This window comes from Cajanus cajan, chromosome 10, assembly GCF_000230855.2.
Source record: "Cajanus cajan strain Asha chromosome 10, NIPB_CcT2T_4, whole genome shotgun sequence".
NCBI classification, from domain to species: Eukaryota; Viridiplantae; Streptophyta; class Magnoliopsida; order Fabales; family Fabaceae; genus Cajanus; species Cajanus cajan.
Window position 1 is genome coordinate 23,648,922 of NC_138526.1, and position 72,089 is coordinate 23,721,010.

General features: G+C 34.2%; 3 protein-coding genes and 1 pseudogene across 6 annotated transcripts; 2 read left to right on the forward strand and 2 right to left on the reverse strand.

The window, feature by feature from the left end:
• Positions 1 to 4,601: 4,601 nt before the first annotated feature.
• Positions 4,602 to 18,801, forward strand: LOC145952383 (exocyst complex component EXO84C-like; annotated as a pseudogene). Its single transcript, XR_014429958.1, has 4 exons — positions 4,602 to 4,642; positions 6,636 to 6,652; positions 8,346 to 8,469; positions 17,980 to 18,801. The product of XR_014429958.1 is annotated as an exocyst complex component EXO84C-like (transcript).
• Positions 18,802 to 26,968: 8,167 nt separating this feature from the next.
• On the reverse strand, positions 26,969 to 29,502 carry LOC109817905 (protein FAR1-RELATED SEQUENCE 5). The gene is made up of 3 exons (XM_083064735.1): positions 27,301 to 29,502; positions 27,138 to 27,209; positions 26,969 to 27,046 (listed from the first exon to the last, which is right to left on the reverse strand). Exons 1-3 carry the CDS (start codon positions 29,500 to 29,502, stop codon positions 26,969 to 26,971), a joined length of 2,352 nt encoding a protein of 783 aa, XP_082920861.1.
• Positions 29,503 to 31,975: 2,473 nt separating this feature from the next.
• Positions 31,976 to 32,266, forward strand: LOC109793601 (putative pyridoxal 5'-phosphate synthase subunit PDX1). The gene has a single exon (XM_083064736.1). The coding sequence runs from the start codon at positions 31,976 to 31,978 to the stop codon at positions 32,264 to 32,266; it is 291 nt and encodes a 96-aa protein (XP_082920862.1).
• A 2,991-nt stretch (positions 32,267 to 35,257) lies between these two features.
• Positions 35,258 to 42,992, reverse strand: LOC109793602 (RNA binding (RRM/RBD/RNP motifs) family protein). 3 transcript variants are annotated; one of them, XM_020353075.3, is made up of 9 exons: positions 42,474 to 42,992; positions 40,385 to 40,485; positions 39,916 to 40,282; positions 38,254 to 39,072; positions 37,151 to 37,208; positions 36,876 to 36,937; positions 36,678 to 36,784; positions 36,504 to 36,591; positions 35,258 to 35,996 (listed from the first exon to the last, which is right to left on the reverse strand). In XM_020353075.3, exons 1-9 carry the CDS (start codon positions 42,606 to 42,608, stop codon positions 35,691 to 35,693), a joined length of 2,043 nt encoding a protein of 680 aa, XP_020208664.1. In that variant the 5' UTR covers positions 42,609 to 42,992; the 3' UTR covers positions 35,258 to 35,690. The 3 variants fall into 3 exon arrangements, with proteins under 3 accessions (XP_020208664.1, XP_020208663.1, XP_082921195.1); XM_020353074.3 differs by having other exon boundaries at positions 38,239 to 39,072; positions 42,474 to 42,991; XM_083065069.1 differs by lacking the exon at positions 42,474 to 42,992 and adding an exon at positions 42,227 to 42,467 and having other exon boundaries at positions 38,239 to 39,072.
• Between the last annotated feature and the right edge of the window lie 29,097 nt (positions 42,993 to 72,089).

Genomic DNA, 72,089 nt, shown 5'->3' on the forward strand with positions numbered 1-72,089 from the left:
AAGGGTTAAGGTTCTCTTGAACCTAGCCCTTCTTTCTCTCCTAGCACAAAGGGAGAATTCTTTTCTTTTCTTTCATTTTTGTTTTTGCTTTTCTCTTCTTCATCTTTCTTGGCTTGTAATTGAGTTGGTCCTCATTCACTTGAAAAGGTGATAGAGGACACCACACAAATTTCTTACTTAAGTGTTGGAAACTTATTTTATTTGTGAGGCCATCATGGATTGTTTTCTTGTCATATTGCCATGGCCTCCTAAGCAAAACATGACTAACCTCCAATGGTACTATGTCACACAAAACTTCTTCTTGATATTTACCAATGGAGATTGGTATGCTTTCTTGTTGGTTAACTACAATACCTCATTCCTCATTGATCCATTGCATTTTGTAAGGTTTAGGATGAGATCTTGTAGTTAAGGCTAGCTTTTCAACCATAGTACTACAACAATTAGAAGTAGACTCACTATCTACAATGAGAGAATAAGTGTTTTCTAGGACCTTGCATTTTGTTTGAAACAAGTTCTCTCTTTGAGATTGGTCAATTTCACTAGGTTAATTGTTAAGAAGCCTTCTAACCAATAGTAAGTCTCCTTCACAAGGTAATATCTCTTCCTCAGAATCTATGGCTTCTTCTTCACTACTAAAGGAAGATGAAGTAGCTTCATCAAGGCTACTATAGTGATCTTGGGCTTTTAAAACCATAGTCTTCTTTGTAGGATATTGAGAAGCAATATATCCTCTCCCAAGACACTTGAAGCACTTGATTTCACTTGACTTAGAGTCTTTAGAAGGTGCTTTGAAAGATGATTTGTCTTTTTCTTTTTCTTTTTCTTCTTTGGGATAAGGTTGGGAAGAGTGACCCTCCTTCTTAAAACTCTTGGAATAAGAGGGAGTGGAGTCTTTTCGAAAAGATTTTCTTTTTATTTGATGCTCCACCCTTGAGCAAAGTTGAACAAGTTCATTCAAATCTCTATAAGGCAAAAGTTCAACTTTGTCTCTAATCTCAAGATTAAGACCACTTTGAAATCTAGAGATTGTGGTCCTATCTTCCTCCCTAATCCCAGCCCTCATCATTAGCAACTCCATAGATTGCCTATATTCTTCCACACTAGATGACCCTTTTTTCAACCTTTGTATCTTATTCATAAGCTTTCGGTCATAGTATGGAGGAATATGCCTCCTTCTCAAGGCACTACAAAGCTTATTCCAATATTGGATTGGGGGCTCTTGATTTATTCTCCTTTCTTTTTCTAAGGAGGTCCACCAATACATGGCATGCCCTTGAAAGCTAAGGGTTGCCAAAGAAACCTTCCTTTCTTCACTCACTTCATGGCAAGAGAACAATTGTTCCACTTTCATTTCCCAATCCAAGTATGTTTCTACATTATCTTTGCCATGAAATGAAGGAATAGTGATGTTGGGTTCCTTATTGGAAGACTCCCTATGTCTGTGTCGTTGGGGGTCTTTGATAGTAATCATCATTGTGATGACTATTGTAAAAGATCTCACTTGGAGGTTGGGTGTGATTCTCTTCCTCCTCATGAACACTTGAAGGTATTCTAACCCCCTTTCCCTTTGAGGACTTAGGTTGGGGAAATCTAGGGTTTGATCCACTAGCCTCCCCTCCCACAACTAATTAATCTAGCAAGCAACTTTTTTTATTTCTTCATTGTTTTTCTCATTCTCTTTTTTTCTCAAGTATTCTTTTAATTGTTTAAGCTCATCCCTAACACTAGACCTAGTACTACAAGAATTATGACCATATACACTAGAGTGATTACTCATCTTTGATCAAAAAGGTTTTCACAAATATGTTTCAAAAAAGGTTGGCAAAAAGGTTTTCACAAAGAGTGAGTGATGGAAATATTTTCACAAAAGGTTTTGAGGGTGCAAGATTAGTATTAGAAGGCCTAAGTGTACAAATTGAACTATCAAGGGAGGTAGACTACAAGGAATCACTTAAAAATCAAGCATTTTCAAGTAAAAATCACTAAGCCTCCTTATACCTTTCTTAAAAACAATTTTTGCACAAAAGTTAAGTGTGTGTGTGCACACCCCCCTAGTAGGCAACTTGTAGCCTTCTAAAACGAACAAGTAAGAATTAAAGAACCTAAGCAAATATACTACTAAAACTATAAAATATGAAAAGAAAAATAACTTAAAGCATATGCTAGTCGGATTCCCTAGGGTGGGAGCTTGAAGTGACCTTGGTGGTATTCAAGCCACTCCTATAAGCACTACTTCGAGTTACCCTAAAATGAAGAGGTTTAAAAATGGCCAATTACAAACCAAAATGAATGAAAAACAAAGGCCAAACACAAGAGGCCGAAAATTGAACAAAAGAAAACAAGTAAGAAAGAAAGTTTCCAAGTCTTCAAGTCTTCAATTCTCCACCCCTTCACAAGGAACACCCAAAAGTTAGCCTCTCAAGGTGTATGCACTCGTTGATTTGGTGTGATCCTCCAAAGCACCTTGAACTCAATTCGGACGGCCCCTCCACTCAATCCACTAACAGAATGTGTGGTGTTTAGAAGTTTTCCTCACCTAGGTCAAGAAGAAACCAAGAGTACAAGAGGCTAAGGAAGGAAAACTAAAAAGGAAAAATTAAGAAAAGGCTAAACTCAAAGTGGAATTGATGAGACAAACTTAAGAGTAGAAAGAAGACACAAAACTGAAATTAAGGCATATTAAGAAAGGTAAGCACACAAAAGAATAAGTCATAGAATGGCACTAGAATAGAATTCAACAAGTAGGCTTAAAAGAAATTAATGCACTTAATGTGTTTGATTAAATGTCTCATAAAGTCAATAAGCATTGTCCAAAAGTCCAAGAATAGCTCCAAGTGCCAAGGTATGAAAAATTTGGTCCAAAACTCCACAAGTCTAGTAGAGGTTCCCTTTTTCTTTTGTCTTTCATTCTTTTTTATTTTTTTTTTCTTTTGTTCCTTTTGACACTTGACTAGATCATAGTTTTGAGATCCAAAAGTCCAGCCAATACTCTTTTTTTTTTTAATTTTATAGTTCTCCTTTGCTTGGGTTTTACACTTGTGTCTTGTTAGTTTGATGAGCAAGTCCTTGGAGTATCCTCTTAGCAACTTATAATGGCTTAAAGAGACAAGTTTTGAGTGTTTTCTTAAGGTTTTTAATGTGCAATATCCAGCAACAAGAATTTGCACATAAAAGTCATTTTCATACTCAAAACATCAAACAATACATAGGCATATCAAGTGTACCAAGGAATACACAAAATGGCCGAAAATTTTAAAGCAAGTATGTGCAAAGAAATTAATCACACATGATATTTTAGTAGAGCTGTCAAAACGGGCCAGCCCGTCCCGTTTGGCCCGGCCCACCTCAACCCACTTTTTAAGTGGGCCAACCCAACCCGGCCCACCAAATTTATTATGCAAATTTTTCTAGCCCGGCCCGGCCCACCACGGGTTGGTGGGCTAAACGGGCCGCCCACCAACCCACCTGATTTTTAAAAAAAAAATTATAATTTAAAATAAATTTCAATATAAAATAATATTTAATCTAAAGTAAAAATTATTAAACTAAGTATCATGGATACAACATTAAAATTAAATTAATAAGTATGCAACTTTAAAAAATTAAAACAAAAAAATAAAAAATCTTTCATGAGAGTGATTATTCATCAATATTAAATTTTATTAGAGGTTTGGATAGATAAATTTATAGTAATTTCATATTGTTTAACATTGATTTTATCTTTATCTATAAAAAAAATGATATCTTATTAAAATAATGCATATATAATAATAAATAGTTAAGTGAGTTGTTAGTGGGTTTAGGGGATGGGTTGGTAAGTGGGTCAGGTGGGCCGCCCGGCCCACCACGGGTCGTGGTGGGCCGGGTCGAAAGTGGGTCGGGTCACATTTTTTGACTCATCATAAATTTTTTCATTTTTTTAGCCCGGCCCGGCCCGTTTTCAAGGTGGGCCGGGTTGACCCACGGGCTAGAGCCCACTTTGACAGCTCTATATTTTAGGAATGTAGAACATGCTAGAACTAATTAGCATGCATGATTGACTCTCTAGAGCACATCAAGGACTCACGACCATTTCATCAAGCAAGTGGCATGCATGTCATTTTTTGTTCATTTCAAAGGCTAAGCATAAAAACTTGGAATTTCTTTCAAGATAGTTCAAAGGAGACAAGTTTATGACAAAACCATATGGATTATAAAATAAAAAAAAATATCATTATATCATGCAGCCCAAAATTTTTCAGCAACTTAAATTTAAAGAGAAAATGGTAGGAACCCTAGCAAGGAAGCCTAAAGCACTAAGATGATTCACAAGAATGATGGGGCATGAATCAATACATGAAAGGAGGAATATGAATCATGACATATGGCAAGGTGATGACTCAATTGCGCACAACTTAGAAGATAACAAGAAGACTTAAATTAGACATGACCGAATTTAAGAGATAAAAAACGTTACCATTGAAGAACCAAGGCTCTAGATACCACATGATGGCATCCTTGCTTCCATTGAAGAAGAGATGATGAAAAATAGCAAGGGATGCTTTGAACTCCTTGGATCAAGTCCTTTAAGGGCATCTTTGATGGAGGAAGGGGCGAAAATGGAAGTTGTGGGTGAGGTGTTTGATGAAATGATTGAGAGGTACACTCTAGGGTTGGCTCACTTCATGGTGATTAAGGCCACTTCTAGGGTTGGCATGCAAATTTTGGCCATACACTCCCAAATGCAACCCTAGTCCAAAAATAAAATCTTATAATCTAAGGCACCCCATAATACAAGGGTAAAATAGGAAATACAAGTGAAAATAAATCCTATGATTAAAATACCCCAAAATACAAGGGTAAAATGGGAAATACAAGTAAAATAAATCCTATGTCTAAGATACCCAAAATACAAGGGTAAAAATGGGAAAAATAAAGACAAGGGCAAAATAGGCATAAAAGATAAATTCTATGCTAACAAGGCTTAGGAGATTGATCAATATCCTTTAACCACAAGAAGCATGTCTATAGGTTGTTAGCTCTCATATCCTCTTCCAATCACCTAGCCATGGAACTATTGATGGGTCCCACATGAAGCTCCAAGGATGGTCCACCATCAAATACACATCAAGAAAATTATATAAAGAAGCATATTGAAACATACAGAATAGAAAACTACAAAGAAACATTTCATTCTAAATCTTGTACATATTTCTTTGTAGATTACTTGTTCTTTCATTACTGATTACACCACGTCTAGAAGAGATGAAACAATCTTATAATCATTGATTACCTTTGTTGTAAGGGTTGAGCCTGAAGAGGCTTGTGTGAAAAAATACTTAGTGTTGAGCCTGGAGAAGCTTTTGTGAAAGAATACTTAGTAATTGGTTTGAAAAGGCTTGTGTGAAAGAATAGTTAGTGTTCAGCCTAGAGAGGCTTGGTTAAAAGAATACTTAGTGTTGAGCCTGGAAAGGCTTAGTTGAAAGAATACTTAGTGTTCAGCCTAGAGAGGCTTCGTTGAAAGAATATTTGGTGCTAAGCTTGGAGAGGCTTGTTGTTCAAAGAATAATTGGGTAGTTGCTTGAAGAGGCAAGTCAAAGACTACATAGGATTGAGCCATAAATGGCTTGGTAAAAGAATACTTGTAACTTTCTTAAAAGTTAGTGGAACCCAATCTAGTTGGATTGAGAACTAGATGCAGTCTCAGTGGTTGAGATAAACCAGTATAAAAATCTATAGTGCTTTATCTGAATTTTCTCCAGAGCTTTGTCTGATAAGTTATTTTCTTTACACTGCAAAAACGTGAATTTTTTATACACACTATTCAGCCCCCTTCTAGTGTGTGTAGTTTCTTCACAAAATGAATGAGGTGTTGCCTTAGTATATTGATGAGACTATTGTTACAAGTAGATTGACATACATTTGTGATGCGTATTGTTATAATATAATAATATGTTGAGTCCTATTTGACATTCATCATATGCATAAATAAGAATTTTCCTTCGGGCAGTAAGCCTTCAGGCTACAGTTGACAGTGCCTTCAGGCAATGGCCTTCAAGTAGTGAGCCTTTGACAAATGACATTTAACAGTTGATTTGACTAGCGCCACATGTATATGCACTTTGAAGTTTGTGTCCATTCCATTATATGCATATGTATACAAGTGAATTTATGTGATGACTTGTATTGGTTATATATGTATTATCAGTTGAATTATATTTTGTTGTATTAATATATTTGTATCAATAGTTTGTTATGATTTATGTCTTTGCATCTTTCCTTGTGCTTGAATATCCAACTTTATTCTATTTTGTGATATAGAGTGAGATGTTTCTTACTCCTTAATGCTTTGTGTTGTTATTTTCTATGTTGTTGTAAGTGTTTCACAACATAATGTTGAGAATTTTGGCAATGAGGCCTAATCCTTATGGTTGGATTATGCTCTGATATGATGTAATATCGAGGCCTAGTTAGGAGTTTCTATTGTTGCTATGTTTTAAGATAATTGTTATTTTCATTATAAGTTCAGTTGGATTTCCATTAACATATGGTTAGTTAAAATGTGGTACCTTCTATGTTGAACATGTTGGTTTTTATTTATGATAGACTTTGTTTATTCAATTTGGTTATAGTTAATGCGTTATGGTATGCAGGATAAGGGGTGTTACAGGTTAAGCAGTTCAGGGATTTTTAACATTTGTGTTATTAGTATGCTTTACAAAATGTATGTTTGTATATATTTACAGGCTTTATTTGTAACCCCATCAAGGCCTTTCTACTTTCAATTCTAAATTAGCAAGAACTATTTTATGATTTTTGCACCCTATAATATATATTTTTGCATGGGTTTTCAAATATTGTTGCATGATAGATCTAGTTAACTGAATTCTTATTTGTTTCACTATCTAATAGTTGTGTTATACTAAGTGTTGTGACCTGTTGGGTCGTTACAATCTTTGTAAATATCGCCATTCTATTGTGTATATAGGTGCTCCAAGGATTCATAAATTATTTGTCAAGACAAGACAATGAAGTAGAGACTAGGAGTTCATGAATGCATTGCTGCAAATATTGGTAATTTTCTCTATGGCTAACTTTCTTTTTTTGGATGATGTATTTGGTTTGAACACATTATACCATTTTGTACACTATCACAAAAGAGGAAATGAAACATAATAGCATTTATAACATCCACGTATTATTAGAGTGCTTATTAGTTAGGCTTTTTGAATGTTTATAATTGCTTACTTTAATGGAGTTGATGTGATATTGATTGAATTATTGTTACATGAGTGTGTATTACCATGAATTTTTGTGAATTTGAGATGATTAATTGTACTTTGTTAAGTGTTGAATTGGGGGTTTTGTATGATTGGGGGGAGAAGGGTTGGTATCAATTATATCTTTTGATATAAATTTATTATGAATATGATATTGTCTTTCTAAAAGAAATTAAATGTTTTGAATGTTGATAGTTTGTCTTTGACCGTAAGGGATTTGACTTTAAGGTAATGATGGGGAGAATGTGTTTGTTGTCCTTAAAACTCCAAATTTATAAAGCGAGGTGAAGATTGGATAATATAAATGATGGAAACTTGCTTTATAACTGGATTGATGTTGATTCCTCTTCAAGTTTCTCCCTAGACCTTTGACTCCTTGATTCTCCTCAAACTTCTCCAAAGCCTCCAATCACTACTACAAAATTACTGTTTTCCATCATTACATCTACATCGATTCCTCTACAAACGATGTAAATAAGAAACGCGGTGGAATTTTTGTAAATAAATTGAAGATGTAAACCATTCTACATCGGGTCTATTTCTGACCGATGTAAAAATCGAATGACAATATTATTCTACATCGGGTTTTGCATTTAACCGATGTAAAACTGAAGCCAAATTTTCGTGGCCCCTTCACCCTCTCGACACAACACTCTGGTGGGCACTCTCGCGGGCTCTGGTGTAGCTTCTTCAACTCACAAGATTGAACCCTCTCGACACGGTGTCTCTCTCGCGGTATTCAACATACACTCTCGCAGGGTCTTCTGGTGATCCAAATCCATAAATGCGCGGTCTCGGAGGAGCTCTCATGAGTGGTGCGCCAAATCCACAAACCTCTCAACACAGTGTCTCTCTCGCGACATTCAACACACACTCTCGCAGGCTCTTCTAGTCATCCAAATCCACAAATGCGCGGTCTCGAAGGAGCTCTCGCGAGTGGTGCACCAAATCCATAAACCTCTCTGAGGAGCTGTCTCAAAATGTGGTAGTGTTTTTGCACGAGTTCTTCACCAAAGGGAAAAGCAAAAGATTTGTAAGTTAACTTGCAAACTATTTTGGGATTTTTTTTTATAATTTCACAAGGTGTTGAAACCAACTTGCCTAACATTCAGGGGATTAGAAAGCTTTGCTGTGAGCTTCTAGATTTGAAAGATGCGGTGGAAAACTTATGCGGCAACATGCACTCCAAGTTCTTGGCTTTCTTGAGGTAGCATATGTCATTTATATGTTTTCTTTTTTCGTTCTTCTTTCTTGAATCAGTGTAAAATGGAACGTACGACATACATTTGCTTGTTGATTCTGCAGTAGAAACAGAAGCTAGCGATCTTATTTCCTTGATTGGTAATTTCTTGCAAAGAACTCGCTTGTAAATTTTATGTTCATATTTTTCAAATTGGAATGGGGAGAATGGGGTGCTTGTTAATTAGATCTACCATGCCTTTAATAGTTGTCTCAAAAAATGGTTAACATCTTAATAGAGATAAAAAATTCATAGATAATTTTTAGTGAAGTTGTATTGAAAGTTGACTCGTGAGTTTATCATCTCCGTTCCCACGCGCCATACCAATTTGGTTCTAAGAAAGTTTCATTTTCTCGAGTGGTAAGTGTGAATTATGGATAGCATTATTAAGTGAACAAAGTAACCATTGTAATTCACAAGTCCTGTTGCAAGCATAGTTTGTTAGAGGTTTCTGTTGTATGGGTGCTGCAATGGAGGATGAGGATCAAGCTGGTATTATTTTTATTTGTTTAGTTCTGTCAAGAAAAAGCTCAAGCTATTGATAGATTGCACAGTAATTTGGTTATACTTTAGTATGTTCAACACACCCTGAAACAAAAGCTATTTTTTGGGCTTGAACTTGAAATTTGCACAAAGCTGATAGCAAAACTAGGAGAAGTGAAGGAGATTCTTCTCCACGGAATTGCTTAGGCCAGATCTTCTTCAAAGGAGACTTGAGTCCACAACTAAGAGCACTTGAAGACTATGAACTCACGGATACACTCTTCCAAAGTTTAGGAGGGAAGCACCCAAGCTCAAGCATCAATGGATTCTCACTTCAAAAAGTAGGAAAGTAGACAACTAGCCTAGGGTTTTTGAAGGTGAGAGGTTGGAGACTTTTGAGAGAGGAAACTCGGCCAATGGCTCACAAATTTCTATTATGTTCAAAAGTGAGCTACAAGGTGTGAAGGAGGCAATATAAAGGATCCGGTTTCAAGGCACTTGGCGCCAATGTGAAGGAGTCACATGTGGCGCCAAGTTTTGAATTCAAAATTCAAAAATTTTGAATTCAAAACTTCACACACACATGTCATGTCCGGTCACATTAGGCTAGGTGCATTTAGGTGTGATTTAGGATGCATTTAGGGTTAATTTTAAGTCACACATGTTCAGCCAAGGTGGCGTGAAACATGTGACTTAAAATGCAACTTAAATGTATCTTAAATTAAACCTAGTTTAACCTAATCCAATTAAACTACTAATCCTCCTTAAACCCTAATCTAATGACCTAAATACAATGGTCAAGAAAATACAATGAATAGGAAAAATTACAAGAAGAAGAATGAGCCTAATATTGGGTACCAAAAGCCCAAAGCTCAAGAAGCCCAAAAATAAGCCCAAATACAAAAACCCTAATCTATGGTCAAAATACAAGACCAAATATCAAAGTAACTTCCTATACTAAGTAATGCAATAAAACATGGTGTTTATTCAATTCAGGTCCACGTGAGAAGCACCCTAGGCCCACCAAGCCCATTGGGCCCACTAAACTCTGAAGCAAACAAGTCTTCATGTAATCTCCTGGTCATACCTCTAGTTGTTGGGCCTTTAGCCCATGCTCTTCCATCATTCCCTCCCTCTTGAGAAGGATTCGTCCTCGAATCTGAAGACTCTTCCTCATCATCACTAGCACCTACAAAAGGTTTAAGATCACTAACATTAAAAGTGGTGCTGACTCCATAATCAGAGGGTAAATCAAGTCTATAAGCGTTATCATTGATACGCTGTAAGACCTGAAAGGGACCATCTCCTCTAGGACTGAGTTTGGACTTCCTTTGATTTGGAAAACGTTCTTTTCTTAAGTGAAGCCAAACACAATCACCTTCCTCGAAGATCATAGACTTCTTTCCTTTACTTCCTTGTTTTGCATATTTCTCATTTTGATTTTGAATATGAATTTTAATCCTTTCATGAAGTTTCTTAACAAAATCAGCCCTTGAAGCCCCTTCCTTATGAATGAAATGTTCAACATTAGGAAGAGGTATCAAGTCCAAAGGAGTTAAAGGATTAAACCCATACACAGCCTCAAAAGGAGAAATATTGGTAGTTTTGTGAACTACCCTATTGTAGGCAAATTCAATGTGAGGCAAAAACTCATCCCAAGATTTGTGATTACCCTTTAGGACTGCCCTAAGCATAGTAGACAGAGATCTATTCACTACCTCAGTTTGGCCATCTGTTTGAGGATGACAAGTAGTTGAAAAGAGGAGTTTGGTTCCTAGTCTTGACCACAAGACACGCCAAAAGTGGCTTAGGAACTTTGTATCTCTATCTGAAACTATAGTCCTAGGAAGCCCATGGAGTTTAACCACATCTCTAAAGAAGAGTTTTGCAATGTTTCTTGCATCATCTACTTTGTGGCATGGAATAAAATGAGCCATTTTACTGAAACGGTCCACTACCACAAAGATAGAATCCATTCCCCTTTGGGTTCTAGCCAAACCTAGCACAAAATCCATGCTAATATCTACCCAAGGAGAAGAAGCAACAGGTAAAGGTGTGTATGTACCATGAGGCATCACTTTAGACTTAGCTTGTAAACAAGCCAAACATCTAAAACAATGCCTTTGGACATCTTTTCGCATATGGGGCCAATAAAATTTTTCTTTTAGCAAACTAAGGGTTTTCTCAACACCAAAGTGCCCCATAAGCTCACCTTCATGACTCTCTTTAATTAATAATTTCCTAATGGATCCTTGGGGTATGCATAACCTTCCTTCTTTATACAAGTACCCCTCAACCATATAGAAACCATCAAAAGCTTTTTGTTGACATTTTTTATAATTATCACCAAACTCAAGATCTTCTTCATACAACTCCCTAATATTATCAAATCCAAGAATTTGAGTACCTAGAGACACAAGCAAAGTATGTCTCCTAGATAAAGCATCAGCTACAACATTTGATTTTCCTTTCTTGAATTTAATGATATATGGAAATTGTTCAAGGAACTCTAACCATTTGGCATGCCTCTTATTTAACTTACCTTGACCTCTTAAATACTTAAGTGACTCATGGTCACTATGAATGACAAACTCTTTGGACACAAGGTAGTGTTCCCAAGTTTGTAAAGCTCTAACCAATGCATACAACTCCTTGTCATAGGTAGGGTAATTGAGGGAGGCACTTTTTAGTTTTTCACTAAAATATGCAATGGGGTGTCCTCCTTGCAATAACACAGCTCTATGCCTACTCCTGATGCATCACATTCTAGCTCAAAAGTCTTTTCAAAATTTGGTAGAGCCAAAATGGGTGCATTAGTAAGTTGTTCCTTAAGAAGTTGAAATGCTTGGTCATGCTTTGAAGTCCAATCAAATAAAATATCTTTTTTGACAAGCTCATTCAAGGGTGAAGCAATGCTAGAGAAGTTAGGCACAAATCTTCTATAAAAACTTGCTAGTCCATGAAAACTCCTAACTTCACTAACATTTTTAGGCTTGGGCCACTCTTGAATGGCTTTGATTTTCTCGGGGTCCACTTGAACCCCATTTTTGCTTACAATGAACCCTAGGAAAACCACATGATCCACACAAAAAGTACATTTTTCAAGATTTGCAAATAATTGGTTTTCCCTAAGGATCATCATAACTTCTCTAAGATGTCCTAAGTGATCATCTTGAGACCTACTATAGATTAATATGTCATCAAAATAAACAACAACAAATTTTCCTATACACTCTCTCAAGACATGATTCATAAGCCTCATGAATGTACTTGGTGCATTAGTTAAACCAAAAGGCATAACTAACCACTCATACAATCCAAATTTGGTCTTAAAAGCAGTTTTCCACTCATCACCCTTTTTAATTCTTATTTGGTGATAACCACTTTTAAGATCAATTTTAGAAAATATAGAAGCACCATGTAATTCATCAAGCATATCATCAAGTCTAGGGATTGGGTGCCTGTACTTGATTGTGATATTGTTAATGGCCCTACAATCACAACACATTCTCCATTTTCCATCTTTCTTGGGCACTAACAATACAGGCACAGCACAGGGACTCAAACTCTTTTGCACCCACCCCTTATCCAAAAGTTCTTGGACTTGGTTCTCTATCTCCTTAGTTTCTTGAGGATTTATCCTATAGGCTAGTCTATTGGGTAGACTAGCCCCAGGCACAAAATCAATTTGATGTTCTATACCCCTAAAAGGAGGAAGGCCTTTTGGACCATCACTAGGGAATATATCATCAAATTCTTTTAATAAATGAGAAACTTGAGGAGGTAAAGAACTAAGCTCAATGTTTAAATTATGACACTGAAGCACACCTCTACAAAGAAGAATGTAAGAAGGCTTTTCAACAATTGAAGTTTGTTTTAAAGGTTCTTGTTGAATTCCTTTTATTAGAAGAGGTTTCTCTTCCTCTTTCTTCTTTGAAGACTTATGCTTCTTTTCCTTTTTGTTTTTTTTTTTAATCAAGTTTTTTTTTTCTTCTTCTCTTTTCAATTTCATTTGTACTTGATCCTCTATCACTTGTGAAGAAGACAAAGGATGAAGTACAAATTTCTTTTCTTTATGGGTGAAAGTGATTTCATTGGTAAGGCCATTATGCATGTTTTTCTTGTCAAATTGTCATGGCCTTCCCAACAAAATATGGCAAGCCTCCATTGGAACTATGTCACAAACCACTTGATCTTCATAGTTACCAATAGAGAACTTGACTTTCACTTGTTTATCAACATTGATATCCCCATCTTCATTAATCCAATGAAGTTGATATGGTTTCGGATGGGGAATAATAGTAAGACCAAGCTTCTCCACCAACCTTATGCTACAACAATTGCAACACGACCCACTATCCACAATGAGAGAACAAACATTATCAAGAATTTTACACCTTGTGTGGAAAATATTCTCTCTTTGTGAAAGGTGAGACTCATGAGGTTGGTTTCCTAGAAGCCTTCTAATCATTAGAAGTTGACCATCACAAGGATATGCACTTTCAATGGGATGGTCTTCCTCACTTGATTCACTATCACTTGAAGTAGTGGAACTAGATTCATCAACACTACTATAAATATCTTGCCCCTTCAAAATCATCACCTTTTTAGTTGGGCATTGAGAAGCTATATGACCTCTCCCAAGACACTTAAAGCATTTGATATCACTAGTTTTGCTACTAGAAGTGACAATATTTTTATTTTTCTCATTTTCTTTTTCTTTTTCAAGACCTTTGCCAAATTTCTTAGAGGTATCAAATTGACCCTCCTTCTTGTAGTCTTTCTTAACATAAGAGCTAGATTGAGTTTTACCTTTAAAAGAAGTTTTTCTCAAATTTTGTTGTTCCACCCTTATACAAAGTTGGACCAAATCATCAAGGTCCCTATAAGGAAGTAACTCAACTCTATCTCTTATGTCAAAATTAAGACCACTTAGAAATCTAGCAATGGTCAATCTTTCTTCTTCCCTTATCTCAGCCCTCATGAGATACAACTCCATTTTTTGCCTATACTCCTCAACACTCATACTCTTTTGTTGGAGTCTTTGGAGCTTATCCATAAGCTCCCTACTATAATAAGAAGGAATGTGCCTTCTTCTCATAGCACTCCTCAACTCATTCCAATAAGTGATGGGAGGATCATTGTGAAGTCTTCTCTCTCTTTCCAAGGATGTCCACCAATACATGGCTTGTCCTTGAAAAGCTAGGGTGGCCAAAGGAACTTTTCTTTCCTCACCTACTTGATAACAAGTGAAGATTTGCTCCACTTTCATCTCTCAATCTAAGTAGGCGTCCACATTTTCTTTTCCATGAAAGTAAGGGAGATCAACCCTTGATTCCCTCACTTTGTGTTCTTTAATGACTCTCCTAGGTGTAGGTTGGTAATATGCATCCATGTTCAAACTACCTTCATTTTCTTGGCTTTGAGAGTCATTGGAACTCTTAGTGGAAGAAATTTTTTGGCTTTTATGTTTATGAATTTTTTTCAAAAGTTTTTCTTCTCTTAGCTTGATCTTGTTTATCTCTTCCTCTAAAGCAACTAGTTGTACTTCTCTTTCAATTTTCTCTTTTTCTTTTTGAAGTACCTCTTGTTGCTTCCAAAGTTTTAGTGCCTCAACCTCCTTAACAATTCTTCTAAAACTTTTAGGAGATTCAAAGTCACTACTACTTTGAGAAATATGACTCATGATTAAGCAAAGAGAATTTTATATGCTATGCAAAAAGTTATAAAATATTTTTGGTATTTTCTAGGAATGAAAATAGCACTTGGAAGTCTAAGTGTACAAGTTGCACTATCAAGGGAGGTGAGCTACAAAGAGCCACTTAATAACTAAGCCTTTTCAAGTGGAAATCACTAAACTCCTTTGTGGTATTTCCAATTCCCCAAAGTTTTTTACAAAAAATTTTGTATGCTTTTCTCAATTGGTTTGTTATGCAATCTAAGCTCAACGTGAACAATTAAAAGCTACACAATTCTAGTCGAAATAAGGCAGCAAAATAAAACAATTAAAGACAAATAACTTAAAGAAAGCAAGATAAGTAACTAGTCGGTTTCCCTAAGTGGAAGCTTGAAACATATGAAATTTCCAAGCCACTTCCACTAGTACTACACGTGAGTAGACTAACAAGGACTTATACCTGACCAGCTTCTTAATACTCCCTCCAAGCTTTACAAATTGGTTTAAAAATACAAAAGAGATTGCAAAATTTAAACTAGCCTAGAAAACAATTAATGACGGCTTTTGTGACCCAATTAGTGACGGATTGGTTGATCAACTTTTCTAACACTTGTTCAAGTGTTTTAATCCGCCACTAATCCTTGAATTAAGATGCTCCTGAACCTGCAAAATAAACACAACAAAGAGGTTAATGTGGCTGCCTCACAAGGTGAAGGAAATTGGTCACTCAAGTGAAGGAAGTTTAGGAGGATTTTGGTCACTAAATTAGGTCAAATTTGGTGATTGTAGTGTCCAAAATTTTCCTACTCTTTGTTGAGAAATGCTTGATCCTTGAGCAAGGATTTAAGGCCACTTCCAGCACAGGAAAATTACTGAAAGAAAACTAGACAAGCAATAAAGCACAATTTGGAAAGCTTATACCAAAATTAAGAGTAATATGTATATATGACAAGACTCAAAGAGGTTCAACAATTAAAACTGAAAATTAAGACTCCAAATAAAGCTAGCACTCAAATAGGAATGTTCCTAGATAGGTACTAGAATGGATGAACAAAACAAAAAAAAATTGAAATCAATTGGACAAGTATAGAACAAGTTGTAGTCAAAACAATAACAAGGAATCAAGTAGGTTTTTCAGCTTGTACACCTCTCGGCTTTTCCCTTTTAATTTGTTTTCTCTATATTTTTTTTAATTCTTTCTTTTTCCAGTATCAAGTTAAGAGTCCAGAGAGTATATTTGCCTTTTGTTTCAAATTTTTCTATGATTCCAAGCTATAGAAACCGAGACTACAAGTTAGCCAAAAATTAGGTCAAAATTCAAGTAAACTTGAGAAACTAGTGCACTAGTCTTTAGGTTTTGATTTGGATTCCTTATGAACTCTTTTCTTTTGATCTTTTGAACACTTTAGGCTCTGTTTTAACTCTATTTTTCCAGCCTTAATGTATATTTTTTTTTTTAAATTTGAATCCAAAGATAATGCACTAGAAGTACTTGAAATTTTGAATCATAAATGTTTTTATAAGATTTTTTTTCAATGGAAAGTGATTTGAAAACTTTAAGAACACAATGGAAACCTAACTCTAAGGAAACTTGCTAGGAATAATAGCAAATCATGAACACAATAAGGTAAAAGAAAAAGCACATATAGGTAGGCACAAATGAAGTATGACCGAATCAACAATGTAGACACAAAATTCAAAATAACACTAGGTTAAACATGCTATTCAAGGAATTTGCAACATATAAGGACTAAACACAAACTTCTAAGACAAAACAAGGATTCAAAAACAAAAACTAATGCATATGCATGAGGTCCAATCACGGACACATACAAGGAATGGAGAGACTCAAAATAAAATCAAAATTAGCACAAAGCAAATAGTTCCTGAACAAGTTGATTGAGGAAGAAATTCAAAAACAATCAACAATGGATCTATAAAAACACAAGAACATCAAAATATAGATCCGAAAATTGAAACTCAAATTAAGACAAGACAAACACAAGAACACAAGAACACGGACACAAAAATGAAGAACACTTATCTCCTTGAAGACCTTGCTCTTGATACCAAAATTGATAGCAAAACTAGGAGAAGTGAAGGAGATTCTTCTCCACGGAATTGCTTATGCCGGATCTTCTTCAAAGGAACTTGAGTCCACAACTAAGAGCACTTGAAGACTATGAACTCACGGATACACTCTTCCAAAGTTTAGGAGGGAAGCACCCAAGCTCAAGCATCAATGGATTCTCACTTCAAAAAGTAGGAAAGTAGACAACTAGCCTAGGGTTTTTGAAGGTGAGAGGTTGGAGACTTTTGAGAGAGGAAACTCGGCTAATGGCTCACAAATTTCTATTATGTTCAAAAGTGAGCTACAAGGTGTGAAGGAGGCAATATAAAGGATCCGGTTTCAAGGCACTTGGCGCCAATGTGATGGAGTCACATGTGGCGCCAAGTTTTGAATTCAAAATTCAAAAATTTTGAATTCAAAACTTCACACACACATGTCATGTCCGGTCACATTAGGCTAGGTGCATTTAGGTGTGATTTAGGATGCATTTAGGGTTAATTTTAAGTCACACATGTTCAGCCAAGGTGGCGTGAAACATGTGACTTAAAATGCAACTTAAATGTATCCTAAATTAAACCTAGTTTAACCTAATCCAATTAAACTACTAATCCTCCTTAAACCCTAATCTAATGACCTAAATACAATGGTCAAGAAAATACAATGAATAGGAAAAATTACAAGAAGAAGAATGAGCCTAATATTGGGTACCAAAAGCCCAAAGCTCAAGAAGCCCAAAAATAAGCCCAAATACAAAAACCCTAATCTATGGTCAAAATACAAGACCAAATATCAAAGTAACTTCCTATACTAAGTAATGCAATAAAACATGGTGTTTATTCAATTAAGGTCCACGTGAGAAGCACCCTAGGCCCACCAAGCCCATTGGGCCCACTAAGCTCTGAAGCAAACAAGTCTTCATGTAATCTCCTGGCCATAGCTCTAGTGGTTGGGCCTTTAGCCCATGCTCTTCCATCAAAAGCACTGGCTCTCTATCTTGAGATGAAAATTAATTTAATCTGGGGAACAGGGGTGTAAAGTATTGGACACTTAACTAGATGGTTGAAAGGCCTAGCTTTGCAAAATCTTAAACTGTTAGTAGAACTTAGAAAGCTATGAATGATTCGTATTTAATATTTCTAACAAGTTTGCAACCTGAACTATAAAACAACAGATTTTTGTAACAATCCAAATCACTTAACTCAACCATATTATATGAATACAAATTTTGTTGTTCTTCATATTGTAGGATATCTGAAGAGGCTGTGGAAGTAAAGCATGAGTTGATTGAGTTGCAGAAGCATATCTCAGCACAAGGTATTCTTGTTCAGGATTTAATGACTGGTGTCTGTCGTGAATTGGAAGAGTGGAATCAGTCAAGCAATGATGTTGCTGAAATTTAGCATGAACCTGAACTCCTTGAGCCCTTACCAAATGAGAGAAATGACCAGAAAATATTTTTCTTGGAAAACATTGATGTACTAGTGGCTGAGCATAAGTTTGAAGAAGCATTAGAAGCACTAGATGCTGAAGAAAAAACTTCTGCAGAGTTGAAAGGCTTAGGGAATAACTCTTCAGATGATGTTTCCTCATACAAGTCTGCTTTGTTGGAAAGAAAGGCAGTGCTTGAACACCAGTTGGATGGAATTGCTAAACAACCTTCTGTTAGTTATCCTGAGCTGAAAACAGCCTTAAATGGTTTAATAAAACTTGGAAAAGGTCCTCTAGCACATCAACTAATGCTAAAATTTTATCAGTCTCACCTCTAAAAGAGAATTGAGGCTTTGCTTCCCTCAAGTTCTCTCTGTCCCGAAACATTTCCTTCTACATTATCTAAGATTGTGTTTTCTGTAATATCACTGACAATAAAGGAATCTGCTTTGATTTTTGGAGATAATCCTATGTATACCAACAGAATTGTTCAGTGGGCAGAGTTGGAAGTTGAATATTTTGTACGAGTGGTGAAAGAGAATGCACCCTCATCTGAAACTGTTCCTGCCTTACGTGCTGCTAGCATCTGCATTTAGGCTAGTCTGAACTGCTACTCAATCTTTGGTTGGAAGTTAAAGGAGTATTGGTTATATTCTATGTGTTTTTGTGTATATGTGTGCATATCTGATAAGTGCATATCTTTGACTGTATTTTTTCTGTGATAGGTTATTTCTCATTGGGCTTAGAAAATTTGCCTGGAGAAATTGAAAAAAAAATAATAATCAAAATACGTTGTTGTTTTTATTTTTGGCTGGAGAATATATAATATATGTATTTAACTCATAGATGATCACTACCCTGCATGAAGAATTTTAAAACATATAAGATAAACTACTTTCCTTTTCTTTTGAATATCATGTAGGTAATATAAGGAAATTACTATATCAAATTCACGGGTGTTGATTTCTAATTATACAAGTTTAAATACTATAGTTTAAATAAGAATAAGAACAAGATGTTGGACTTGAATCCTTAGATGCCTATTGCAGATAGATTTTTACTAAGCCAAATAATTTGCAGGTCTGGATTGTTAAATCTAAATACAAAGTGTGGACATGATCTCTTACCTCAAATTAATCAAAGGCCAAACAAGTCAAATTTTTTGTTAGAGTTTGGACAGTTTCAAAATTTAAAATGGAATGTGGATAACCTAAAAACTAGTTTCTAGCTTGATTTCTTTGCATAGTTAGAAGAAAAACTTCAATTCTTTTTACCTTTGGCTATTAGATCTTTATGTTTGAAGATGATCAAGAATTATGTCTATTAATCATAATGTAATTTTGCTTATTTAACATGAATTATGCAGTTTAACTACTTTTCCACCAGCACTCGAATCTCTTACCTCTTTAAGGGAGCTGCATGCTTCCAATAACAAATTGGGTGGCCTTCCAAATGAAATAGGGAAGCTGACACAATTAGAAGTTTTGCGAGCCAACAATAATAGGTATTATTTAAACTTCTACATTTGATTAAGTATGGATAGTTTTTCATAGCTCATGCAATGGTAAATTTGGTCAAATTGGCAAAACTCTGTTTAATCAGTGTCTGGCACTTGACTTGTACTTTGTCCATCTGATTGATTTATATGTGCTTGTTTACATGTTGCAATTTTAAGAATGAATAAATATCAATTCTTATTGGATTATTAAATTCCTGGCACTAGTCCTTGTTAAGCCAAAGTAGGAAGAATAGATTATTTCACATGGGAAGTGATTGAATTTTCGCCCATGACTTTTGGACCCAAGAGAAAAGTATTCGTGACTTTCTTAAACCTTTATTTAGTGTCAACATATTAGTATTGGTAGTGGTTTTTGCTAAGATAATATTACTTTCTTAAACACACATGCTGCTTAATATCTTCATAATATACACAATAAATGATAACAACATGTGTGTTGAGAGCATTAATCATTTTATTAAATTTTCTTTTGAAAAATGTTTATAAGGAGCTTATCCTATATTCCTATATTTCTCTTTCCCTTTGTATATACATGGAAAGGAGTAAGAAGGCCATTACACATACTTATATATATATATATAGATATATATATATATATATATATATATATATATATATATATATATATATGTTTATACAAGTAACCCAGAAAGAATCTAAAAAAATAAATGAAGCTTTTTTTTTAAATTCAATCTACATCGGTTTTCAGCAAAACTGATGTAGATTTGTGAACACATCTACATCGGTTGTTGGTATAACCGATGTAGAATAGTGGTAAAATCTACATCGGTTTTACTTACAACCGATGTAGATTTGTACCCAAATTTACATCGATTTTTCTGATAACCGATGTAGAAGTGTTTGTTTTTCTAAGTCGCTCTATTCTACATCGGTTTTATAACCGATGTAGATTACCTTCCAGAACCGATGTAGATAATACATCTTGTAGTAGTGAATGGTCGATTAGCTTCGGATTGCACCAAAGATTGGTGAAGAAACACTCTTCAAGAGGCGCCACTCTTTAGAAGAGATAAGCCACTTCAATCCTCACCACACTCTTAGTTGAAAAGGATAAGAGAATTGGATCGATATCAAAGTGGTTAGAGACTTTCGCAAGAGAGAATTTCTGAAAAAATTTTGGAATTCACTCAAATATATCATCAAAAGTCTTTACAAAGTCAAGGAAAAGACTTATATAGTGAGGGAGAAGCTTGTGGTGCAAGCTAGACTAACTATGGTTCAAGTAGAACCATGGTTAGTCTTCTTGCACTCAAGCTAACCGGTCTAGTTATCTAGGAGGCTTGTGGAACAAGCTTCTAACTTAGAAGGTTGGAGAGCAAGCTAAGTTAGAAGCTTGTAGCACAAGCTATCCAAGTGTGTAGAGAAAGTTAAGTAATTTCAGCCAAGGAAGGGAACTAAGCGGCAAAGGGTGATTTCCTTCACTTAGTCCAATCCAAAAATTTTGGAATTAGTTTAGTTAGGTTCACCAAATGATGGTGAGACCTAACTAAATCAATTCCTTGGAAAACAATGGAGGAAAACAAGCCCAATATGTAAAATTTAGCCGAGGCTCACTTATGGCCCAATTACTAGTTACACCTACACATCTTACTATTTGTCACCCCACTTCTATTACTAAAAATATGAAAAACAATGACCCTTAATACAAGGTTAAATGGATTAAAAGTCTCCAAGTAACATACCCTAAAATCCCAAAGGGATAACCTATAAGAAAAGAAAGAAAGTGTCTCACAAATACAAAGGAAAAATACACTTATACAAGTAACTACTATGTACAAGTATCATACAATGTACATACAATGGAAATTAAGGGACTAAAAAGGGGAATCATATTCAATGCTCATGAAGGGCTTAGGTCTAATGAGTACCTCGTCTGTAGAAGCCTCCTCTAGCCTCCTAACCATGGACCTAGTTAAAGGTCTAATGGTCTTTAAGTGTGAGCCTCCTTGGATCAACCTTCACCCTTCTTGTCTTACCTCTTCCAAAAGGATCCTTGGGGAATAGATTTCCATCAATAAAACTAGAGATTGAGAAAGTAGAGTATTAATTGAGTAATTAAGGATTAAAAAAGTTGTATTAGGCTTCAATTTTTGATTTAATTGAGTAGAATGCATTGGTAATTAAATTGATTGAATGAATGAGTTAAGGATGACTAAAAACTTTTAGATTAAGATTTAATGTGTATAGAAAGTTGCATGCCTAATTAGGCATACTGTACGATTGAATTAGGATTTGTGTTCTTCATAAGAATTGTAACATTGGATGTTAGCTTTTCAATAGTGTTAAAATTACTCTTAAAGAAAGTCTAGAACTCAAGTTATAATCAAGGTAAACGAAGGTCAAGTTGTCATATTTAAGCTTAAATATTACAATTTTTTAATTTTTGAAAATAGTAGATGATAAAATCAATTCTTGATATCGATATAGAAGTTGTAAATAATTGTCTTATTATTCCAATAAAATTAGGATCAACATGATGTAGTAAGTATAACTCTAGATATTATGTGTTAAATCACATGATGGCATAGAAGCTTAAGATAAAAAGAGATAGTTTATGAGTTGCAATGGTGGGTTATTTAATCCTTTAAATGTGACACCTTCTACCTCACATGTTATCATAGTATACATTTTGATAGTTTTTCAAAAGAATTGTTCATATGGTTTTACTAAATAAAAATAAACCACTTGGATAGAAGCATTATATTACAAATCAAAACTAAACAATAAACCAAAACAAGGTTCAAAAGAGTAATTACAACAATTTTAAGGTTAAGTCTTAACATAAGTTCAACTAATAGAATAAAAGTCCTAATTTTAAACAAGCAACAGAAATTATAAACTCCTATTTACTGTCTCAATTTCACAACCTATCAAAGCACTCACAACATAAGGTCTAAACCCCATTTGCAACCTCATCATTCATAAATAGTTTTTCCCTCAGTCATACAACAAGACAAACAACAAAAGCAAGGGGAGTGATATGAGTTGCATGAGTCATTGAATGGTATGTGGATGATTTTGAGTTTGATGTATTGAATGAAGTGTTTTGGGACTAAGATATGAATGCTTGAGTGGATATGAGTTGTGATTGTGTCAAGTGTTGGACTAAAAAGCATGTAAGAGTTGATCAGGTGTATGAGATTGAGTACAAGGGAGATGAAGCTTGAGACTTCGATTTTATGTGATGGTCTTACTCTAATTAATATAACATTGGGGTTAGAGAAGATTATGTTAATTTTATGTCTTAAACTTAGAATTGTTTTTATTATATTTTATTTTATTGAGATTTTTTAAAGGTCGATTTGTATCTTCGTTGATGAACCTATATTACTTTTTTTTTCTATTTATAATATGAAGTTTTTATTTAAAACGTTTAAATCCGTTTATGGTACTAGAAAATAAAAATTGATTTATTTAATTTTTTCTATAATAACATTTTCATAATGAACGTTTGAAAGTAAAAAGGAGTCACGTTATCCGCAATGTGTAATCGATAAATCCATTTAGGATAGTTATCACAATTCAATAATTAAAACATGTGAAATAGGATAATTGGTGAGAACTAAAGAAGACTAGATAAATTATTCAAATTAAATATTATACTAAAATACTATGTAGAATAACTCTTTTTGTGTATATAGTTGCAAAATTTATTATCAAGTCGAACAGCAGAAGTACTTTTTAGAGTGACTTTTATTTTGTGAATCTTTTTAGTGTGACTGATACAAAAATTCGAATCTCACATTATGGAAAGAAAAAAAAAATTAGTCTGAGATCGTAATTCACTCTTACAGCAGTATTAGATTACGGTTTGGTACACAATTTCTGATTTTAATTGATATTTTTGGTATCACATTTCAATGTTGTTCTATTTTAATAATTAAGAGTGTGTTTTTTTTGGTAGAAAGTTTTTTTTTTTTGGTAGAAATTAAGAGTGTGTTTGAATGGAGAATTTAAGTAGAATAATTTATTTTTAAAAAATATTTAATTTTTTTAGGTATAATGTATACTGTTTTGATAAAAAAATTTATGATAAAAAAATTAAAATTCAAGAATTTGTAAAAAATTTTAAAATGGTAAAATTTTAAATTCTCTTAAAAATAATAAAAAATTAAAATTATTTATAAAAAATTTAAATAAAATAATTCATTTATTTAAAGAATTTTAAATTTTTTAAGATGAAATATTTTGTTTGAATAAAAAATTTAAAATTTAAATATTTCTTAAACTTTTAAAATTCTTCATTCAAACACACCATTTACAAATTTTCTGATTTGGTGTTATTTTTATCCTTTTCATTTATATATGACTTCAAATAATCTTACAAATTATCAAAATATTTTCTGTCTAGTTATTAATTACCAATATCCGTATGTACATCATCCAACACATTCGCTGCAAAATACAGATAGAACATCGATCATCAACATCCAACATTAACACTGCCACCTACCTCAATTCATTTGGTCCCCAATGAGTTTCAAACCAAATTCTGATCCATTAAACTATTTACTCCCCGTAAAAAAAAAAAATAAATAAATAAAGTGTAAATAGAAAATCCCTCAGCCATCAATAGCATCCCATAATACTCATTTCAATTATATATACATGGAAAAGAGACTTTTTTCCTTGCCAAAACCAAAATTGCATCTTTTTTTATTTCTATACAAAAATAATAATCAACCACACAATAACAACCACCACGAAAAAAAACAAGGCATCGCCACTTCACAAGAAAAAGTAAGGGAAAAAAATGGAAAGAAACTAATCTAAATATCCAAATGAGGTAATAAAGTGAAAAATAAGTCCTTTCGAGTCTCATTTTTACTAGATGAGATTCTAACTATTTAAAAAAGAATGAAAATAATGTATTTTTATTATAAAATAGAAATTTACAAGATTTAAAGGTGAGATCTTAACGCTAGAGAATCTCAAAAGAAATAATAATAATAAAATAAATCCACTCAAAAGAAATAATCTCTTCCCAACAAAGTGACCCTCCCCTCTATAAAAACACCAAGTCCAAACCTATTTTTCTTCACACAAAAGCATATTTTACAAAACTCTCATTCTTCACTACATTAAGTTCAATTTAGTGTAGACAAAAAAAAATAGTGATGGAGATGAAGAAGGTTGCTTGTGCTTTTCTCTTGGCCATCACCTTAATTAGCACCGTCATGGCTCACGGCGGTCATCACGAGGCAGAGTCCCCCGCCACCCCCGTTGCCACCCCATCTCCGGCGCACAAAAGCGGCGCCGCCGCCGCTCTTGGTCCATTCCTTGGTGCCTCCCTCGTCTCCATTGCTGCATACTACATGCAATTCTAAGCATGATATATGTACGTAAAAGCTAATATATGAAAAAGAAACATTGGTTGAATTATGAAAGTTATACACAACAATAAAAGGGTGTGAAATTGAGATTCCGCTCATTTTTATTTATTTATTTATTTATGTTCCTTTTCCATTTGGTTTTGTTTCAATTTGTTTTGCATTTTCTTTTTCCATAGAAACCTTGTCCTAGTGTTTCCTATCCAAAATCAATGTATTATGCATTAATTAGTGGAATGATTTCAAGATCATTTGAAAAAGTTTATTAGTAATTGTGTATTGCATGTTTTGGTTGGATCTTAATTCTAATTATGATTGCATCATTTGCGGTTAGGACCATTTGATTAAAGTAACTTGACATTTGATTTGAGCCACCCAGAAAACTTGATTTTTTGATGAGTGGAGAAAACTTTATTTGAATAGTGAAAACTATAGAATATTTGGATTAGAGAAAGAAATAGCTTCATAACAACATTTTCTGAGTGTTGGTCTATAGAGTGATTTGTACGTGTAAAGGTAGTGTAAAGATTTTTTTTTTCTTCTGCCTGATCATAAATTAATATAAATATATATAATAAATTTGTTGATGTTTTAATAATCATCTTAAAAAATATATTAACAGCGACTATTAGTACGGATTAAAATCTTCTGTCTCCAATCCTGTCCCCAAATCCTGTCCCTCCAATCACAATATGCCATCTAGATTATCATATTATTATTTTTAATTTTAATTCTGATTTTTAAAAGATATAACCAATTCTGTTACGGCTTTCTCTCACGTCCATTTCTCACTGCAATGTTATTCGTAAAAACTGCTTTATTTTTATGAAAATTACTGGCATGCCATTGCAGTATCAATGTTCTCCCACGAAAATCATAATGGTTGTATCTTTTAAAAATCAGAATCGGTATCAATGTTCTCCCACGCCATTGCGTTTGAATTCTACCCAGCCAAAAAGTGCCAAAAAAAAAAGATAAAAAATAATTCAAGAAAAAAGAATAAACTTTGCTACGTATACTACAGGATGAAGATCTGATACTATTATATTAACAAAATTATTATTTTGTTAAGTAGTTATATAATTTTTTTTCAAATATATTTATTTCTAAGAAAATATCTATTTCTATTTTATAATTTTAGAAATACGATTCACATAAATATTATAAATAGGAAAATTATTTTTAGATATATATTTTTTTTAAAATTATTATATTTAAATATTTTTAATTTCAAAATAATTTAAATAAAATAAATAAAAATAAAAGGTCTAAAAGAATATGTAATAGATATTGTTCATCGTCATATTTCTAAGAAATAAAAAATAACTTTCCTATTTATAATAATTTTTTTCCTAGCATTTTTTTTTATATTGATATTCTAATAACTTACACACTGATTATAAGATCTAATATTTTGCAGATTAGTGAGACTAAAACCAACAAGTTTTTAATTTATTGATCACACCAATGGGTCCTCTACCAAACACAAAACTTCACCAAGACTACAAACACACAAGGATGCATCAATGAATGCATTAGATTCTGAATTTCAACTATATGTGATTGTTGAAGGCTAAATTACATTTTGACTTTTGATATGTAAAGATTGCAAACTACTCAATTGTAAACGTCAAATATGAGCTAGTAAAATTGTATTGATGTATTATAAATTCATTAATAATAAAAAATATCATAGGTTAGTTTATTGCTATAATTTTTATTTTGCATTAACAATAACATCAAATGAATTTCTTGTTTGATCATAATAAGATTATCTAATAAAGTGAGAAATTTTATTTCTACGATACAAGGCCAAGAAAATATCTAAATTGCAATAGTGTATTTGCAAAGTTTGAAAAATACATATAACCAAAATTTTAAACTAGAATCATTGAAACATCTTGATGTTTATAAAAACTCTCTATGACCAAATTGCTTCACAGATCATTTTGTCCTTCTTTGCTTTGAGAATTTGTAACATCATTTGTTCCATGTTCAATGCTAGATAGTTGTGCCTGTACATATACATATATATAACCTATTTTATAAACGTAATTTAAAAGAAATATTAAACTAACAAAAATATAAGGCATTATAATTTATCACCTGTAACAACTCTGTCATGCTCATGTTACTACTTGACTCCATGAATGTATTGTTGGCAACATATGTGGGAAGCTAAATAATACAATTTTAATAACAATTACAGATTATCATATAGATTATAAATTAGCATAAAAAATAAAAAGTAAAATAAATTAGAGAATACCTGACTAAATTGAGATGAAGGCAATTCATTATCTAAGTTCTTCATGGAAGGTTCATCTTGTTGCATAGTTTTCATCTTTTTTCTTCTTTCAAGAATACCTTTTGGCCTAGTAGATGATCCTCGAAATCTTTCTTTGGTCTTTATTCCTTTCACATTATCCTTATTCCCACTACGCCAACCTTTTTCATTATTTATAAGTGAACCATCACTAGTACTAGCTTCCTTATCTCTAACTTCAAGACATACATCTATCTCATTCATGGCCTTGGTCAAATAACTAATAGCTATATTATATGTTTCTTCAGTTATCGCTCCTTTAGTTGCTAACTGAACTTGCATCCTACATATGTCTTTATAGCGCATACCTATTTTTGCCTTAGGGTCCTCATGGATTATAGAATGGTTAGTTGGTATGCCATTTCCCATTTTTGCATGTTTTGTCCATCTCTTTAATACATACATAGCAGGAATTTTCATAACATTTCTTGAAGAGAGAACTTTGAGAGCATGTGAGCATAAAATCCCTGCAAACTCATACCTTTTACAACTACACTTCACTGAACCAATAGAGGAGTCATAATGGACAGTATGTTGAAATAACTTCTTATATGAGGTAACTTTATATTCAGTAACTTCCCCATTTTGAGAGGAAATATACATACTACAATCATAACCACTTGATACCTCGTGTTGGATCATCTTAAATATTGCAGGAGTATAAATTGTTGCCGCATGCCGTAGAATTTCCACATCAAATGACAGAATTAAACTTCTTTGGGTTGCTTTAAAATCTGCCTTTGATTCCTCATATCGACGATCCTCTACCATTCTCTGAAAATGATGAAAAAATCTTAGTAAATCATGCTGATAACTCACATATTTTTTAATTACATTATTCATACTCTCATTTCGTTGTGTGGTAGTCATGTCTGCACAAAAGTTCTCTCGACCATAAACTAATGCCCATTTCTCCTTTAAAGCAAAAGTCTGTTTCAACCAACTATTGTCTTTAAGATCATATTTCTCAAGCATATTGTTCCAAGCTATTATAAACTCTTCTTCCTCTTCATATTCATAGATGCATTTATTAAAATCCTTACTGAAGTCTTTAAACTTCCCAAACACTATACTCAATTTCTTCAATGCATTTTGATACAAATGCCAAATACAAAGGCGGTGGCATGTTTCTGGCCATACCAAAGCTAATGCCTTTGCCATTGTTGCATCTTGGTCGGTAAGAATAGTCTTTGGTTTCTTTTCTGACATAGCTTTAGCAAAAGTATTGAACAACCAAATAAAACTTTCAGTCGTTTCATCATATAATAATGCTGCTCCAAAAATAATGGTAAGCTTATGATGATTGACTCCAACAAACATTGCAAATGGACGACCTTCTTTATTTTTTCTATAGGTAGTATCAAAACAAACAACGTCACCAAAATATGAATAATCAATCATCATCTTCACATCAGCCCAAAAGATATTAGTAATTAAGTCATCCTCATCGACTTGTATTGCATAAAAGAAATTAGAATCTTCTAATTGCATTTTTTGCAAGTACTCTAGCACACCACCTGTATCTCCTGACTTCATTTGCATTGTTCTCTTGGAACGTAAATAATTTCTATAGTCTTCGGGAATGAATCCAAGATTTTCATGACCACCAGCTCGCCTAGCCATTAACTCACAACTTGCTTTTGGAGTAATTCCAGAATCATCAGCTAAATGAACCTCGGCTACTTGAGGAATAGTCATTTTCCTTTGAGATCTAAGCAAATGACTCTTACTAGGAGTTGTAGTCTCATGTGCATGCTCAGCAATAAATTCAGTTACGCGATACTTTCCTGTTAAACGACTATTAACTTTCATCTTTGCCAAACAACCAAATCTTGATTGTGGTCGAGGATTTTTGACATTATCTTCTCGCTTATCTTTCCCACGATATCCTTCGCATGAACAACAAAATACTCTATTGACTATCTTCCCATATTTATCTTTATGCCCTTTGCTAATCCTCACACTGAAACCTACTCTATAAGCATAATCATTGTAAAAATTATATGCTGCATCTTCAGTCTCAAACTCCATCCCAACTTTTGGAATAAATTGACTAGGAATTGTATCATGTATTATATCAATTTTTTTTCCTTCAATTTCATCCACATTATCAATGCCCATTTCTTGATGTTCTTCTTCAGCCATAACACAATGCTCTAAACAAGTGACCAAGAATTAGATACGTATCAAATAAAGAATGAACTTGTGTAACAATCCAACAAAATTATAGTCAAACAAAACGAAAAACACACACGATGTTTAAAGAGATCAAATAAATCTTAAATCAAGAAGAAAACCACAAATTATGTAATGTGAAGTGGAGAAAAAGAATAGTAGTAGGAGAAACCAAAAGGTAATGAGAAACATGAAAATGACTTACGTAAGACCTTGTCAATAAAGTCTTTAACGCATTTTTAGATCTGTTTGTCAAAAGAGAGACAAAGCAACAAGAGTGATGAGTGGAGGCACAAGTGCTGTCGAAGAGAGCTCAAAAATAGGGGGCTGGATGTTAGCACCAGGCTAATGATAATGGAGGGCACACACAATAAGTAAAATAATCAATAATAGAAAGGAACGTTATGTGAAAAAGGAATAATCAAAAGGATGTTATATTTGAAAAAAAATTATATAACTATTTAACAAAATATTTAAATATAATAATGTTTTAAAAAAATATATATCTAAAAATAATTTTCCTATTTATAATATTTATGTGAATCGTATTTCTAAAATTATAAAATAGAAATAGATATTTTCTTAGAAATAAATATATTTGAAAAAAAATTATATAACTACTTAACAAAATAATAATTTTGTTAATATAATAGTATCAGATCTTCATCCTGTAGTATACGTAGCAAAGTTTATTCTTTTTTCTTGAATTATTTTTTATCTTTTTTTTTTGGCACTTTTTGGCTGGGTAGAATTCAAACGCAATGGCGTGGGAGAACATTGATACCGATTCTGATTTTTAAAAGATATAACCATTATGATTTTCGTGGGAGAACATTGATACCGCAATGGCATGCCAGTAATTTTCATAAAAATAAAGCAGTTTTTACGAATAACATTGCGGTGAGAAACGGACGTGAGAGAAAGCCGTAACAGAATTGGTTATATCTTTTAAAAATTAGAATTAAAAGTAAAAATAATAATATGATAATCTAGATGGCATATTGTGATTGGAGGGACAGGATTTGGGGACAGGGTTGGAGACAGAAGATTTTAATCCCTGTTAGTACACATGAACAAAACTGATGTGTGTAAAGCAGATAGTGACATAATTGGATCTATATTAAACCCATCCACCACTCAACTATATTTTAACGGTTTGAATTTGGTAAGTAAATTGTGTTAGACATTTTTTTTTGTTCACTCAATTAAAAAAGAGCTGAATAACGAGTGAGGTTCTGAACCTATCATCTGTTTGACCCAACATAATAATAATAACAACAACAAACAATAATTAATAATTAATTAATAAAATCTAATGAATTTTTCAAACATAAATTACTTATTTTAATATTACACATAAATATTAATTATTTTGTTAATCATTATTCAATTTATCCCTCTATTTTTAAAATTTTTAATTTAATTACAGTATTTTAAAATGATTCAATTTTGTCCTTTAATATTGAACATTTTGTTTAATATTATTTTTTGATTCAATTTTATTAATGTTATTAGTGTCAATTTAGATAAAAAAGATAATATTTAATATTCTTAAAAAAATTATAAGATCAAATTAAATTATTTAAAAATAGTGAAATTAAATTAAATCTAAAAATAAATAGAAGAATAAAAAATATAATTTAACCTATTTATTTTTAGATTAAATATATTTTTAATCTCTCAAAATTAAGATAAATTTTTTTTAATCCTTTAAATTTAAAATTATTATTTTTAGTCCTTGTAATTTTTAAAAATTGTTTTAATCCTTTAAGTTACTAATAATATATTAAAAATGACAGATTGAGACAATTATGTAATATCAACTAAGTTTAATGCAATGTTTTCACTAATAGAGATAACGATGGATAGATTTTATGTGACAATATTTGAAAGATTCTCTAAAAAAAATTGAGTTTAAGGACTAAAACATGATTATTATTTTTTTAAATTATAGGAATTAAAAAGATAATTTTAAATTTAAACGACTAAAAATATTTTTTATTTTTTATTTTTTAATAAGCTTAAATATGTTTAAACTGCTTTCAAATAGCTCGATTTTCATATTACTACCTATTAAATTTATTTTTTGTTTAAATTACCTGACTAATTTTTTTTTCAATTTAATAGACGTTAGTTCCTCTCTGTTAAATGATGACGTGGTTGACAGACTGCCACGAGTCATCACTCAATCGTGTATGCCATGTTAGCTAGATGTATACCTCACTCACCATGTCATTTTCCACTCCAGTTTTTAAATTTTGACCCCAATCGACGACGCCAACCACATCAACAAGCACAACTTTCGCATCTCCTTCATTTGCGACTGCCGCAACCTCGGCAAGACCCTCCCACGCATTCGTGAGGGTGCCGCCATGATTCGCACCAAGGGCGAGGTCGGCATTGGCAACATCATTGAGGTCGTCCGCCACGTCCGCTCCGTCATATGGTTGACATCCGCCTCCTCCTCAACATGGACGACGACGAGGTCTTCACCTTCGCCAAGAACCTCGCCGCCAGCTACGACCTCGTCATGCAGACCAAGCAGCTCGGCCGCCTCCCCGTTGTCCAGTTCGCCGTCGGTGTCGCCACCCTCATGATGCAGCTCGACTGTGACGGCATCTTCGTGGCTCCAAGGTCGAGAGGTTCGCCCATCGCTGAGTATGCAAAACAAAATTTTTTTGAAAATTTAAAAATTGACGTGGGAAATGACATGATGAGTGAAGTGTACATCTAGCTGACATGGCATACACTATTGCGTGATGACATGGTACTCTGTCAGTCACGTCATCATTTAACAAAGAGGGACTAACGTCAAGTACTAAATTGAAGAAAAAAATTAATCAAATAATTTAAACTAAAAAATTTAATTAGGTAATAATCTAAAAATCAAACTAATTAGAGGTAATTTGAACATATTTAAGTCTTTTTAATATAATATTGTTAGTGAATTTTATTTGGTTTTACTATGCCATTTATGCTTTTAGAAGTGGAAGCTAGTTCATTTGGGTTCAGTTTGACCAAACTTAAGATTTATTTTGATTAAACAATTGGATTTGAGTTGGATTTATGCTTTCTGTTGGGATGCAAGCAAAGTCCCACATCGTTCAAACAAGAGGATGAATATGAGTTTATATACACAGTTGTCTCCATTGGTCGAGCGACCTTTTGGGTAATGTCCAAAAGCAAAACCGTGAGGGCTTGGGCCCAAAGTGGACAATATCTCACCAATGTGGAGATATACACATGTCGTAACCCCCTGATGCACAACAAGTGGTATCAGAGCCGATGGTCTAATCAGGTGACCAGCTCGACAGGTATGATGGCTGGCTGGCAGGTGGATCCAAGTTTGGGATCCCTTAAGTTGAAAGTCTTCCTAATGGTGGGTCCATGTGAAAGAGAGGCTTCCTAATGAGGAAGGTCATGATGGAGCGGCGGTGCAAACACTCTGAGCGTGAGTGAGCTCTGTGGGGCACCATCGGATAATACTCGTAATTTTTGCTACAAGGAAGGGCCAAACCGTGGTCCTTTGTTTGAGGGGAGAATTGTTGGGATGCAAGCAAAGTTTCACGTCGTTCAAACAAGAGGATGAACATAGGTCTATATACACACAGTTGTCTCCATTGGTCGAGAGGCCTTTTGGGTGATGTCCAAAAACAAAACCATAAGAGCTTGAACTCAAAGCGTACAATATCTCACCAATGTGGAGATATGTGTATATGTGTGGTAACCCCCTCGATACTTAACACTTTCATTGCCAAGCGATTTAAGTTAATTTAATCTTATCTTGATCGGGTTACGTTAAATTAATTAGTTTGATTAATTAAAATATTAATATATTTAAAATTTTAGAAAACAAACATAAAAATACATTAAATTGAAGTTATATACATGTTTCAAACCACTAAAAATTACAATGCCTACAAGTAATTTGTATTTAAGTTTTCATGTTTTTTTTTATCGGATTTAGATTAGTCGGCAAATTCTTTACCATTATGATGTGAGCCATTTTTTAAGTTAATGGATTAATTATCACATCGATTACCGATCAAACAAATCGAATTGAAAGCCAAATCTAAATTTTTTGTATAAAAAAACAATAATTAGAATTAAATAGAATTCATGAAAATGAATTTAATTAGCTTATCAAGATCATAAATTGAGAACTTGAAATTTTGAAAAATATAATAATCACAAAAATGAAAGAATTACCTAATAAATTAATTAAATAGGTAAAAAAAAGTTTAAATTTGTCTACACAAAATAAAATATTAAATAAATTATTGTGCAATTTATTTTTTAAATGTTCAATTCAATTTACTATTGTTAAAATACTCAATTTGAACATCTAACTTTTAAAAATAAATTTGATGTTATTTAGAGATAAAGATAATATTAAATATTTTTAAATAAATAAAAAGAATTAAATCATTTAAAAATAATGACTAGGTTAAATCTTAAAAATAAATAAATGATAAAAATAAAATTTCAGCGAATAAATAAATTTGACTTGTCTTCAGCTAACCGGCCTTAAACGTCATTGTCAACATGGTTAATATACCTTTCAAATTAATCAATTTTAAAGAAGGGAGTGGGCCGTTGACCGGAACTATTAGTCCTTCAAGTGGGACCAGTACTCGGAACATAAAAAGAAATGGCACATCCATAGTACACTAGTAATTATAGACCCCATTACGGGCAAGTTTGTTGACAATTAAAAAAATATTAATAAAAAAAGTGCTAAATTGTTTTTTAGAAAAACAAAATTATTAGCTTTTTTAAGAAAAAATAGACAAACAGAAAAATTAAAAAATAGTTATTTCTTTTATTAAAAAGCAGCTTAAGAGGAAGAAAAAAAATTAAACAAACGGACGCTATAGTAGCAATTATTACACTATTGTCAAATCAACATAGTGTATGAACAATGAAACACTGGCAATGTTACTATACAAGATATTTATATGCCCCGGATTGTTAGAAGAAGAAAAAGATGACAACTTCAGTGATTCAGGCATATCTCATTGTCTGTCTGCGCAGCGTGGAAACTGTACGGTATTAACTAGAAAAACCTCAAATGTGCTCCAAAATTTCCTTAGAAGCAAGAGGCCTTGAACTTCCTTTCTTAATTTAATAAATTATATATAGGGAGATGAATTCCAAAATGGAGGAAGAGACTGAGACCGTGGTATAATGGGTGTGGCAACATTTCTAAAAAGTAAAAACAACTATTGGTATTAAGCGCATGAGCTTTAATATTGATGGTGACCAGAAAGGCAGAGCTCTTACTTTGCAGAGCCAGAGATGAATTCAACAGTACAAGGCATAGTTAAATGTTTTCTCATTTTTTACACTAAGGATGGCCTTGGGCCCAAAAACCAACAGAGTAGGAAGAGAAACCGTACGAAGGTAAAGCAAGGATGGTTCCTACTTCCTATAGGTTATGCAACAGATACCATATCTAATTTGCCATTGACGGATCATCCAATGGTGGAGATGACAGCATGGAGGGCAAGGATGTATATGTTTAAAATCTAAAGCAATGAATGTCGATCTTTGACAATTGCATTGTGTGTTGCTAGTAGTATCATACAGCATGTAACCTAAGGATTTCCCTAAAACATAGATGAAGGTCCTACAAAGAATAAGTATCATCATAAACTGTAAAATTACAGAAAGAATGAAACATTTAACTATCTGAATTTTGAACATTTGAGGTAATAACGCAGTCTAATGAAACTCAGCATTTCTCCTTTACCATTATTTAATAATCTTTCAACGGTAACACTTTAGACCAAAAAGATGCAGAGAAACATGCTATCCGTGTAACCAAGACCACAACAGGGTCCACCCTACCCAAACACTCCAATTTATGGATAATTCCCAGATATTTCCATTACATTCTTCTCATCTTCACCCCAATAAAATCAATGTCCTCCCGTCTGTAGCTTCAACCGATGACAAAAAATAAGCATTATTAAACGTCATCTACCACCTACATCTACATAGACACCTAGATATTAAAATATCCTCCATGTACATATGAAAATTCCAAAATTTAGGCCAGGCATCTCCTTACATTAATAATTTTTTTACCAATTTTTATCCCATCAGAATTGAAAGCACTGATGCAACCGTAGTCTAACACCATCTTAAGAAATAAACTATGTTGTACCCAAGCTGCCTTCTGGCTTAGATTCTGTTCTGACATAGGTAAATCCACGAGGGCCAGGAGCAGCAACACTACCAGTATTCACAGATGGACTACTGTCAGATCCCTGAGCATCCCGCTTCCATTGCAAGCTCCTGGCACCCAGTTTAATTGGGGGTCGAGGTCTAAACGCACCAGGAATACCTCTTGGAAAGGGAAGTCTGGAATACCTAGCAGAAGGGAATGGAGAACCCCTAACAATGCGTGGCCGTGCCATAGCTGGAACTGATTCTTGATGTGCAGCACTTTTCTTAACAACCTACAATAGATGAGCAATTGCAAAACAAATTAGTTCCACAACCTTGTCTTTACCTTAAAATCTACAAAAGTTGAGCTCATTTTAGGCATTACTATGCCATATATTTTCAAATCAAAAGCCAGTAAAGTTGACTGTCCTGAAACAATATTAGCTAAAACTGCATGGGAGCCACCATATTGCCTGTACAAAAGTTAACAATTTCTTTGCACCACTGATATATTATACAATTCCAAGAATTGCAGTTTGGAGCAAAATATAACTCACTGTTAAGTCAGAAAAGCATAATTTACTCTCGGTTTATGAACATTAGGTACTACTACACCCAATCAAACCAACAAAAAAGTTCTCATCCGATGAGGTTATATGTGCCATAAACATTAACAGTCAATAGAAATTTACATCTTAAAAGAAAGGGTAAGAAAAAGAGATAAAAGCCTGGAGCAAACTAAATATATAACTGAGGGGGCAAGCGTCCAGATAACTAGAGTACCATGCTGTGATAAATACCTTGAGAATTCGTGACATGAAAGATGTGCCATCTAGAGATAATGCATTATCTGCTGCTTCTTTTCGCATGAACTCAACATAAGCTGCCCTGCTCAAGTAAAAAGAGAATCAATAAAATTCGCAAACAAAATATACCGAATATATAATGGATGAAACACAATTCTGACATCTTACCCTTTTGGCTGCCCTGTTGCTGCATCAGTAACTATAATCACTTTCAAAACTTCCCCAAATCTATTAAAATGACGAGATAGGCCATCTTTGGTGGCAGCAAAATGAACCTGTTACAACCAACATCAGAAATCAAACAAATCAAAACTATCCCTGAAGCCTGCACTCCCACACCAAGAACAAAGGAGCAAGTATTTTTACATTGCTAACAAAAATGGTTCTTGAATCTACATCTTCTAAAGGACGACCAGCAGCATTAGAACCTGAGAATACACAAGATGCAATCAATTTTACACCCAATAAATCGTATTACACTGATATGCTTAAAAAATAATAACCAAAAGAGAAATAGAATACACTGTAAAATATGTCACTTTAATAAGTAACAGGCCCTTCACCATAATAAATATTAAAACATCCAAAATACAGTTTTCACATGTCTCAAACAAGATTTTCCAGTAGAGATGTAAACTCACCAGAAGCAATTAAGTGTGCCTTGCTAGACTCCTTCTGAACTTCAAGAGCAGGGTTTGCCTGTTAAATGATATGAAATCAATGAAAGTGATCTACAGATAAACACTCAAGCATGTTATATTAATTTTCAAGTAAAATACATTTTTATTTTACCCCATCTAATTTGGTTTTGACAAACCCCCTCAAGTGCCTTATAGAGGTGTTCATGGACTGGTTTGGTTTTGAATGGATAAAATAAAGTATGAACCAATCAATTTATATTTGTTTGGTTTGGATCGCATTAGAGAAGAAAAAAAATCTAGAATCTGAAACAAACCAAACAAATCAACAACGGATTACTTTGGTTTGAATTAATTGATTTTTTTTATAGAAATAAAATTGACAGATTTCTATTTTTAAAAATAAAATGAAATACATTATTTCATCCCAAAATTTAAATACAAACCTATTATTTAAAAAGTGCCATTAACATTTGATTGTATATAAAAGAGTAATGTAAGAGATAATATGAAATTACAATAGTCCAACATTTGAAATTAAAGTTGTCTAACAATTAAATAGTGGGTTTTAGGTGAGACAGTGTCAGTGAGTAAAGGGAGGTGCAGCATGCACCACTAGGTATGGTGGTGTGTGTGACTGGCAGATTAAGTTACGAAACTTGTGTCAAGTGAGTGGTGTTAATGTGTCACTAATTAATAATTAATAATACAATAAATTCATACAATAATAAAAAATTTATTTGGTTCAGCTCTCGGATTCATGATACAAACCAATTAAGGTCGAATTTATTTGGTTTGTGGAAAGGATTTGATCCGAACAAGAAAAACCAATTTAATTAGTTTGGTTCAGATCATCAGTTTATTAGATTATCCAAACCAACGAACACCCCTAATGCCTTATATTTGAGTTAACTGAAATAGTAAGTTTTTCACTTCAAACCAAATAATATCAAGGGAATATTGAGTGATACAAGTATATGTTTAGGGAGGTAAGTCAAGAAAGAGCTATTCTTCAAGGAGGTAAATTGTGTTTTACCCTAAAATTTAACAAAATCAGTATCACAGAATGAAAGCAAATATGAAAAACTCACATTCCCATTACTAACTTTTAGAGTGTTGGCATTCTCCTTCACCAGCCGCATGTTAGATCTTGTATCTCTTACATTGTAAAAGTTTTTATTACCATCTAACTCTGCAACCTCTCTTGGTTCCTGATGTTGTGGTGGCTTCCATGTATTTATATTAACAGAAAAATTCACTATCTTGTGAGATGAGCTGGGTGAAGCAGTAAGTTGCTCCTGTTCTCGATTACGTTTTAGGTGCAAACTATCATCAACATTTTTTGCTATACTATACATCAGTAAATCATTGCCCCTGTTTCCAACAGAGGGACTGATCTGAGGAGCTCCAGACACCCTACAATCCATGACATTAATATCATCTAACTCTTCATTATCTGAAATAGAATCAGAAGGATAACCAGTTTCATCTCCCATCATAGTCGTATTTGCAGCATACTGCCCATTGTAGTCAGTCCTTTGAGGATAAAATAAATGGTTTTGCTCCTCATTTTGGTAACTATCTTCAAGTTGCCTGTTATCTTCTGATGTATCCATTCCACGACCAAGTCTATCAAAAACACTTCCAGAGGGCTTGGATTTTACCACATCTTCAGCAGCTTCTGCTACGGCCTTAATCACTGTAGCCATTGGATTTGCCACCCTGGAAGCAAGCTGTGTCCTCTGTGGACGTTCAACCAAAGATGAATCACCAGCAGACGTAGAAACTACAGAACGAAGACGTTTAAGAGAAGGCTCCACTGACATGCCTAAATTGGATGTCCTCGATGTAGCTACTGCATCTCGCACAGCGAATTGAAGCAGCCGTCGTGGAGCAGCAATATTTACTTGTGAGATAACATCCCTCTGTAGAAGTTAATCAGTTAGATGTTTGAAAGCAAAGGATCAAGAAAAACATCGTTACTTTATTAAAAAAAATACAAAACATAGAGGGGAGAATAGGCTAACAAGGAAAATACAACTTCAATGTGATTTTATCTGCACAAGGAAGGCATTTGTTTCTCTCAGTCACTAGGTGATGGAAATATACCATACACATACGATCCATCTATATGAGTATCAATAAAATATAAAAGCTAAAAAATAATGCATTTCTCTTTGACATATTATATCAATCTAAGAATCTTTCTAAAATGCAAGAATACAGAATTAAGATCAACAATGTATGAATGCAGAATGAAATAGAGAGAAGAAATAAGGAAATAAAGTAGAAAGAAGTATCGTTTGGATGAATGAAAATAAGAAAAGAAAGAAATAAAATTCAATAGGAAAATACTATTTGATCCTTGAAAAACTCCGGTGAAAACAGAAAAAACCTAGCATCCAAAAAAAATGCAAAACATTTTAGGCAGGGAGACACTGTCTGCAATAAGAGGAAAGAAATTAGGTGGAGTCCACAATATTTTATCATTTCTCACCTTCAATTCCGTTCAAAAAATCAAGTAAAATGCCATCTATCTCTCCTATTTCACTCCCTTCTATTTCCCTCCTTCATATTTCAGTGCAAACAAACATAGCATGAGTGAAAATAAAATAAGTAAATCAACTACCACTCCACGGCTCAACTGTATAAACAGATTCAATTATATTAAGCTGAATAAATGTCTGTTGAAATCCATTGGAAGAACTTAAGCTGAATAAATATCTGTGTAGACAATAAATTGAGCAAACATTCGTAGCAGTTCAAACCTTTGTCCTCTGTTGTTCATCAGCCCGGCTCCTTTTCCTCTGAACTGGAGGCTTAGGAGATAGGGACCTTGTACCATGATTGACTTCAGGTTGGGCTTTTTCCTCCAAATGAGCATTGTCAACCATGGAGCTCCGAATTAAAGGTGGTGGTTCAGCTTCTGACCTCATCAATCCCTTCCAATCTTTGTTATGTCGACTTCTAGATGGCTTACTAGATTTTCCTTTTTCTGACTGTGAATTCAAAAGCTGAGAATCATCACCCCCAGCTTGAACCTCTGATGATATAACCTTTCTTTTAGGAGCTTCATCCAACAATGCTTCAGGTTGTACATATGAATCTAAATGTATGTCCAGATGATCCCAGAGCCTGTTAACAGCATATGCATACATTTTAAGCACATAATGGGCGTAAAAACTATATTGCTTCAATTAAATTAATTTAAGATATCTATCACAGAGATAAAATTACCAGGTTACAAATGAATCGCTGTGGTCACGCAGAAAAACATACAAATCCTTCCTTGCTTGTTCTTTGCGCTTACCATTCCTCAATAACACAATAACATATTCCTGTCGTTGCACAAACAAAAGTTAGTTTACTCAATAAAGTCAAATTCATCATGAGAAATTTTTAATACCACATTGTTATTGCCTATACTCAAAATAGTTCATTTGACTACAGCATATTTACCATTAAAAAGAAAGAAAAAAAAAATAATCGAAATACTATACCCTCATGCTATACTAACATGTATAACAACAACAATGTCTTGCAAATAATAATGAAATTCAGAAATTAAAAACATCATTATACAGTATAAACGAATGCTGAACATTGATGCAACAACAATAAAAAATTGGCACACTAGGCAGAACTGGCAACATGAATCAAACACCACCATTAGAGTAGTGGACTATATAATAAAACTAATTTTCAATAAATCTATTTAGGTGAAGTCTTCTTTTAATGATTTCTCCTAAAATATTGTAGGGTCTGATCTCCCTCTATATTCTCTGTTAATCAGATTATTTTCCATTTTATTTGCTTTTCTCACTGGAAGGGCAACAGCCTTACACCCACAAGCAGAAAGGCCATTTCAAGGATATGAATCCATGACTACCAGTTCACAAGGCAACCTTACATTATGCCAACCTCACCTAATCTAAAGATAAACATAATTCCCACAAAATCTACCTATACTTTTCAAAATGGAATTGTGAATGGGGGGTGTGTGTTTGTGTTCAACGTTGCATGTTTTATACAAGAACTACGAGAAGCTCATTTTGCATGTGCATGCACATGCACCTGCACCTGCCAAACATATGTAGGCTGTGTTTGTGCATTAATTGGAACATGATCAACACCAATCCCAATCCACTAAGAAAAGGATTGGTGTTGAACATAGATTGAAAAGTGGGAACAATGTTAACAAACACACTCATAAACTGCGTGAATAATCCGTAGTGTATCTGCATCAAGGTTTCACCCATGATTTTAAACTGCAATCGCAGTTTCATGATTTCATCACCATCCTTGATTTTGTAGAAAATTGTGCGAAAATGCAGCAGATGCATCCTATTTAGAAAAATGGACAACAATTTTGACCACAACATCAAGGTTTTGGGGCTCACAGAGTTGAAGATCTCATTTCGACCAATGATAAGGCCAAAATGATATATATATAAGTAGAGAGCGACTCTCATCTTACGACCTGTTTTGTAAAGTTGAGTTAGGCTCAAACCACTTTTTAAAGAAAATATCAGAGTCCATCCTATTAATTATCCTATCAAATCACATGCTATCAGGTCACTATTAGATTACTCTCAAATGTTTAGTCTTCCAACCTCACATTCAATATGTTCAATCCTTGATGTGAGACAGGTGTATTGGAGAGCGTATATAAGTAGTGATAAGACAATAAAATAGCGTATATAAGTAAAGAGAAATCATATTTTTAAGGGTTACGTCAGGCTCAAACCACTTTCTAAAGACACAAAAATCACAAATTATGACAGCATTTGCCCACAATTTCCTGCTAAGTCAAGGATCGTGATGATGAAACTGCAACCACGAGCACAATTAAAAATCATGGTTTCACCTAATCGTAATATCAGCCAGCAAGGCTAAGAAGTTACATATCAAAAGCAATTAGCATGCACTGCAACCTGCATCACATTCTCAAACACAGAATATATGATAGCCTTCAAAGCTAATGTCACCAGCGGCTTTTCACTTCATTTTTTTCAACAAACCCACGCATTTTTCACACTCCGAAACACACAGTTAATATCGTGCAGAAAAAACCCTAACCATTCAAGCCACAAGTTCGAGTCATTTTCCGACACAAACCCCTCCCACATTCAATCCACACCACACGTAGCATTCACAAACAACCACACTCCACATATTTCAAGGCAAAATCACGATTATTTCATCAAAGGAAAACCACCAGGAGCCAACTCATCAGTTATCACAAACACAATTTAGCAACCAACCCCAGACTCCGCTCCTCAAAAACCGATTCAACAATCTACAAATGCAGAGTTCTCATTCATACCACAAGAGTGTCATCGGTGTATTCTCCCATGAATTCCTTGAGCTTCTGCATCACACACTCCTTAAGCTTCGCCGCTCCATCGGCGGTGAAATTGGCCTTGATCAGCCGATTATCGTCACGATCGTCGCTCCCCATCCCCAATCCCGAAACACGAACACGGCGAACAAAAACCCTAACGAGACTCCCTCTCCCTCTCTCTCTTTTTCCACCGAAATCGCGAGGCTCTCGAAACCCTAAATCACCCTCGAACGTATCAAAATCTGCGGAGAGGAATCGGAGAATGCGAAGGGGAGAGAAAGCGGAGAGTGTTTCAAGATTTCGTTGGGAAAGTGACGGAATAGTTTCGCGCAGTCATGTAAAAAACCGCGCGGTTCCGTCTTCGGAGAAGGAACGATGGAATGCGGGAGATTATATATATAGAGGGAAGAAAGAGAGGGGAGGAGGGGATTGGATTAGCGGAAAACGGAACCTAATACAGAGTCGGTTAGTGTATCCGTAGTACCCTCCAAGATTGAGAAAAAATGAAATTGTTTATTGGTGGGTGTACATACAAGGAAAATATAATTTATGCTCTTGTGGTTCATGTGTATTTTATTTCTTTTTTTTTTTTAATGACATTTTCTTTTGGAGATGATAATCTTGTTCCAAATTTGTATTTTTTTTATTTATTATTTTGTATTTTTCTTCTTTCAAAGCAATCAATTTTATTCATGACATTATGTATTTATTATTATTATTATTATATTGTGGATTTCTTATGTTTTTTATTATAGATATTTTTTCAAAATGGTAATCTTATTCAAGATATTATATTTTCTACTTTTTTTTTATGACACAACGATCTTATTTGAGACACTTTTAAGTATTTAAATTGGAAAGCTTTCCTGTTTTTTACATTTTTTCTCACTCTACATATCTTTTATCAAAGAATACATTCTTATATGATATATAGTCAAATACTAAATGTGGGTACATTTATTATTTCATACTTTTATTTAGCTAATAACGTAATTTTAAAATTATTTCCTAAAATAGAGTAAGATGTAGCATACATGTCACATACATAAATGATACAATTTTTAGATTATTTTAACTAATATTTGATTGAATGTGACAAAATCATTATGATGCTTAATTTAATAATTTTTTTAACAAAGTATTTGATATATATATATATATACTATTGTAGTTTATTTTGCATTAATTTAATCTACATTAATATGGAGAACATTTGAAAACCTAATATTTCCATTATTTTGTTAGTTTATTTTACATTCATGTGTCGTTTTGATTTTTAAACTCTTTATTTCTTTCATTATGCATACCAGAAATTTATTAAATAGTTGTGTTTGTTCCACTATGATGTAAAAGGTACAAGCATATTTTTATGATTTTTTTCTATTAATGATTTTAGTTTATAAAAATCATCATCATTATGTTTCTTTTTTATTTTTTTTATTGCTTTGTGTGCATTTTTTTAATAAAAGGGTTCTATTGATGAAATATTTTATCCAATTTGATTAACTTTTATGAAATGTGGTGCAAATGATAGGGCTTTGATGAATGAATCATATGAGATGTAGTTTCATCCTATATAAATTCTTTAGAAAGTGAATTGGTCAAATTAAGTACTAATTATTAAGTAGACATGATATTTTGATGGCTTCCTCCTTCCATGATGGATGTAGAGTATGAAGGGGGAGGACCTTGCCCTTGATCTAGGCTCACAAAAGGGTAGACAAAAGGTGACTTATGATGGGGAAAGGAAGATGGGCGTGAAGTAGGTTTAGGGTGGCGGAAATGTTTAGGTGAATGGTGTTTGGTTGCTCAAGGTTGGCTCACTCCAAGTATAGGTGGAGGCCACTCTAGGGTTTCACTCTCCAAGGGTGGAGAATGAAGGAGGCTAGCCGAAGTTAACCTAGTGACTAAGGAAGAGATGTTGAGGCATAAAAGCTCACTCAATATCATATAATCCAAAGTATTTACAAGTGGTGGGGTGTTGGGTATTTATAGGAGGGGAGGCATCTAGGGTTGCATTTGGAGCAATGCATGGCCGAAATTCTCAAGGCAAATGCACTCCAAATGAAAATGCCAAATGAACCCTAGATGCTACTTGGTGGCCAATGATGGAATCTAAGGGGTTAGATTGGCTATTTATAGGTGCATGATAAGTCCATGCAACCTTTGCCCTCCACTTGGGCCTAAGCCTTTCTAACACCAAAAATAGGTCCAATGCTCACCAAAAATGCGTCACCTCCTCATGTAACACCCTAGCCCAAAATTAAAACCCTAATCATCTAAAGCACCCCATAATACAAGGGTAAAATGGGAAATACAAAGAAAATAAATCCTATGACTAAAATACCCCAAAATACAAGGGTAAAATTGGAATAAGGCAATAAATTATATACTACTCAAATTGGCCATAGCCATGAACCATGTGATGGGTCTCACATGAAGTGAAGTACCAAGGATGGTCCTCCATCATACCCTCCTTCTTGAGAAGGATTTGACCTCAAATCTTTAAGCTCTTCCATTCCATTGATCCTTCAAAAGATGTGAAACCACAATTAGGGAAGTAAAAAAAATATACTAAAACTTTAGCGATGCAATCCTTAAGTACACAATTTGTTGAATGAAAGTGCTAGGGAAAGTAGAGAGCCAAAGAGGCATCACCATTTAAATTATTGGCCCCATGCAATTCATTCACCAAATCATCTATCTTAGGGATTGGGTGCCTTTTATGCAATGATGGCTTTTAAAAAGGTGCTCATCCTCCATTGCCATCTTTCTTTGGCACCAAAAGAAGGAGGATGGCACAAGGGTTAAGGTTTTTTTGAACCTAGCCCTTTGTCTTCAAAGGAAAAATTCTTTTTTTCTTTTCTTTTCTTTTTGTTTTTGTTTTTGCTTTTCTCTTCATCATCTTTCTTAGCCTTGAGTTTGAGTTGGTCCTCATTCACTTGAGAGGGTGATAGAGGACACCACACAAACTTCTTACCTAAGTGTTGGAAACTTATTTTATTGGTGAGGCCATCATGGATTATGTGCTTGTCAAATTGCCATGGCCTCCCAAGCAAGACATGACTAACCTCTAATGGCACTATGTCACACAAAACATCTTCTTTATAGTTGCCAATAGAGATTGGTATGCTTACTTGTTGGTTAACTACAACACCTCTCTCCTCATTGATCCATTGCATTCTATAAGGTTTAGGATGAGGTTTTGTAGTCAAGGCTAACTTATCAACCAATCTAGTACTACAACAATTTGAAGTTGACCCACTATCTACAATGAGAGAACAAGTATTTTCTAGAATTTTGCATTTTGTTTGAAACAAGTTCTCTCTTTGAGATTGTTCAATGTCACTAGGTTGATTGTTAAGAAGCCTTCTAACCAATAGTAAGTCTCCTTCACAAGGTAAAATTTTTTCCTCGGAGTCTATGGCTTCTTCTTCACTACTAGAGGAAGATGAAGTAGCTTCATCAAGGCTACTATAGTGATCTTGGGCTTTTAAAACCATGGTTTTCTTTGTAGGACATTGAGAAGCAATATGTCCTCTTCCAAGACACTTAAAGCACTTGATTTCACTTGACTTAGACTCTTTGGAAGGTGCTTTAAAAGATGAATTTTCTTTTTCTTTTTATTTTTCTTCTTTGGGATAAGGTAGGGAAGAGTGGCCCTCCTTCTTAAAACTCTTGGAATAAGAGGGAGTGGAGTCTTTTCGAAAAGGTTTTCTTGTAAGTTGATGCTCCACTCTTGAGCAAAGTTGAACAAGTTTATTCAAATCCCTATAAGGTAGAAGTTCAACTTTGTCTCTTATCTCAAGATTAAGACCACTTTGAAATCTAGAGATTGTGGTCCTCTCTTCCTCCCTAATCCCAGCCCTCATCATTAGCAACTCCATAGATTGCCTATATTCTTCCACACTAGAGGACCCTTGTTTCAATCTTTGTAGCTTGTCCATAAGCTCTCGGTCATAGTATGGAGGAATATGCCTCCTTCTTAAGGCACTACGGAGCTCATTCCAATATTGGATTGGGGGCTCATGATTTATTCTCCTTTCTTTTTCTAAGGAGGTCCACCAATACATAGCATGCCCTTGGAAGCTAAGGGTTGCTAAAGAAACCTTCCTATCTTCACTTATTCCATGGCAAGAGAAAAGTTGTTCAACTTTCATTTCCCAATCTAAATAACTTTCAACATTATCTTTGCCATGAAATAGGGGAAGAGTGATGTTAGGTTCCCTATTGGAAGACTCCCTATTTCTATGATACCTTGGGGGTCTTTGATAGTAATCATCATTGTGATGACTACTAAAGAAGATATCACTTGGAGGTTGGGTATGATGCCCTTCCTCCTCATGAAAACTTGAATGCACATGCCCCTTACCTCTTGAGGGTTGAGGAGAAGTGACTCTTGGTCTTGAACCACTAGCCTCTCCTCCCACAACTAGCCTAGCAAGCAATCTTTTTATTTCTTCATTATTTCTTTCAAACTCTTTTTCTTTTCTTCTCAATTCTTCCTCTCTTTTTATATTTTCCTCTTCTTTTTTTCTTAGGTACTCTTTCAATTCCCTAAGTTCATCCCTAACACTAGACCTAGTACTACGAGAATTATGACCATGGACACTAGAATGATCACTCATCTTTGATCCAAAAAGGTTTTCACAAAGTTGTTTTCAAAAAGGGTTTGAAATGGTTTTCACAAAGAGTGAGTGATAAAAAGGTTTTCACAAAAAGGGTTTTCAAGGTGCAAGATAGGTAGGAAAAGGCCTAAGTGTACAAAGTCAACTTTCAAGGGGAGGTGGACTACAAAGAATCACTTAATAACCAAGCCCTATCAAGTAAAAATCACTAAGCCTTTTCTACTTTTCTTACAAAACAATTTGGCACAATAATAAAGTGTGTGTGTGCACGTTACCCCTAGTAGGCAAAAGCAAGCTTTCTAAACGGATTTGGAGACAAAGATAAAAGCCTAAGAAATTATACTACCAAAACTATAAAACATGCAAAAGGAAAGCACTTAAAACATATTCTAGTCGAGGTCCTAGGTGAAGGTTTTCAAATCACCTTCAAACTACACGAAGCTAAACCAAAATGAAGAGGTTTAAGAATGGCCAAATTACAAACCAAAAAGAATGAAACTAAGGCCCAAAAACACACTAGGCCGAGAAGAAGAAAATTAAGCAAAATTATGATGAACAAAAAATTTAGGTCTTCAAACTCCTTCACTTGGGTTCCTTCACAAAGAGTAAACTTGTTAGTCCTCTCCAAGTGTTTGATCACTCCTTTTAGTGTAGTGAAATCCCTCCAAAGGCTAGGTTTGGATTCGGTTCACTCCTCCACTCAAATCCACCAAAGGTGTGCTAGTTTGCTAGAAGAAGTCCTTCACCTACAAGTAAAATGAAACCAACCCAAGAGCAAGAGTCCAAAAAGATAAAACTGAAAAGGCACAATTAGGAAGGCTAAACTCAAAGAGAATTGATGGAGACAAAACAAAAGAGGCCAAAGAAAGACAAACTAAAAATAAGACTCAATCAAAAGAAGGAAGCATACAAAAGATTAAACCTAGAAAGGCACTAGAATAGATTAGTGTTTAAGCTCACTTGATTAAGTCTTTTAAAGATTCGGTCCAGCCAATATTAAGGTCTCAACAATGGTCCAAAAATGTCACAAGTCCAACTCCAAATGCTTAGGTAATGGTCCAAGTCCACAAGTCTAGCAACAAGTCCTTTTTGGTCCAAATTTTTTTTGATACTTTTTCTTCTTTTGTTCTATTTTTCACGTCAATTTCTTTTAGGCTTCTTGGGTCCAATTTCTTTTCTTTAATGTTCAGCCCATTGTTGCTTAGGTTTTGCACTTGTGGGTGGTGAAAATTAGGTTAAATTTTAGGAGAAGGAGAGGAGGACAAGTGGCGTGATTTTAGAGGTGTTTAGGGTATCTTTTGAGTGGAAAATGATTTGTACTATCTAGTACAAGTTGTTTGCACAAAATTTTTCAGCACACCTCTTAGATTCTTTTAGGGTTTCTTTAGGCATAGAAAGATGACCAAATCAAGTGAGAATGCAAGGAGAGTGGGCGGTTATGCATGTGCAAGGAAATGTTTACACATGGAAATCAAAAATCACATAGAACATGCTAGGACTAGGTAGCATGCATGAATGACTCCTAAAAAGAAAGTTATATGTCACGCCCACTATGTAATGCAATATGGCATATTTTGTTCATGTGTTTCATGCAAAGTGTTTGGCACATACATGGAATTTATGTAGACAAAATATAGGAAACAAAATGAAAAGCATGTTCATAGCATGTTCTTCATGTTCATGTGAGACTCAAGAAAATGAAAAGCATGGCAACACCTAATAATGGAAACCTAAAATGTTCAAGGAAGGTTCACAAGAAGCAAGAATATGAACCCAAACATTCGGTCATACAAAGAAAGCAAAAGAGAGACAAAGACCGAATGGAAAGAAGACAAAGGAGACAAGGAAAAATAACGTTTACCCTTGATGAACCTTGGCTCTTGATACCACTTGATGGCTTCCTCCTTCCATGATGGATGTAGAGTATGAAGGGGGAAGACCTTGCCCTTGATCTAGGCTCACAAAAGGGTAGACAAAAGGTGACTTATGATGGGGAAAGGAAGATGGGCGTGAAGTAGGTTTAGGGTGGCGGAAATGTTTAGGTGAATGGTGTTTGGTTGCTCAAGGTTGGCTCACTCCAAGTATAGGTGGAGGCCACTCTAGGGTTTCACTCTCCAAGGGTGGAGAATGAAGGAGGCTAGCCGAAGTTAACCTAGTGACTAAGGAAGAGATGTTGAGGCATAAAAGCTCACTCAATATCATATAATCCAAAGTATTTACAAGTGGTGGGGTGTTGGGTATTTATAGGAGGGGAGGCATCTAGGGTTGCATTTGGAGCAATGCATGGCCGAAATTCTCAAGGCAAATGCACTCCAAATGAAAATGCCAAATGAACCCTAGATGCTACTTGGTGGCCAATGATGGAATCTAAGGGGTTAGATTGGCTATTTATAGGTGCATGATAAGTCCATGCAACCTTTGCCCTCCACTTGGGCCTAAGCCTTTCTAACACCAAAAATAGGTCCAATGCTCACCAAAAATGCGTCACCTCCTCATGTAACACCCTAGCCCAAAATTAAAACCCTAATCATCTAAAGCACCCCATAATACAAGGGTAAAATGGGAAATACAAAGAAAATAAATCCTATGACTAAAATACCCCAAAATACAAGGGTTAAATTGGAATAAGGCAATAAATTCTATACTACTCAAATTGGCCATAGCCATGAACCATGTGATGGGTCTCACATGAAGTGAAGTACCAAGAATGGTCCTCCATCATATTTGGTCTGAGAATCCTTGGCATGATATTAGTTTCATGTCTGATAATTATGGGATGTTATCCCTTATCTACCATTATTTGAAAAAGGTGTTATTAGACACAAAGTTGTGAAATATAATCATATTGGTCTCATAATAATCTCATTTAACTTTTCTCTCTAACGCAAAATATTTTAACTTTGGTGCACATGTTTTAGTAAATGTTCCTTAATTGCTCATTTACATTTTTTTAATAATCTTACAATTTTTAAAATACAAATAAAAAAATTCACATAAAAATATATAATTAATTTACACACTACTTTTTTTTTCACGCATTGTTTTACTCAATGTCTTCTTTGTGTAATTTTTAAACATTTTTTAATAAATTTATATATAAAGAGATCTGTTTATTATAAGAGTAAGTCTATATAGACTTATTATATTTAATAATTAATGTTCTACGTCAAATTTCAATGATTCAATTGTTAAATTTAAAGTTTTTAATGTATATATCAAGTTTACAAGTTTTTTAAAATTTAAAAATTATTTGATTACTTCATTTCAATAATTCAAATCAATGTTTAAAATGATTATTCGTTAAATAAATTGACTTACTCCTAAAGTAAACAGATATCTTCTTTATATATAATTCATTATACATTTTGCATAAATTGATACATGTTGTTAGTAAAAATTTCATAATTTTATGTCTATTAAGCGAAGATTATTAGATTTTTTTAAAAAATTACAATTTTAAACTATAAAAAATCAAATAAAAATTCTTTCATAATTTACTTCCCTTGCATCACAGGGTCAAAATACAGTCTTATTTATAAACATTAAGTGATAAAGATTAAACTCCATCGTATAAGGAAAAATAATAATTCAATCTAATTAAGGAAGTTAGTTAACATATATTTATTGTATTAATTACATTTACAAAATAACCTAATTTTCTGAAATACCTTTTCTTAAAACTTGATATCATTACAAGAAAAATATTTATTGTTAATAGATTTTCTCTAACAAATTTATATTTGTCCGAAAAATAATATTAGCAACGGATTCAAGATTTATAGTTAAGCAAAATTTATCTAAGGATTATTTTGACGGATTTATATATGTAAAAAAATTAAAATTTTCAAACAAATATTACCCGTAGATAGGGATGTGAATAGACCAAGTCAGGTCGAGCTTTGAATATATAGGTTAAGTCTGTTCTACAAAATTAAAATCTAAGTTTAGCCTATTATTTATTATAGGCTTTTTTTTATAGGTGACCTTTTCTAAAGTCTGGTCTGGCCTATTAATCTATTTAAAAGTCTATTTAAATTATTGATGTTGATTAGACCAATAAACTTAATTTTTAAATATCAACAAAATTATTTTTAAAATACAGGTTACTCAATATTATTAAATTTTAAATTTAAAAGAAATATAGGATAAAAATTGAATATTTTTGTTGAAAGGACAATTCATACGTAATCATTTATGTTGATATACACTTATGTATAGGTTGTAAGTTTATAAATCTATAATGAAAAAAAAATTGTATAAAAAATATTTTTAATTTATTAATTTATTTTTATTTAATAAATTTATTTATTTATTTATATTTTTAATAATACATTAATTTTTTATTATATTGTATGAATAAATAGGCTAACTTATCAAGGTCAATAGATTTTTCTATAAGCTTAATCTTGACATTTTATATATATAAATAGATTTTTTAAAAGTCTAAACCTGACATTTTTATTAAATAGGTCAAGCTTTAAAGTGTCCAAATCATAGGCCCTTGTTTAAGGTCCGTCATATTTTCATCCCTACCCACATATTAATGATGGAAGTTTTATATTCATTTTTTGATAAATATTATTCACGAATTTTGATTATGATATTTTTAACAGATTACCCGTTTAAAATTACATCCGTTGGAAAATATTAAAAAAATTTGTTGATAAATTTTATATTTAAAATAGAAATATTAATGTATATATATTAATATAATATATAAATTTAAATAAACACAATTATATATACTAATTTTTTTTACTCTTAATTATTCTTTTAATTAACAGATTACTCTAATTAATAAGACACAAGTATACATATTTTTATTTATTAACATATACAATACTTATAATTAATATATTTAAGTCTCTTATGCATTTTTTTTACCTAAACCTATTTTACATTAATAACGTCAAACAAGCCAATAAATTTAAAATTTTAAATAAATCAATAATTATATTTTTAAAAGTCTATTTAAAAATATTTCTTTAATTTGCATGATAATTCTTTTTTATTTTGCATGATAAAAAATAGTTTACTATATTATTATTAAAATTTATAATTTAAAATAAAAAATATAAAAAAATAATTGAGGGGAAACTTATGCATACTCATGTATGTACGTTCATGCACATATTGTAATGAAGATAATCTTTCAAAAAAAAAAATTAAATATTTCTTATATTACATTTGAAGTATTCTAAATAATCACTAAGAATATGAAAGAAAAAAATAGAAAATGACTTAGCTATTAGAGTTTTTTATCTTTGATATTTTAATTTCATACAAACAAAGAATATAAAGCATTAAAGTATAGTAGAAATGTAAAAAAAAATATTGATAATTTAAATTTTTGAAATACAAATTTATTTATTTATTTATATTATTAATATATATATATATATATATTGAAGAAATGTAGATGTGTATTAGCATCATTATGTGAAGGGAGATCCTTACTAGGTTAGCATCTATCTCTCATCAATCTTATGTTGCACATCAAAAATGTTAATAGTAAAAGTAAAATAAATACAAAGTGGGGGATCAAACCAAAGCCCACCAACAAAAGACAGAGAACAAAGGGTACAAATCATCCATGAGGCAAATCAATTAGCACCTACAACTAAAACATGATTTGATCATATTCAAAACATTAGCCAAACCAATATTGGACTAACCCATCGCAACAAAAAAAACTAGCACCAGATTAAATAGTTGCACCACAACAACCAAGGCTAACAATTGTTGCAACTTCCAATGGTCTACCAAAACAACAACTGACAACTCTAGATCAACAACAACAAACCAGATGCAACAAAACCTAGCTTTTAATCTGCCTAAGGTTTGATCTAGCTAACACTGACAAGAAGCTGAAACCAGCTGCACTAAGCATGAATGTAGAAGCCTTTGCAACACTAAGGCCATGTTATTGATTGCCACTAATCAACACCAATAAAAAGAATAACCAAGACAACAACTTAATAACAACACAATTGCCAAATGAACAACATTTATCTAAACAATAAAAACTTGACCAGCACCAAACCAACCAACCAAGATGACTTGCAAAAAACATGCAAAAAGTAGTTGACCAAAATCAAAAAACTTGAAAGATTTTGTAGTGCTTAATCTAGTTTAAGGCATAGACATCAAGAGTTTCTTATGCTTTTGAAACCTGGCCTTCTAAGGAGGCTGAGTCATGTTATTCCAATCAAAATCACTTGCAACAAGAATATGAAAATCTTACTAAACTAAATGAGCAAAATTTGACAAATCATGTTGAACCTGCACTACGCCAAATTTTTTCATAAACAATGTTTTTTTTCGGCTCATATATCGATTTTTAGGTGCTATATAGGTAGAGGAAATATAAGTAAACACAATGCTTCTTGGAAAAATGCTATATAAGTGAAAAAGTTAATACAACATTTCTCCAAATCAAATATCATTTTCCTTCTTTCATATAGAGGTAATTCATATGTTGTTAATTGGGGAAAAAAAAAGAACACCTTATGATTTGACATAACAAATGTGTGATACAAGTACCTTAAGTAACAAAAATTTTAATAATGAATTAGTAATTATAACGTAGTTAGTAGGCTGGAACGGGGCGTTCCCAAATTGGAACGGGTCGTTCCAAACTACTAAAACAAGGGTGATTTAGTAGCCTAGAACAGGCCGTTCCAAACTACTAAATAGGCCTATAAATCCTAGTTGAGAACGGGCCGTTCCAAACAGGATCGTTGTGAGTTAAATGCAACCGCAGAACGGGTCGTTCTATTTTGAGAACGGGCTGTTCTGGATGTGAATTTTACACATGACGAATGAGTGCAAAATAGGCCATTCCAGACTTGAAACGGGTCGTTCTACCCAATCTAAACTTGTATAAATAGGCCACATGCATGCAATTGAGGAGAAGAGAAAAAAGGAACTTAGAGAGAGGTTTTAGAGAGAAGGACTCTAGGTGTGTGAGCTCCTTTCTCTCCTGAATTTCTTTGTATGATTCTTCTTCTCCTCTAGATTGCTAATCTCTTTTGTCTTCTATTGGAATTCAAGCTAGGAAGCTTGCTTTTGGAGGATTGAAGTTCCGGGTTGAGCTTCGGAAGGAAATTCTACTTTTTCTCCGTTCTTGGCTATTTTGAGCCAATTTTTAGGTGAGAGAAGCTAGAATGTTTGTTGTTTAGTTGCATGTGAGTTTAGTGACTCAATTGATGCATGAAATTCGAGGATCCATGGTTGGATCGGAGAATTCGCTCATTTTTTGGGGTTTTGGGAAAAATGGGATTTTTGGTGATTTTGATGCATCGTATGGGTGCATGTTGATTTTGAGTTTGTTTTTGTGTTGTATGGAGCCTATGCATTGTCTTTTTGTGTTTGCATGTGGCTGGATTTCCTGATTTTCAGGTGTTGGAGGAGATTTTCGAAGTTTTGGAGGATGCTGTTTGAATTTGCGCCAGGTAAGCATTCATCAAAGGCACCCATTTCTTGATCACGCAGGGCGGGAGGTTAGTCGCGCCAGGCGTGATTGAAAATAGGGAGTCTCTGGATGGGCCACGTCGGGCGAGGGAAGAACTACGCTGGGCACAATATCAGATAGTGAACCTATTTGTGACTTTACTGGTGTGGCACCGGGCGCAAGATTGATGCGCTGGGCGTGGAGACCTTTGAAGGTCTCTATGTGGACGATGTCGGGCGTGGGTATGCGCGTTGGGCGTGGAGAGACTCTTGATGGTCTCTATTTGGAGCACGTCAGGCGCAGGGTGGGTGCGTTGAGCGTGGAGACTCTATCTCAAGGACGCCAAGCGCGAGTTGAACGCGCCGGGCATGGATGAGTTTTAGGACTCTCGGGTTGGGATTAGGCTGGACACGCTCAGGCTGCGTCGGGCGTGAACATGTTTATGAATGAAATGATGCTAATGCATGTTAAGTTGAAGTTTTGGATCATGTATGTATGATATATGATGTATAGTGAGGTGTGATTCATATGTATGCTTGGTAATGATATATATGAATGTTTAAATATGATATGACATGAGTATATGTTCATATGAGTATTATTATTGATCATGATGGTGGGTAGACCATGTATGATGTATGATGCATTATTGCATGTGATGCCTTATGGCATGAGTATGATTATTGATCATGATGGTGGGTAGACCATGATAGCAAAACTAGGAGAAGTGAAGGTAGTTCTTCTCCACAGATTTGCTTAGGCCGGATCTTCTTCAAAGGAGACTTGATTCCACAACTAAGAGAACTTGAAGACTATGAACTCACGGATACACTCTTCCAAAGTTTAGGAGGGAAGCATCCAAGCTCAAGCATCAATGGATTCTCACTTCAAAAAGTAGGAAAGTAGACAACTAGCCTAGGGTTTTTGAAGGTGAGAGGTTGGAGACTTTTGAGAGAGGAAACTCGGCCAATGGCTCACAAATTTCTATTATGTTCAAAAGTGAATACAAAAATGTGAAGGGAGGACTTAAGTATGCACGGAAATGAAGCACATAGGCACCTAAACCAAAGCTACACAAATTGGCGCCTAAAGTTTGAATTCAAATTTGAAATTTGAATTCAAACTTTGGTGCACATGTGTAAGTCCGAAAATTTAGGTACCAAGGTGCATTTAGGTCTGATTTGAGAGTCATTTAAGGTTAATTTGAGTGTCACATGTTCAGCCACCAATGGTGCAAAACATGTGACTCAAATGTAACTTAAATGGCTTCCAAATTAAACCTAGTTTAACCTAATTAGCATACTTTAGTATTCCTTGTATTTTCCTATTCTAATGACCTAATTACATTGGTCAAACAATTACAATGGAAAGGAAAAATTACAAGAATGAAAATGAGCCCAATATTGGGTACCAAAAGCCCAAAGGCCCATGAAGCCCAAAACTAGGCCCAACTAGCCTAAAACCTAAAATGCTACTCTATGTGGTCCAAAATACAAGACCAAAATATATGATACCTATACTAACATGATGTATACAAAACATATGAAATTAGCTATAACAAAATATGGCCCATGAAAAATTCAACTTGGGCCTTCCCAGGCTCATTGGGCCCTGACTGGCCCAAACCTTCATGTCTAGCCAACTCCTCTTGGATCTTTGAGTGTGTCACCTCTTGCATTCCCAAGTATGATTCCATCATCCCCTCCCTCTTGAAAAGGATTTGTCCTCAAATCTAGAGGATGCATGGAAGAAACATTAGTACCTACATGTAAAACATGCAAGAAATAAGAAGTGACATGGTAAGAGAAAAGATCATGGATCCTAAGAGGAGTCCTACTTTCTAACCTAACAAAGAAAGATAAAATATTAGACTCTCTAGAAATAGGCTCCTCTCCTAAGCATAACCTAGAAGTAAAACCTAAAAATGTGATAACACTATGACTAAGACAACGAAAAGAATGATTTTTAAACACTATAGTATCTTGCCTAAAATACCCTAAATGGTAACCTAGGCTTTTCCTAAAATATAAAGAAAAAACTACTAGAAAACGCCCTAAACAATTTTGAATTTGATTGTTTACTAGATACTCATAATCATATAAGCTATATTTATCTTGTAGGGAAGGAAACATATTAAGTTCAAAAGAGTAAGAACTTCCCATAAGATCAAACATAGAATATAGATTATTACAAGTTGTATCTACTAAACAATGTAAACCGAAAATTGGGTGCTTCATTAAATGAAAAGAAATACTTCCTTCCTTTTGCACCATCAAGGAAGTAGTATAAGGAGTAACACTAGGAATAGTCCACTCCTTCTTCACTATATCTCTAAGTTGAGAATTCTTGGTTTGAATTTTATTTTGTTTTTCATTCTCAACTCTAAGATAAGTGGTAGCATTAGGACAAGAGTCAAAACTTTTATTAATAAAGAGAGTTCTTTTCAAGTCTTGTTTGGTCATAAAATAACTCTCCTTGGTCACAAAGGTTTTAGTGGAATCCCCTTCTTCCACACTCTTTCCTTCTTTTCTTTCTTTATTTCTTTTTCTTTTCATTTGCTTTTGATCCTCAAACACTTGGGGTGGTGTTAAAGGATTAAAAACAATTTCCCTATTTTTATGAGTGAAAGTTATTTCGTTAGTAAGGCCATCATGTATAGTTTGTTTATCAAATTGCCATGGCCTACCAAGCAAAATATGATAAGCTTCCATAGGGATCACATCACATAAAACTTTATCTTTATAATCCCCTATAGAAAACTTGACCTTCACTTGTTGATTCACCTCCAATTCCTCACCTTCATTGAGCCAATGAAGTTTATAAGGGTGAGGGTGAGGAATGGTGGTAAGGGCTAACTTGTTAACCAACCTTGTACTACAACAATTAGAACATGATCCACTATCAACAATGAGAGAACAAGTTCTTTTAGAAACCAAACATCTTGTATGAAAGATGTTCTCTCTTTGAGATAGTGAAGTGGGATAAGGTTGGCTTCCAAGAAGCCTTTTGATCATAAGAAGATCACCATTAACAGGATATAACTTTTCAATTTTAGGATCTTCCTCACTAGTCTCACTACCACTTGAAGTGGTAGAACTAGATTCATCAAGACTACTATAAATGTCTTGTCCTCTCAAAATCATGACCTTTTTAGTTGGACATTGAGAAGCTATATGGCCTCTCCCAAGACATTTAAAGCATTTGATGTCACTAGTTTTACTACTAGAAGTGACAACATTTTTATTTTTATCATTTTCTTTTTTTATTTCTTTTTCTTGACCCTTACTAGAGTTTGTAGAAGAGTCATGTTGACCCTCCCTCTTGTAGTCATTCTTGATATATGAGCTAGATTGAGTTTTACCTTTAAAAGAACTTTTTCTCAAATTTTGTTGTTCCACCCTTATACAAAGTTGGACCAAATCATCAAGGTCCCTATAAGGGAGTAACTCAACTCTATCTCTAATATCAAAATTTAGACCACTCAAAAACCTAGCAATGGTCAATCTTTCTTTCTCCCTTATTCCAGCCCTCATGAGGTATAACTCCATTTTCTGTCTATACTCCTCCACACTCATGTTCTTTTGTTGGAGTCTTTGGAGCTTATCCATAAGCTCCCTACTATAATAAGAAGGTATGTGCCTTCTTCTCATAGCACTCCTCAACTCATTCCAATAAGTGATTGGAGGGTCATTGTGAAGTCTTCTCTCTCTCTCCAAGGATGTCCACCAATACATAGCTTGTCCTTGGAAAGCTAGGATGGCCAAGGGAACTTTTCTTTCCTCACCTACTTGATGACAAGTGAAGATTTGCTCCACTTTCATCTCCCAGTCCAAGTAGGCATCCACATCCTCCTTTCCATAAAAGTAAGGGAGATCAACCCTTGATTCCCTCACTTTAGGTTCCCTAATGACTTTTCTAGGTATGGGTTGGTAATAATCATCAATTTTCAAGCTACCCATATCTTCTTGGCTAGAAGAGGCATTGGAACCTTTGGTAGAACTCTTTGAGGAACTTTTTTGACTTTTACTTTTATTTATTTTTTTCAAAAGTTTTTCTTCTCGTTGCTTAATCTTTTGTATCTCTTCCTCTAAAGCAATAAGTTGTACTTCTCTTTGAATCTTTTCTTTTTGTTTTTGAAGTACCTCTTCATGCTTCCAAAGTTTTAGTGCTTCAACCTCCTTGATAATTCTTTTAAAACTTTTAGGAGTTTCAAAGTCACTACTACTTTGAGAATGATGACTCATGATTAAGCAATAAGAATTTATATGCTATGCAAAAAGAGATAAAATGTTTTTGGGATTTTCTAGGAATGAAAATAGCACTTGGAAGTCTAAGTGTACAAATTGCACTATCAAGGGAGGTGAGCTACAAAGAGCCACTTAATAACCAAGCCTTTTCAAGTGGAAATCACTAAACTCCTTTGTGGTACTTCCAATTCCCCAAAACTTTTCACAAAAATTTTGAATGCTTTTTCACAATTGGTTTGTTTTGACACTTAAACTAAGCGTGAACAAATAAAACTACACAATTCTAGACATTTCAAGGCAGCAAAATTAAACAATTAAGGACAAGAAACTTAAAGGAAACAATGTAAGCAACTAGTCGGATATCCTAAGTGGAAGCTTGAAACATATGAAATTTCCAAGCCACTTCCACTAGCACTACTCGTGAGGATGCTAACAAGGATTTAGATATACCTGAACAGCTTCTTAATACTCCCTCCAAGCTTTACAAATTGGTTTAAAAATACAAAAGATTTGGCAAAAATGTAAACTAGCCTAGGAAAGCAATAAAGTGGCAGCTTTGGCAACCAATTAGTGACGGATTGATGTTCAAGTTTTCCAACACTTATTCAAGTGTTTAATCCGCCACTAATCCTTCAATATGATGCTTCTGGACCTGCAAAAGAAACACAACAAAGATGTTAATGTGGCTGCCTCACAAGGTGAAGGAATTGGTCACTCAAGTGAAGGAAGTTTAGGAGGATTTTGGTCACAAAATTAGGTCAAATTTGGTGATTGTAGTGTCCAAAATTTTCCTACTCTTTGTTGAGGAATGCTTGATCCTTGAGCAAGGATTTAAGGTCACTTCCATCACAGGAAAATTATTGAAAGAAAACTAGACAAGCAATAGAAGCACAATTTGAAAAGCTTATACCAAAAATTAAGAGTAATATGTGTAAGACAAGACTCAAAGAGGTTCAACAATTAAAAATGAAAATTAAGACTCCAAAATAAAGCTAGCACTCAGATAAGAATGTTCCTAGATAGGTACTAGAATGGATGAACAAAACAAAAAAAATTTGAATTCAATTGGACAAGTATAGAACAAATTGTAGTCAAAACAAAATCAAGGAATCAAGTGATTTTTCAGCTTCTACACCTCTCGGCTTTTTCCTTTTAAATTGTTTTCTCTATATTTTTTTTTATTCTTTCTTTTTCCAGTTTCAAGTTAAGAGTCCAGAGAGTATATTTGCCTTTTGTTTCAAATTTTTCTATGATTCCAAGCTATAGAAACCGAGACTACAAGTTAGCCAAAAATTAGGTCAAAATTCAAGTAAATTTGAGAAACTAGTGCACTAGTCTTTAGGTTTTGGTTTGGATTCCTTTTGAACTCTTTTCTTTTGAACTTTAGGTCTTTAGGCTCTGTTTTAAACTCTGTTTTCCAGCCTCTTAACTCGCTTTTTTTTTTTAAATTTGAATCCACAAAATTAGTGCACTAGAAGTAGGATTACACTTGAAATTTTGAGTTAAAAAGTTTTATAAGATTTTCAATGGAATGTGATTTGAAAACTTAAGAACACAATGGAAACCTAACTCTAAGGAAACTTGCTAGGACTAATAGCAAATTATGAACACAATAAGGTAAAATAAAAAGCACATATAGGTAGGCACATTAGAAGTATGACCGAATCAATGTAGACACAAAATTCAAAATAACACTAGGTTAAACATGTTATTCAAGGAATTTGCAACATATAAGGACTAAACACAAACTTCTAAGACAAAACAAGGATTCAAAAACAAAAACTAATGCATATGCATGAGGTCCAATCACGGACACATACAAGGAATGGAGAGACTCAAAATAAACTCAAAATTAGCACAAAGCAAATAGTTCCTAAACAAGTTGATTGAGGAAGAAAATTCAAAAACAATCAACCAATGGATCTATGGAACAAAATGTGATTCAAAACATATAGATTCGAAAATAAACTCAAACAATACAAGAAGAACACAATGAACAACACAAGAACACAAAAAGAAACGGACTCAAAAGTGAAACAACTTATCTCCTTGAAGACCTTGCTCTTGATACCAAAAATGATAGCAAAACTAGGAGAAGTGAAGGTAGTTCTTCTCCACGGATTTGCTTAGGCCGGATCTTCTTCAAAGGAGACTTGATTCCACAACTAAGAGCACTTGAAGACTATGAACTCACGGATACACTCTTCCAAAGTTTAGGAGGGAAGCATCCAAGCTCAAGCATCAATGGATTCTCACTTCAAAAAGTAGGAAAGTAGACAACTAGCCTAGGGTTTTTGAAGGTGAGAGGTTGGAGACTTTTGAGAGAGGAAACTCGGCCAATGGCTCACAAATTTCTATTATGTTCAAAAGTGAATACAAAAATGTGAAGGGAGGACTTAAGTATGCACGGAAATGAAGCACATAGGCACCTAAACCAAAGCTACACAAATTGGCGCCTAAAGTTTGAATTCAAATTTGAAATTTGAATTCAAACTTTGGTGCACATGTGTAAGTCCGAAAATTTAGGTACCAAGGTGCATTTAGGTCTGATTTGAGAGTCATTTAAGGTTAATTTGAGTGTCACATGTTCAGCCACCAATGGTGCAAAACATGTGACTCAAATGTAACTTAAATGGCTTCCAAATTAAACCTAGTTTAACCTAATTAGCATACTTTAGTATTCCTTGTATTTTCCTATTCTAATGACCTAATTACATTGGTCAAACAATTACAATGGAAAGGAAAAATTACAAGAATGAAAATGAGCCCAATATTGGGTACCAAAAGCCCAAAGGCCCATGAAGCCCAAAACTAGGCCCAACTAGCCTAAAACCTAAAATGCTACTCTATGTGGTCCAAAATACAAGACCAAAATATATGATACCTATACTAACATGATGTATACAAAACATATGAAATTAGCTATAACAAAATATGGCCCATGAAAAATTCAACTTGGGCCTTCCCAGGCCCATCAGGCCCATTGGGCCCTGACTGGCCCAAACCTTCATGTCTAGCCAACTCCTCTTGGATCTTTGAGTGTGTCACCTCTTGCATTCCCAAGTATGATTCCATCAGACCATGTATGATGTGTGATGCATAATTGCATGTGATGCCTTATGGCATGAGTCTAGCCTAGGACTTGAGGAGAGGGAAAATGTTTTCGAATTGGAAGAGCTCACATAGAGTCTCTTGAGAGTGGTGCTTGGATATGCCACTGATATATGAGAGTGGTGCTCAGGTAGGCCATTGGTTTTGGATGAGAGTGGCGCTCAGGTAGGCAATTGGTTTGGGTGAGTCTCCTCTAAGTCCTTAGCTAGTGTTGGAGCGGAGTATGAGGTTAAGGATTATTTCCTTAACCAAGTACTGGGAAAGGTGCGTGGATCCTTACGGATAGTCGGTGGGCGAACTCCACAAGTGACTTGATAATGCATGTCAAGGTCATGGTAAGCCTGTACCCAGCTGTGCTATACCTAACAGTGGTCTGGACTTCCAATTGTGTAAGTGGCATCATCCGAGTAAACCCGAGTGAGGATTTATATCTTGTTTAGCTGTGACCGAGCAGGCGCATTGGGTGTGAAAATGGTTGGGGTGGTTTCGGTAGGATTGGGATGTCACTTATACTGCTCTGCTGTTAGGGAGATCTCCTAGGTGTATGCGTGACGACGCATTAGATGATAGATATGCATTTGATATCTTTCATGTGTTGCTTACTTGTATGAATGTTGTTGCGATGAAGTGTATGGTGTTTGACTTCATGATTGGTGTGTTGCATTTTATGCATGAGTAGATTTGGATAGAGTGTATGGTGTGACTCTATGAACATGATTGGATAAATGTGTAGTATAGATTATTGTTCTATACTTGTATGGTTGTTTATTGAACTCTAGCTTACCCTTCTGTTTCCATATGGGTGGACTGCGATGATCATACTTTGTATGGGAGTAGATCAGGGCTAGCTTGGAGTTGAGGTCCACTGCTAGACGAGGAGTTTGTCCTAGTGTTAGAGTTACCTGCTGGGGTAACTGTTGTTGTGCATGACCGGCACTAGGGAATATTATTTTGGAAGACTGTACATATATATAGTGTTATAATTTTTATTTAGAAAACTTAGTTATTATTATATCTTATATACCTTGTATGTATGAGTTATCACATTTAATATTCCTTTTAGTCTACTTGTAGTAGTGCGATTCTACTAAGTGTAGGGACCATGGCGGGTCATTACAGTAATATATAAAAAAATGATATTAATTAAGGTTAAAGTTAATGAGACACAATGTTTACCTAATATATATGGAAATTACACTTGCTCCTAGCCATACATAGTCAATAATTTTTCCAATAACTTCTTCATTGAATATTTCTTTATGTTCATCTAACCTAAATATGTCTCCTTCCATTTCTAACAGGACAAGTGAGTTTATAGACTTCAATTTCAAATGTGTTTGAAGATACTTATAATATTGAGGAAGAACAACACCAACAACTACATTAGGATGATGTTGACAATATCATTTGCTCGACTCTTTATTGATCGACCAATAAACTAATTTGTATTTTGGAATTTTTTCTTATTAGATAAAAAAGAATCCTAAATATCACCAATTATATTAATTCCCCAATAGATACAATAGTCATAAACAAATAATTATTAGTATGAAAGTTCAAACATACCATAGTAGCAGTTTGTATGAGGTTTAATGGCCATGCCCCAAAAGTACCAATTGAATCTTTTATTGTGATTATCATCATCCTTAGGTACTAACAATGAGGCATTTGGCTCCTCAACAACCTCAACACTAACTTTCACATGACCATTAGGTAAAGGTCTCCTATGTAATGTATCACTTTGAATGTTATGCAGTTTCCCATGAGCAATCAAGAGAAGTAAAGGTGATAATGTAAAAATTTACAACAAGAAATCCCTTGTATGATAAAACATAATGAGATAAAAAATTGTTTGAAGAAATTTTTCCTTAAAACTAAAGAAAAAAAAAAGAAATTAATTACCTTAGGAAACAATTAGAAGCAATGTTGCAACTCTTATTAACACTATGAATCCCATCATTTGGTTGTGTTACAGTAGTTGATGTATGTGACACCCATTCTACCCCAACAGATAATGCAATTAAATAAGAACGAAATTCAATTAAAAACTTGCAGGTAAAATAGGTTCACATATAAATTGCCTCTAAATATCCAATCAAATTAAAACAAAATTATAAAACATAAGGTTTGCAATTGTATCTAAACAAGAAAGAAAGGGTAAATCAAAATGAATTATAAATTCCTATGCTAATCCCATTGCCTCGATGTCATATTAGCAAAGCAAACCCATCGCTTCAACTCTTGGTACCTTGAGTGTTTACCTCTTCACTTACACCATTACCTAAAACAAACCACAATGTACACGGCTGAGAAAAATAAGCATTTACTGTTGGTCCCAAGTAGAACACAAATGTAGAATGAGGGGTTGAATAGATTCTTCGCTTAGACGGCTTCTAATGGTCTTTCAAACTCTCTTTCTAATTTCTTTCTTTCTTAGACCAATTTTAGTAAATCACATTCAGATTACTAATTCAATTAAGAATACAAATTATCATATTTAATACACAGCGAAACAAAATTTGTAATCCAAATTGATTTTAGTAATTACCTTCTTTCTTTATTACCAAATTACATATAACATACACAGATTTTTCCAAATCATCAATTGATAACATTCAAGAAAACATTTCTTTCACTTCTTCAAATCCCTTTTTATCAATTCAACATGAATTATAACAAGGTATGAAGGTTAAGAGATGTAGACATCTAATTTCGTCCGAGACATGTAAACAAGGAAATGGGCCTTTAGTACAAGACAAAGGAGTTCTTGAAGGCCCGAATATGATGTCAGAACGAACCAATGCGACATCAAAATGGCTCAATGACATTAGAATGGACCAGGATGACATTAAAAGGCCCAAAAATCCAAAAAGGATGAATTAAGAGCCTGAAATGGGTCGTTCTCAATCTGGAATGGGTCGTTCCCAATATGGAATGGGTCGTTCCAAGCTTCTAAAATGGCTTAGAAACCCTAGGTCAAAATGAGGCGTTCCCAGTCCAGAACTGGCCATTTTGACCCAGGTTATTATAAGTTAACTTCAAATCTAGAATGAGTCGTTCCATATTAAAAAATTATTCATAACAAACTAATCCAGAATGACCCACTTCGGTGATCAGAACGCCTGTTCTAGTTAAGTTTGACGTCTATAAATACAAGACTCGTGTACAGTGCTAAAGGAGGAAAAAATTGCCTACTAGAGTCCTATATGGCTCGAAATCTTCTTTTTCTCCTTCTCTTTGTACTTTTTGAGATTTGTGAGGTAAATTGTAGTGTGTAAGGCAACCAAAAAATGCCTCAAGTCCACCATATTGAAAGCATATTTTATAAAGAAAACTCGTTCAAGAGGTATTCCCATCAAATTCCTTATTTATTATCTGCTATTTCTATCATAAACATTACCATAAATAAAAGCGACCATGTAGACGTCTTAGATTCGATCGTGTAATTTTAAAATTAAGCATGTAAATAACCACTAATAAATGGGACTAAATATTTGAACTTTTATTCTCTATCGCGATAATTTTGTCATAGGGTACCAAGATAGGTCGTTGTAGGGTACCTAATACCTTCTCTACGCGTACTCGACCCTCAAACCCAAGGCTGGCTATGAAGGCCATTTTTGTCATTTTTATAAAATCTTTCCTTTTTCCGATGTTTTAAGTAAAACATCGGTGGCGACTCCTTTGAACATTTTTCAAAATCATTGGTTGAGGATTAGTCTGGTTTCTAAGTATTCCTTAACAGATGAGATTTTCAAAATGGAAGTCCAAACTATTTGTGGGCTAGATTGGAATTTTTTGGATTTCGACAGATGACGACTCCATTAGGAAAACTTAAAGAAGGTCAGTCCCAAATAAATGATGAAATTAGCAAAATAAGAATAATAGTTCAAATATTTGTTTCCTTTACTTTGTTTGCTTTGTATGAATTTATTTTATTTGGCTTTGATATCGGTATGTTTATTTAAATTCTGCACCTATTTGAAATAAACAATTTTACACAAACCTTTATAGACAACAGTTCCCTATACCCAAGGGCATGAGCGTGTAAACATAGGGAGTGATTGATGTGCAACCGACCCAATAATGGCCACGGAGCTTATGATCCTTGCTGGAAATCACACTCAAGGTGATAATCGATTACTCTAGCCTAAAATACTGCATCAAATCTTAGAGTTTGTCAAGTGATGACGACAGAGGTACCGGGTGTAATGCCCAAAATATGCTATTAAAATATATTTCCTTTTTTACTTTAAAACCATTAACTAAAGGAAACAAATCATACAAATATTCTTTCTTTCAAAGACATGTATACATTTAAGGAGATGTTTTCGTATTAGAAGCATTCCAAAATTAAATCATAAACTTAAGTTAAATAAAATAAAAATAAAAATAAAAAAAAATTCAATTACACCTTCAAATTTATAAAAATAAATTGAACCTATATTGATGAAATAAGCATAATTAAATAAGGATAATAATTCAAAAGACAAGTAACTTAATGTACAAAAATGGTCAATAAGTCATATCCCCACACATACAACTATAATATGTATATTCATGATTGTTTTTCAAAAGAGATGAAAGATGAAACCCCAAAAATTATTATGAGGTGTAGGTACTAAGTACATTACCGAGTATTAACATAGAGAGTATAGAAAATTTCTCATCCTAAATATACAATCCAAAAAGGAAATAACCTATACTCAAAGCAGTCTACCCAAAATAAGAGAGAAAAACAACAAGCTATATAAACTAACCCTCATCAAACAAACTATCACATAATTCATGTTCCTCTAGAGTTAAGTTTTCAAGATTAAAGTCTCCCTCATTAGCATACACTTGAAATCCTGTGTCTTGTTAAAAAGTCTGACGGGTAGGCTTGCCAAAAGCATCATGATCAAAAAGTAGTTGATAAAACCTTAAAGCATTTGCAGGTTTCTTTGCCATAATAAACATAGTAGTATCGTACACGATGGATCTGCATGCTTGGCCTCCAGTTGAAAGGCATCATAAAAGTCACATTCACCTCTATTGTAATTAGTGGTTGGGGTTGCTTGCTTAAGGTGTGTACCAACAATCTATAATAACTATAAAATACATGTGTCCTACCTTCTATGGCTATCTCATGGGTATACCGATACTCAGCAAAATGGAATGTTCTTTGTGGAGTCGTCATTTCCTAAAATAAGGGTTATAAGGGTGAGTTTCCCCTGCTCCTCAAACTCTACAAGCACAAAAGCAAACATACAATAATATATCATACAATAAACAAATACATAATCATGCAATAATTCCTAATGGTTTTCTCAATAATTTACTTCAAGTATTTAAAAGAATCATTTACACATTAACTTGTTAACTTGGGCCCAAACACTTCCACATGTGGATAATTACCGATTGGTCAACGCTTTAGACAGATACAATGTCAGTGCATACAACCCCTTGGCTAGAAGTACAACTCACATCAACATTAGAAGTGGAATGTGAGGCTTATGATTTCTAACACGTCAAATGTGTACGCCAAATACCGGTCAGATTCACCACTTACCAACTTCCCATGGTCAAAAGATCCATTTTTCCTGTACCTCAATGTATCTCTGTAATTATCCACACGACCACTTAAAGTTTCCTTATACCATAACCCAAACATTGTTGTTTAATACTTAATTCTACATACCATAATAATCATTAAACCAATTTGAAAGAAAACAACACAAAACAATTTTAGCATACTAAGACTCAAAGGAAAATAAAATATAAGAAACGCCACATAAACTGATGGAGGCCTATGGACCAAGGGCCCAATCACTAGGGCTATGGTCATAAGATTAGAGGAGGATTGGGCTAACTCAAAGGAAAAGCCCATAGTGCTCTTTAATTGGGCTATGCACTGAAGCCCATGCAGATTAGGGTTGGCCTACTTAGGCTTGTATTTTTGTTTGTGGGCCTTGTATTTTGGACAAGTAGATTAGGTTCATTTTTGGCCTTATATTTCGGCCACCTAGTGTCTAGAAAATACATTTACATGAGAGATTGCATTTAGTGTAATTTGAAACACATTTAAGGTGTACTTAGAGTCATGTGACCAACCATGTGGGTGGTGCACATGGTGTGACTCAAATTCACCACAAATGTGAATCAAATCACATTAAGGTGCAAGCTCCACATGTGGCACATGGGAGGATTCGAGAATCTAGGGAAAACGTCCAAATTTGAATTTTTAAATTCAAATTCAAATTTGGCGCCTAGAGTTTAAACTTAACCATACCATGGTTAGTTTAAACTCAAGTTAACCTAGCTTCCTTGGTACTCTTCCTTGACTTATATATAAACTAGGTCCATGTAGCTTATCTCACTTTTGAGCATTATATGAGAGATATCATTTGCATTTTTCTCTCTAGCTGAAGGTCATTGAGTGAGAGTTCTTTTCTAATTTTCCTTGAGCCTTCCTCTTTGTAGCTCTAGGCTTAGGTTCCTTCCACTAGTACAAAAATTAGTTTACAAATTAGGGTTTTAAGATTGGTTATTAGAGAACCAATCTTAAAAGTGACATGGTCGCATTTTTGTAAATAAGGTTATAACTTTTAAGATCAATCAGATTTTAACCAATCTTAAAAGTGACACGGTGACATTTTTGTAAATAGAGTTACAACTTTTAAGATCAGTCACATTTTAATTGATCTTAAAAGTGACACGGTGACATTTTTATAAATAAGGTTATAACTTTTAAGATTAGTCACATTTTAGCTGATCTTGAAAGTACTTTTATTAATTTGTTTCTTTCTTTTCCTTTATTTCCCTTCCTTGGAGGAATTGAAGAAGTAGTAATAGTAGTGACTAGTGACAAAAAATAGTGAACTCATAATACCCAACACACATCAAAATCAAATCATTACATGTGATTGAGCCACCATGGACAACAACATTGGCCACTCTCAGTCAGAATCTCAAATGTAATTAAACTCCTATAAGGCCATAATCATAAAGTAGGCAATTGAGTTCTCTGCATCCCTCATGTGACATTTTTCATCTCCCAACATCTGATAGGTGTCTTCTGGAGTTTCTAGTTTTTGTAGAGGAACTAGTCTCACATATACACACAGAAATTGAATTCTATATATTTTATACCGTGTTAGAACCTGAAAAATTCTAATCTTACCCACAGATGGATTGGACCTCCGTTTGAAAATCTCATCAATTAAGGAATGTCCAGATACTAGACTTATCCTTAATTAATGGTTTTAGAAAAGAGTTTGAAGGAGTCGCCATCGAGTGTTTTACTCAAAACATTGGAAAAAGGTAAAAGAGATTCTTAAACATACCAAAAAATGCCCTTCACAACCAAGATTGCGTCTGGGGGACGGTTATGTATAGGGAAGGTGTTAGGCACCCTACAACGCCATAAATTGGTACCCTTATGATGAAACTACCACAATAGCGAATAACAGTTTAAATATTCGATTCCATTTATTAATGATTATTTACATGCTTTAAACTTAAATTACTCAATTTACCCTAAGACGTCTACATGATTGTTCCTTTTAGTTATAACAATATTTACAATAAAAGAAGTAGAAATGGAGAAGAAGATTGGTAGGAATACCTCCTGAGCAAGATTTTATAAAGTATTCTTCAAATGTGGAATACTTGAGGCGCTTTTTGGTCACCTTTCACACTACAATATGCCTCACAACTCTCCAAAAATACAAAAGAGAGAAGAAAAGAAGTGTCTAGACTCTAAAGGGACTTTCAGAGATTAAATTTTCTAGCCCCTAGAGTAGTGCCCGACTTTTGTATTTATAGGTGTTAGACCAATCGAAATGGCTTGTTTCGATCACCAGAATGGCTCATTCCAAGTCAGTTTGTTAAGGGTAAAATTTGAATCTAGAACAGCCCGTTCTAGAATCGGAACGACCCATTCCAGATTTGATTTTTACTCATGATAACCTGTGTCAAAACAGGCCAATATGGTTTGTTTCAATTTAGGAACGACCTGTTTTGACATAGGGTTTCTAGGCCTTTTTAGCTATTTGGAAAGGCACGTTTCAGATTGGGAATGACCTGTTCCAAGCTCCTAATTCACCCTTTTTGGGCTTTGGGCCTTCTGATGTCATGTTTGTCTACTTTGATGTCCTTTTCGGGCTTTCAAGAACTCTTTTTCTTCATGCTAAAAGTCTATTTCTTTGTTTGTGTGTCCTATTCAAAATTAGGTGTCTACAGGTGCCTCTATTTACTTGTCCTTTTGAATAGCTATGTGTTGTATTTCCAAAGGCAAGTAAAGACATAGACATTTTGTCCAGGTCTTCTCTTTGTCTCTTAGTGCAAGTGCTTCCACATCGTTTCCTTTGGATATATGGGTTTGCTTGTAACCCTATTCCTTTAGAGTAGCTAAATGTTGGGCAGCGTACTCCACTAGGTAACAAGGATGGAAAATTGTACCACCTGATCTTCTATGGATGCCCCAGGCCATTTCCTTTAGTTGCTTCTTAGTGGTAGTGAGGTGAAGATTTGAGTCTTATCTTTTGCTTCAACAGTGTAAGTACTTCCACATTATTTTCTTCGAGTAGATGGGTTTACCTATATCCTTGCCCTTTGGAGCACTTAAGTGTTGACTTGCATGTTCCATTGGGTTACAAGGGTGGTAGACTGTACCATCTAGGCTTTCGATTCAATGTAAACGCTCCATATTATTTATGCTTATCCTGTGATAGTGTGATCTTATTTATTGCTCGTTGAAGAGGGGGTATATTTTGAGCTCAGCCTCTCCAAGTTAGATTGATATTAAGGTTTCAACCGGCCTTTTTTCGATCTAGTTGTCTCTCCAAACTTTTCCCTTTCGGCTTTGTTATGTACCAGATCGGGAGGTGAGTACTGTCTCTCCAGACTTTACCCTTACGACTTTGTCGTGTACCGGATCGAGAGGTGAGTACCGTCTCTCCAGACTTTTCCTTTACAACTTTTTCGTGTACTGGATCGGGAGGTGAGTACCATCTCTCCAGACTTTTTCCTTACATCTTTTTCGTGTACCGGATCGGGAGGTGAGTACTTATACGAGGTCTCTCCAAGCCTAAAGTGTGTTAACTTGAGGAACTCAATGGTGTCCTCCCATTGATATTATGGAGTGCCCCTTGGGTTGACAAGTAGGGAAATGCTTGAAATCCCCCCTTTTGGACTAAGGCTAACGAGACGTGGGTGATGCCCCACTAGGTGAGTATTGTGATGCTTTTCCAGACGTCTTCATTGAGGATGTGTGCGAGACTTCTATGTTTCTCTCGCTATGTGAGTATTATTATGCCTCTCCAAGCATCTTCTAGGGATTGGTTGGTTGGTGACTGGTTGGCAAGAATCTAGTGTTGCTCCTGCCAAGGTGAGTATTATAATGTCTCTCCAAGCGTATGTGTTGTTGGAGTCTTTTGGTTTGTTGACCACTGATTGTTGAGTTTTCTTGGATGGTGATTGTTGATTGTTGAAGTGGATAGTGTGGATGTGCTGTTGGAGTGTTGTCTTGAGTAATGTTCATTATGGTGATATTATGATGCAGGTAACTTGGAATGTTGGTGTTGTCTTTATTGCGTGTTAGGGTGCAGTTCCCCGGTAGTGTTTATCATGGTGATGTCTTAAGCACGGGGATGTTGATATGAACGAATTGGATGTTTTGTTGGTGTTTTTGGAGTGTTAGGGAGTGTTTATCTATGGTGTAGGAGAGCTCTTTTTGATCTTGATATGGTGTTGGCTGATGTGGCTTGAGGGTTTTATGGTTGATTCGTTGGCTCCACAGATCTCTGCTTCACTTGAGAAGTCTGACTTGCCTGTACTGATGGGATTGGTGTTGTGGGGGTCCCTATCCTTGCTTGTGGGGGATGTATGATCGGTAGTGCTCTTGTATTGGTGGGCCACGAATTATCTTTCTTGTGTTGGGGGATGATGTCAATGGTGTTTGTGATAATTACTATTTTGAAAGCCACTCCGACTTTCGTGATAACCATTCTTGGTCTTGGCATTCTCTTGGATCATCTTTCCTTCAAAGTAAGGTGCGATGACCTCTTCATAATTGTAGGCTTGCTTATTTAGTCTGTTCCACATAGAATAACTTAGGATTGCTTTTGACATAGCATCAACTCTTGAAGTCTTGCTTGGTTGCGAGTGCTTTGGCCTG

Bases quoted from the DNA above. Each gene is read 5' to 3' on its own strand.
- LOC109817905 (XM_083064735.1), bottom strand. From the start codon at position 29,502: ATGGCTGAAGAAGAACATCAAGAAATGGGCATTGATAATGTGGATGAA. The intron at 27,210-27,300 runs GTATTCTCTAAT...TGTATTATTTAG, and splicing joins CTTCATCTCAATTTAGTCAG to CTTCCCACATATGTTGCCAA. The intron at 27,047-27,137 runs GTGATAAATTAT...GTATATGTACAG, and splicing joins GCATGACAGAGTTGTTACAG to GCACAACTATCTAGCATTGA.
- LOC109793601 (XM_083064736.1), top strand. From the start codon at position 31,976: ATGGTTGACATCCGCCTCCTCCTCAACATGGACGACGACGAGGTCTTC.
- LOC109793602 (XM_020353074.3), bottom strand. From the start codon at position 42,608: ATGGGGAGCGACGATCGTGACGATAATCGGCTGATCAAGGCCAATTTC. The intron at 40,486-42,473 runs GTATGAATGAGA...GTGCAACGACAG, and splicing joins ACACCGATGACACTCTTGTG to GAATATGTTATTGTGTTATT. The intron at 39,073-39,915 runs GTTTGAACTGCT...TAACTTCTACAG, and splicing joins ATGAACAACAGAGGACAAAG to AGGGATGTTATCTCACAAGT.